The 71,509-nt window shown below is 49.1% G+C and overlaps 1 protein-coding gene across 1 annotated transcript; it reads left to right on the forward strand.

The window, feature by feature from the left end:
- The first annotated feature begins 24,298 nt into the window (after nt 1–24,298).
- LOC308582625 (40-kDa huntingtin-associated protein-like) lies at nt 24,299–31,915 on the forward strand. The gene is made up of 2 exons (XM_081214227.1): nt 24,299–26,657; nt 31,062–31,915. Exons 1-2 carry the CDS (start codon nt 25,595–25,597, stop codon nt 31,265–31,267), a joined length of 1,269 nt encoding a protein of 422 aa, XP_081070353.1. The 5' UTR covers nt 24,299–25,594; the 3' UTR covers nt 31,268–31,915.
- Nucleotides 31,916–71,509: the final 39,594 nt, after the last annotated feature.

A 71,509-nucleotide genomic window follows, 5' to 3' on the forward strand; every position in this document is an offset into this window, starting at 1 on the left:
TCATAAGCTTTCTCCAGAATCGGGACGTGAATTGCTGGCCTCTGTCGGATAAAATCCTCAAGGGGGCGCCATGCAACCTGAAAACATGCTCTACAAACAACTTGGCCGTTTCTTCTGCAGTCACCGCATGCGAGCACGCAATAAAATGGCACATTTTTGTCATCAAATCAACTACCACCATAACTGCCGTTTTCCCCCTGGCTTTGGGTAGATCAGTCATAAAGTCAATTGATACCACCTCCCATGGTCTCTCTGGTGTAGGTAAGGGTTCCAGTAACCCCGCAGGTGCCGACCTCTCCCCCTTCGCTCTCTGGCAAACCTGGCACCCTCGTACATACTGCTTCACATCCTCTCTCACCCGTGGCCACCAAAACTGCCTGGTGACTAGTAACATAGTTTTATGTTGTCCAAAATGTCCTGCCGTGGGGTTGTCATGCATCTGTTTGAGTATTCTGTTTCTCAATTCCCCCTCAGGTATGTACAAGACCCCTCTATAGTACAATGCTCCGTCCTTTACTTCGAAGCCCCCCCCGAGTTTCCCCAGTGATATCAATTTCTCGCATTTTGGTTTGTGCATATTGATCATCCCTCGTCAACCCGGCTAGCTCTTGCCTCCCGACGAACACTCCCCCACACACCCATTTGTCCTCGGGAATGACATGTCGTGCTTCTGGTCCTCCCTCCCCTTCCTCGTATTCAGGCTTGCGAGAGAGGGCATCTGCTCTGACATTTTCCTTCCCGGGCACGTACCTAATTTCAAAATTAAACTTGGAAAACTCTTGAGCCCCCCGCACCTGTCGTTGGTTGAGCACTCTTGCCGTTCTCCAATATTCCAGGTTCTTGTGGTCAGTACACACCTGGACCTTGTGCTGTGCGCCTATGAGAAAATGTCACCACCGTCGAAAAGCCTCGTGAATTGCCAGCAGTTCTCGATCGTACACTGTGTAGTTTTGCTCCGACTTGTTAAGCTTCCTGGAAAAGAAGGCACACGGTTTCCACTCCCCATTTGCCTGCTGAAGCAATATCCCCCCTACAGCTCTGTCTGATGCGTCCGTCTCTAGCCTTATCGGCTTCCGCAGATCCACGTGCAGGAGCTGCTCTTCCGACGCAAACGCCTTCTTGAGCTTTTCAAAGGAACTTTGGGCCTCCTCCGTCCATACGAACTTCTTCTTGCTGCTGAGACAATCTGTTATGGGTGCTGTTAAATGAGCGAAGTTCTGGATAAACTTCCGGTAAAAATTTTCAAACCCCAAAAACCTCTGTACATCCTTCCGGTTTTTGGGAGGCTTCCATTCTAGCACGGCCTGCACCTTGCCTGGGTCCATGGCCAGACCCTTCGCTGACAACCTGTAGCCCAGGAACTCCACCTCTCGTGCATAGAATTGGCATTTCTCCAGTTTGACCCACAGCTGATGCTCCTGCAGCCTTTTCAGCACTTCTCTGACGTCTTTCACATGCTGCTCCTCATTCTCTGAGTAGATGAGTACGTCGTCTAGAAAAGCCACACAATTCTTGTACAGCAGGGACCCCAGCACGTGGTGCATGAAAGCTTGAAAGGTGCTCGATCCCGATTGTAATCCGAAGGGCATAACTAAGTACTCAAAGGCTCCCAGAGGGGTGAACATGGTGGTTTTCCATTCATCCCCCTCCTTCATCCTTATCAAGTTGTACGCCCCCCGAAGGTCCTACTTGGCAAAAATCTTCCCCTTCCTTACCCTGGCCAAAATGTCATCAATTCTGGGCATTGGGAAGGTCACTGGTTCCGACACCCTGTTCAATCCACGGTAGTCCACTACGAGCCTGGGCTCATGAGAGTCTCTCTTGTCCACAAAGAACACTGGACTACCCCCCACCGCCCTCGATTCCCTTATGAACCCTCGCTTCAGGTTCTTGTCAATAAACTTCCGCAATTCCTGCATCTCCCTATCTGACATGGCGTACAGCTTGCCCACTGGCAGCTGAGCGTCTGGGAGCAAGTTGATCTGGCAGTCAAAGGGCCTGTGGGGGGGTAGCCGATCCGCCTCCTTCTCGCTGAAGACTTCTTCCAAGTCCGCATACTGAGGTGGTACTCTCCCTTTTCCCCCCACCACCATCCCTGCCACCCTGGCTACTGCCATCCTCGAGGTTTCCCCTCCGTGGCAATGCTCTACGCAGTGAGCTGACCCAAAGTTGACTGTCCGCTGGTGCCACCCTACTACTGGGTCGTGCAGTGCCAGCCAACTCATTCCCAGTATGATGGGTGGTCCTGCCAGGGTGGCTACGTGGAAGGCAATGGTCTCAGTGTGTCTGGAAACCGTCATTTTCATGGGAGGGGTCTGGTGGGTTACATCCCCTCCCAAAAGTTCTCTCCCATCTATCGTGGTTACTTGCAGGGGATGTTCTAAAGGCACCACCTGTAGCTGGTGTTCTAGCGCAAAATCCTTGCTAAAGAAGTTGCAAGAGCTGCCTGAATCCAGCAGCGCCTTCACTTTGATGGGGTGTCCGTTTGGGAGTTCTAGCACCACCTCTATTGCGATGGCTGCTCGGGGGGGTGTCTGGTTTGGGCACTACTACTGGTTGCCCGCCTGGCTGCTGTGCCCTTTTTCCTGCAGCCAAGCCTTGCCGTTTCCCGGTGCCTCCTTCTTTTCCTCCTCACTCCCCACTGCCCCCACCATTCCTTGCCACGCCTTCTTCTGAGGGCATGCTCTGGCAAAATGTCCCGGCTGCTGGCATAGGAAACACCCCTCCTTCTTACGCACCTCGCTGGAGTTTGAAAATCCGCGCGCGCTCACTCCTCCAATCTCCATTGGCTCCTTGGGCGGCACTGCCGACGCTGGCATGTCTGGAATCCGGTTCTCCTGCCAACGCTCAGCTCTCCCTTCCCGCCTTTCCAGTGCGCGTGTCTCTTGTCTGACTCCCACAGTGAGCGCCAACTTGGTCAGCTGGTCCATCGATTGAGGGCGGGGCGAGCGGGAAAGTTCGTCTCTCACCCAAGGGGATAAGCCCTCCTCAAACAACATTTGAATAGGTTCCGAACTCAGATCCCACCCAAGTTTATGGATCAGCATAGCAAATCTCGACCAGTACTCTCTCACTGACTGGTTCCCCTGTTTGCACCCCATCAGTTCTTTGCGCGTCACACTCAATTCCACATCGCTCGAAAACATGTGATCCATTGCGGAGAAGAACTTTCTCAGGTCCTTTAAGGCAGCGTTCTCCGCTGCCATTAAGGGTCGAACCCAATCTCTAGCTCGCCCCTCCAGGTGCCCCACCACGAAAGCAACTCTTCCCCCATCGTCGGCAAAGTCATCGTACTGGAGGTCCAACGCATATTGCACTTCTGTTTTAAAAGCGTTGTAATCTCTGGGGTTGCCCCCAAACTTCTGCACAAGTCCCGGTACCTTTCTTGCGATGGGGGTAATCTTGCCCTGGGCGTCATGCGTCCTCCTTTCATCCAGCTGCGCCGCTAGTAGAGCCAGTTGCCTCTCCAGATCTCGGTTTCTCTCCTCAAGACTCTGTCCGCCTCTGGCTCCCTCTCCTGCGCCTGCTCCTTCTGTTTGACTCATGACTGTTCCCCAGTGCTCTTACACACAAGCAAGGTAAGGGACTCACGGATTGCTGTCACGGGAATGGGGTTGCTTGTGTGTAAACCTCCAGCTATTCCAAACTGCTTAGAAGTTGGTGGTGTCTTTCCCTGACTGAGCAGCCTAGGTGCTGCTGCTGCTCAGTCGCTGGACGTATCCGTGAGTGGGTGTTTCCTAAATTTCCTCCAACATAAAAGCTCCTTGACAGACACCCTTCGCCTCGCCTCTCTGCGCGTAACCCTTCTGCGCAGAGTGGGCATGCCCAGAGGTGCCCCTCCACTCTCTTCACTACCTTCAGTGCCAGCATCTCGGAGCCTATCCTCCGAGGTGCTTCCTCCCTCTTCCTTCTTCCTGGTGTCACCAGGACATTCTTCCCCAGATGACCTTCTCTCTCTACCCTTACTCGTTCCTTCTTCTGCAGAATCGGGAAGCACCGCCTCTCCCCTCTGCTCCGATGTCAGTTCCCTGACACTTTGATTGGGCTTTTTTCAATTCGCATGGTGTTATTTCGGTGTGCACCAGAATCACCCCAAACGAAAGCAAAAAGGTGTTTTGGGTTCCATCTACATAAAAAGAAGATGATAAAGCTCTGATTGGGCTTATTTCAAATTGGTATTTTTGGGGTTAGAATGCACATTCAACCCAAAATCGCAGAAATGTTTGTTACCAGCCCAAATCAAGCCCAGGTGTTTTGGTTCCCTCTCAATAGAAAAAGGACGAATAAGTTTCGATTGCTCTTTCGGTGTTCCTTCACTCACAAATAGCAAAGCGGTGTAATAAGCCTAAACAAAGCCAAACAGGTTGTTTTGGTTTCCAACTACATAGAAAGAAGAATCTTGGATTGCGCTTACTTCATGTCGTGTTCATTGCTTTTAATGCACATTGACACAGAAATCGCAAAGTGTGTGTAATGAGACCAAAATAACACAACACCTTCTTTTCGCTTCCATATGCGTAGAAAGAAGACGAATGCTTTGATTGGGCTTTTTTCAATTCGCATGGTGTTATTTGGGTGTGCGCCAGAATCACCCCAAACGAAAGCAAAAAGGTGTTTTGGGTTCCATCTACATAAAAAGAAGATGATAAAGCTCTAATTGGGCTTATTTCAAATTGGTGTTTTTGGGGTTAGAATGCACATTCAACCAAAAATCGCAGATGACATGTTTGTTATAAGTCCAAATCAAGCATAGGTGTTTTGGTTCCATCTCAATAGAAAAAGGACGAATAAGCTTCGATTGCTCTTTCGGTGTTCATTCACCCACAAATAGCAAAGCGAAGTGTAATAAGCCTAAAGAAAGCCAAACAGGTTATTTTGGTTTCCAACTACATAGAAAGAAGAATCTTGGATTGCGTGGCAAGTCCCCTCCCCCTTGTGAAATAAAGACACGGGACACAATATTTAAGGTTAATGCAGTGTTTCCCAACCACTGTTCCGCGGCACACTAGTGTGCCGCGAGATGTTGCCTGGTGTGCCGTGGGAAAAATTAAAAAATTCGAAAGATTTTTTTTTTTAAGTCAAATTTTCGATTGGGGCGCCCTCACTAGATGACCCCTGGGGTTCCCTCCCTCCCTCCCGCTCTGCGCCTCCCTCCTCCTCCTCCTCCTCCTCCGGGGAGGCCCTTCCTGGCTCTCGACCAAGGCTTGGCGGCTGCCACTCACTCACTCGCTCGCCCACCCGTCCCTCCATCCCTGCACCCGGCCTCTCCCCCTCCGTCCCCGGCGCGGGGGCTGCCGGGATCCGTAGTCCCCTCGCCCTTGGGCTCCGCGCCCGCGCGGGGTGCACAAACTACGTTTCCCAGCGTGGCCTGGCGGGCCGGGCGTTTTGTTTGAAGCGCTCTTCTCCCGGCCATGGAATGAGCGTGGCAGCGGCGGCTGGGCGGGCAGGGGCTCTTCCGCGTGGACCCCACGCAGCCTGCCTGCGCCCCCGCGGAGATCGGGCGGCAGGATGGAGCCCGGGGATCCCCGCGGAGGCGGAGCGGCGGAGGCGGAGGCTGCCCCCCAGGTAGGGCTGCGTCGGGGGGGGGTTATTTTTGCAATGCTGTATCCGCGCCGGAGGGGACGCATCGGACCGCGGGGAGACCCCTTGGCGTGCGTGCAAGGCAATGCATGTGTGCAGGCGTTGCATGGAGTGCAGTACAATGCAATGGCAACGCGGCGCCCTGCATGCATGCATGCAACTTCCACCGGCGCTCCGGACTTGGCAGGTGAGGGGGGTCCCCAGTGGGCGGCAGAGAGAGCCGGGAGGGCAAAGGGGAGCCGGGGGGAGCAGCGCTGCTCCCCGAGCCGAGCCCGGGGAGAAACTTCGGCGTCGTTGCGCCGGGTGTTGGAAGCGGAGGCTGGCGGGGGCCCCTCATCTGCAAAACCTGGTCGCCTCTCATATATTTCGTGCATTGCATTCATCGCCCGCTTTCTCCTCCAAGGAGCTCCCGGGGGCGCGCGTGGTTCTCCCCGTGTTATCCTCGCAACAACAGCCCTGCGAGGTGGGTCAGGCGAGTGGCCCAAGGGAGCACCCAGGGATTGTCCTGGCCAGGTGGGGTGATTTGAACCCTGCTCTCTGCCCGGTCTTCGTCCTCATTTAGCCCCCACATGTGCATGACTGTGCATGACTGAGGTTTTTCCCCCTCGTCTTGGCTATGGTGTGAGTCTGTGCTGTTAATTAATGGGGTTCTGCCTTCGGAGAAGATGAGCCAGCCCTCAAGGAGGTGATTATGTAATTTGCTAGCAATTCATGTCCCTCCCGGCGTGACGCTGCGCGCTGACGTCACGGGGCTGTAATGGTGGTGTGCCTCGAGATTTTTTTCATGAAACAAGTGTGCCTTTGCCCAAAAAAGGTTGGGAAACACTGGGTTAATGAGCATAAAAAAGGCCACAACTTTATTGATTACACAATTGAAAGGTATTGGCCTTAGGCATTGGCTCCTATCGACTACCCGGCATGGAGACCGGGAAGGGTTAACCACCAGCCGTGGGAGTCCTGTTGAAGTACACCAACTAAGATCCCACGGGTGGCACCGCTCGGGGGCGTGCCGGAGGCCCTTACCTTCCTAGGTTTCGGACAAGGCAACGCCCCCCGGAGTCCTCTACCAGACTACCCATTTTCATTGGGGGAAGGTGATGGCGCTTCCTTCCCCCCTCATTTGCATAACAATTACCCCTGCCAATGCCTAACCGGCAATACTGAGAAGTTGTGACGTTTGCTACGAGGTAGGCGAAAAAACCAAAAGGCTGGAAGTGCGCCAAGTTGGAAAAATTCCTACCAGGCCCCTTGCGGCGACCAACCGAAGTCCATAGCAAGGTCATATCTAGCTAAGCCTAAAGGGTGGTTGGGATGGGATAACCGGTGAGCTGGAACGGGGCAAAGAGGGCGGTCCCCGGACGTGCCTGGCCTTAAATGGGCTAGGCCCCGCCGCCCCGGCCCCACCAATTGGCGGGCAGGGTTGCCGGCATGCCCGGGGATTCCCCTGTTCTCGCGGGGGCAAAAGGCCAGTCCCCGCGAGTGGAGTGTGTGGGAGGGGTTAGCCCGCAACCCCCTCTCCTCTCTAGCTCGGAAATGGCTTTGCGTGGCAAGTCCCCTCCCCCATGTGAAATAAAGACACGGGACACATTATTTAAGGTTAATGGGCATAAAAAGGCCACAACTGTATTGATTACAGAATTGGAAGGTATTGGCCTTAGGCATTGGCTCCTATCGACTAACCGGCATGGAGACCGGGAAGGGTTGTCCACAAGCCGTGGGAGTCCTGTTGAAGTACGCCAACTAGGATCCCACGGGTGTCACCGCTCGGGGGCGTGCCGGAGGCCCTTACCTCCCTAGGTTTCGGACAAGGCAACGCCCCCCGGAGTCCTCTACCGGAATACCCATTTTCATTGGGGGAAGGTGATGGCGCTTCCTTCCCCCCTCATTTGCATAACAATTACCCCTGCCAATGCCTAACCGCCAATCAAGCAAAGCTCGCCGCCAATACCTTCAAGCCTGTAACCAATCCGTAATCCCTGCTATGATGTCCCCCAACCAAATATCATTTCCAGCATCTGACAGATGCACGCCATCCCGTCTGTAGAGGGCCTTGTTGCTGTACTGGATGCCTGGGTGCCTAATGACGCACCCGTCCAGAGCCACCACTCTACGTTCCACAGCCCGTTCCAAGACCTTTCTTGCCTTGTTGATTCCAACCGGGCTCACACAATCCCTCCACGTCCTCCTCTCAAGCAGCGAGGACCACAAGATCGTAATGTTTGGGTAAGTCGCCATCAGATCAGCAAAATCGTCAAAAATGTTTCATCTCAAGTCAATAGCTTTGCGATACGCTAAGTCGTTTCCCCCCAACTGGACAACCAGGGCATCAGGTGGGCCCTCCGAGGCAGCTCTCGCCATCACGGCTGGCTTGAATTCGCTCCAGCGCATCCCTCTATGCGCTATCCACGCCAGCTCTACATTTGCAGGCAAGCTCAGATTTATACCCAAACCGGTGTTCATGGCACGATTCTTGGCCCAATGCACGACGCTGTGGCCCACCAGCCAAATGCGCACCCTCTTGTATTCTGAAAAGCAAACAGGCAGAAAACCACGGTCAGGAATCCCCACAGCTAGTCATAAATTCTTTCTCACATAAGCTCTGTATGCATTAGATCTCCACCGCCCCAAGTCCTTTATCCTGTCTGCTGAGAGCCCAAGGTGCACTGCAGTGGTTGCTGCCCCTATCCGAAAGGAGTGAGCCGCAAATTCGGCCGCGGACAGACCGCAAGCTGACAATGCCAAGCGCATCACCCGCGTAAACTGATGCCTGGCCAAGAGCGATCCATCCGCGTGAATAAATAGGGGGCCGGGGCTACTGGGTCTTAAGTAGAGGAAACGCCTCGTATCCCTCACCGGGCAGGGACCACTAGCCTGTGCAGCTGGTAGCCGAAGGAGGGCCCCTCTGCCCTGTTGGTCCGTCTTAGAGCTCCGTACTTGAACCATCAGGTCAGTCTCTGATAGGGTCAGATCACTTAACAGGATGCCCCTCTGGCCGTGGGCAACCCCTCCCTCGCAGACTACCTCACCTATGCGCAGGGCACCAAAGAAGGCTACGGAATAAGCGGCAGAGAATAGGCGCACTTCATATTTTGACCAGCATATTTCTCGTAATTTTGTATCTGAGTCAAAATATCATACGTTATGGGCCTCCTCTTGTCAGAGCTGGGGGGCTGTAGCTGGCGCCAGCCCTCTAAGGTCTTACGCACGATAAATTGTGCGCACGGGTCGATGGCGAAAAAGGCTTTACAAAAATAGGAAATCCCCGCGGACTGAATATTGAGAGTCTTTGGTGCCCTGCCCAGCTCCTTCAGATGGGTTAAGTAGTGGAGGACCTCCCTTGTTGAGGGAATGGAATTCTGCTTTGCACTGGGTATACTGCTGCGGAACTTTAAAAAGTCAGCCCAAGCCTTCTTGTATGATCTCATTGTGGAAGGGGCAACTGCACCGAATACTCCCTTCATCATTTCCTGCTCCCAAGGCTCCAGAGATGCTCCGGGAAAGGCATTGATGATTGTTCCGCTTCCGGCGCTAATGAGCGAAAGCGCTCCATCTGAAAACGAGACAGAGCATCCATGATGTCATTATTAATGCCAGGTACGAATTTGGCTGAAAGATATATATTCTGCTCCAAACACAGGAGGACGAAGGACCGTAACAAGTTACCCACCCTGGTGGAGCGCGCGGACTGCTGAGAAAGAACCGCTACCACTGCCTGGTTATCTGTGTTGAAACAAACCCTATGGTTGCGGAACTGCTCCGACCAAAGATGTACTGCCACCACGATAGGGAAAAATTCCAAGAATGTAAGGTCCCGAGTAATGGGCTGGCCCTGCCAGTCTGCAGGCCACTTTTTGGCACACCACTGGCCCCTGAAGTAAACCCTGAAACCCAAGGAACCTGCTGCATCTGACTGAACTTGGAAATCAGCGTTGAGCGCCATGGAGTCTTGCCACAAGGATATACCGTTGTACTTGTCGAGGAACTGTAACCAAACTCCCAGATCTGCCTTAACTTCTTTGGAGAGGCGCACCCTATGCTGTGGTGCCCTGAGACCAGTGGCCAATCTGGCCAGGCGGCCACAAAAGGGGCGGCCCGGCGCCACTACCCTACAGGCGAAATTTAGGTGGCCTAGCAGGGACTGAACTTGCCTTAAGGTAACCTTCCTCAGGGGTAGCAGCTGCTGTATCAGTGCTTTAAGAGCGATCAATTTATTCTCGGGCAGTCTAGAGGTCTGGGCCACGGTATCTAACTCGATGCCAAAGTAGACAATGGAGGTGGCTGGACCCTCCGTCTTTTCGGCGGCTAGCGGCACCCCTAGCTCACCAGCTAAAGCCGTGAAGGCCTCCAAGAGGGCGGAGCATCGCTGCCTGTTATCTGCCACCAAAATAAAATCATCAAGACAATGCGACACGCCCAACGACCCTGTCCTGAAGCGTAGGGCCCAGTCCAAAAACGTACTAAACGACTCAAAGGCTGAGCAAGCCACGGAACAACCCATCGGCATTGCTTTGTCAATGAAATACGCTCCGTCAAATCTAAAGCCCAACCAACGGAAATCAGCTGGGTGGACGGGAAGGAGGCAGAATGCCGACTCGATGATGCATTTGGCTAGAAGTGCCCCCTGCCCAAATCGCCGAATCATTTTCACTGCTTGGTCAAAGGAGGCGTATTTTACTGTACAAAGCTCCTGGGGGATCGCATCATTGACAGAGCCTCCCCTTGGGTGGGAAAGGTTGTGTATCATGCGGAATTCCCCTGGGGTCTTCTTTAGTACAATGCCCAGAGGGGATAGGTGAAGTCCTTCAAAGGGGGGTTCGGCAAAGGGGCCTGCCACCCTCCCTGCCTTGATTTCCTTCTCTATCTTTTTTCTAACTATCTCTGGTCTTTCCTTAACAGACTTTTGATTTTGTGGGTTCCCGGTGTTGGGGGGGAAGCCACGGGGATTCTGAACCCCTTGGAGAACCCCTCCCAAAGGTATTGTGCAGCTGTTCGATCGGGATACTGGTCCAGTAAGGTTTTGAGGGGCTGAAGTTTGATGGGGGAGGAGGCTAAACCCAGGTGCAAGTTACTGGCGGTTACCAGGCCCCTGGCGGGTGGATCCGGGGGCACCCCTGTTATTGTTGTGGAAGAACCCCCGCCCCCCGAAAGGGCTACTGTTTGTTCTTGAAGCAGGCAGAGGCGGGGTGGTTACCCCAGCACCGCTCACATTCATGCAGATACTTACAGGAGGGTCGCGAGCATACACCCCTGTTGTACTCCCAGCACTGACGGCGCCGCTTCACCTCTGTCTTACCCGCCTTGGATGAGTCCTGATTTTTCTTTTCGATGTAGGGATTGACGTCCTCGCCCCAGTAATTAGGATCCGTTAGATCCCAGTGGGTGGAAGGCAGGAGAGAAGCGTTTCTACGGAAATTCTCATTGTACGTTAAAGCGGCATTTTCTCCCGCGAGAGCATGTGCCCTCCTCACGTGAGCCAGATAAGCAACCAAATCCATGGAGCGCCGAGGATAAGCTGCACACACAACTCCCATGAAAACCTGGTACCCATCCAACCAATTCTCAAAGGTGCGCTCTGCCCTAGGCGTCCTGTACCTCCGCTTACCATAGGACCGCCTCTTTTCCCCTTTTAGAATCATAGACTCATAGAATCATAGAATCATAGAGTTGGAAGAGACCACAAGGGCCATCGAGTCCAACCCCCTGCCAAGCAGGAAACACCATCAGAGCACTCCTGAGATATGGTTGTCAAGCCTCTGCTTAAAGACCTCCAAAGTAGGAGACTCCACCACACTCCTTGGCAGCAAATTCCACTGTCGAACAGCTCTTACTGTCAGGAAGTTCTTCCTAATGTTTAGGTGGAATCTTCTTTCTTGTAGTTTGGATCCATTGCTCCGTGTCCGCTTCTCTGGAGCAGCAGAAAACAACCTTTCTCCCTCCTCTATGTGACATCCTTTTATATATTTGAACATGGCTATCATATCACCCCTTAACCTCCTCTTCTCCAGGCTAAACATGCCCAGCTCCCTTAGCCGTTCCTCATAAGGCATCGTTTCCAGGCCTTTGACCATTTTGGTTGCCCTCCTCTGGACACGTTCCAGTTTGTCAGTGTCCTTCTTGAACTGTGGTGCCCAGAACTGGACACAGTACTCCAGGTGAGGTCTGACCAGAGCAGAATACAGTGGCACTATTACTTCCCTTGATCTAGATGCTATACTCCTATTGATGCAGCCCAGAATTGCATTGGCTTTTTTAGCTGCCGCGTCACACTGTTGGCTCATGTCAAGTTTGTGGTCAACCAAGACTCCTAGATCGTTTTCACATGTACTGCTCTCAAGCCAGGTGTCCCCCATCTTGTATTTGTGCCTCTCATTTTTTTGCCCAAGTGCAATACTTTACATTTCTCCCTGTTAAAATTCATCTTGTTTGTTTTGGCCCAGTTCTCTAATCTGTCAAGGTCATTTTGAAGTGTGATCCTGTCCTCTGGGGTGTTAGCCACCCCTCCCAGTTTGGTGTCATCTGCAAATTTGATCAGGATGCCCTTGAGTCCATCATCCAAGTCGTTGATAAAGATGTTGAATAAGACCGGGCCCAAGACAGAACCCTGTGGCACCCCACTAGTCACTCTTCTCCAGGATGAAGAGGAACCATTGATGAGCACTCTTTGGGATCGGTCAGTCAGCCAGTTACAAATCCACTGAGTGGTAGCATAGTCAAGACCGCATTTTACCAGCTTCTTTACAAGAATATCATGGGGCAGCGAGGGAGGGGGAGGGTCCAGTGTGTCAGAGGGAGCAGCTCCGGCGACAGAGAAAGGGGAGGGATCAGAGCAAGCCGTTCTCCCGGAAGGGGAGGAAAGCAGTGAGGGGAGTAGCATAACTGTCAAAAGGAAGGTCAGAAGTTGGGCGCGCGCGCCAAGTTCAAATGAGGAGGCGCGCGGGAGAACAGGGAGCTCGGAGGAGGAGGGGCCAGGACCCAAAGCCCACAGGAGGGGGCAGGAGCAGTCTGGAGACTCCGCTTCAGGAGAAAGCAGGAGGGGAGGAACCCCGACGGGCAGAAAGACCCTGCGGAAAAGGAAAGAGAGAAAGAGGTGGGGCAGCGTTAGCTTATTAAACTGGTGTAGGGGTGGGACCGATTCAGAGGGGACTTCAAACGTCTAGGCTAAGAGACGCGGGGCTGCACGCCTCGGTTGTGGAACCCATAATGAACTGCAATAAACACCCTTGTATATAAGAAGAGCTTGGCGTTGGTCTTTTGTGAGCTGAGACCTGAGGCAGCCCTGACAGTAAGTCCCCTCCCAAAAGTACGCAAAAAATTTTTTGCGAAGCTCACGAAGTTTGGCGGCCATGAGTATGGAGGAGCAGATAGCTGATCTACGCAACGCAGTCTCCCAGCTTACCACTGCGGTAGTGGTCTCCCAGAAGAAGGGGGAAGAGGCGGAAAAGCGATGCCAGGATCTGCAAGCCAGGTGGGATCATGCATGCCAAGTGGGATTCCCGGGGTCCAGATCTGCAGGCGTAGGACTGGGCAGAAGGGGAGGCAACTTGGTAGCCCACTTTGATGGGAACCTGAAGCAGTACCCCAGTTTTTGAGCAGACGTCGAATATGCGTTGCATTTGCTTCGCGACGACTTTAAAGATGAGGAGGAGAAGGTGGGGTTCATTGTGTCCCACTTGCATGGGGAAGCGAGGGCTTGGCTGCGCAATCTGTGGCGCGAAGATTGTCCTGCTCGAAGGGACTCAGATGAATTTATCAAAGCCATGGACGCTTGCTTCCAATCTACCGTGGATGTGGATATAGCACGCAAGGAGCTGCATGGTTTAAGGCAAGGCAAGGCTACAGTACGTCAGTATCATGCTAGGTTTTTTGCCTTGCTGAATGTACTGAAATGGGAGAAAGATTCCCTGGCAGTAAGAGACTTGTTTTGGGAGGGGTTGTCTGGCCCTGTAAAAGATGAATTGGCAAGGGGGGTCAGACCTCAAACCCTAGCAGAACTTGTGCAGCGGGCGCTCGCCATTGGAGTGCGCCACGAAGAACGCCCTTGGCGCAATGAGGAGGGTCGCCAGCTTCACACACCCTCTAGAGCGCCTCCTTACCTTCCCAGGGATCTAGGACGTACGCGTCCCTCACCTCAGCTGCAGGCAGGGGAGGAACCAATGGAACTTGGTGGTGCACAGGCTCAGTCAGCTGCCGGAGCCCCAGCGTCCGGAGCAGTCAAGACGAAGCCTCCTAGAGGGAACAGGAAGTGTTACATCTGTGACAGTGCGATGCACATGGCCAAAGAGTGTCCCCAGAGGCTCCAAAAGCACACTGCAGCCTTAGCAAGAGTAACTGCAGCAGCACTACATGAAGAGCAATTTCAGGGAAACGACAATGCCTGGCTGGAAGCAGAAATGCTGGGGCACAGCCAGGCGAGTCAGTAGGACAGTCCCCAGCGCTTTTGAAGCATACAAACCCCCTGCAACCCAAGCCAGTGGTGCAGCTCACTGCAACTCTCCAGCTACCTAATGGACGCACCCTGGAAGTCCCCATTACAATTGACAGTGGGAGCAACGCAGACTTCGTGGGGGTGCACTTCGTCAAGCAGCATCGCATAGAGCTCCTACCAGCCACGCTGCCATTGAACGTCGTCACAGTGGATGGCAGGAAGCTGCTGGGTGGGCAGGTGGTACAACAGACGCCACCCATGGTAATGCAGATTGGCAATCACCGAGAAGTCATCAGTTTCAACGTCACCCGCCTGTCAGACACACCTATAGTGTTAGGCATGAGTTGGCTGGATAGGCACAGCCCAACCATGGCGTGGTACCAGCGGCAGCTCACTTTCGGCTCGTCCTATTGCGCGCAGCATTGCATCCAGACCGGTCAGGAGGAGGAGGGCCAAGAGGAGGGGCAGCCATGGGGGACTAGCCATGGACAGCGCCAAGGTCCGCGCGGTGTTGGACTGGAAAAGCCCGCGAAATCGGAAGGAGGTCCAGAGGTTCGTCGGCTTCGCCAACTTTTACCGCAAGTTCATCAGGGGTTTCGCCAGGGAGACGGCAGCTATCACGGACACTCTCAGCTCCAAGAAGAAGAAGTTCACCTGGACGGACCAGGCGGAGCAGTCCTTCAGGAGACTTAAGAGTCTCTTCGCGTCCGAAGAACAGCTGCTACACGTGAATCCCGGCCAGGGGCGCCGACTTATAAAAAATATTGGGGGGGCCCATACCGGGGTCCTGCTGCTGGTTCGCTCGGGTAGCCGGGAGAACGCAGTTCGAGGTGGCGGTGTTGGGGAGAGACCCTCGCTCAGGGCGCCACGAGACTTGGTGGCCGGCGGCCTATCTGGGGGGTTTTGGAGCGTATTTCGGCGGAGCGATTGGGGAGGAGGGGGCTTGTTGCCGGATTCTTCAGCTGGGCTGGAGATCCGCTGCTGGGGGGTCCCTGGGCCGAGTTGTGAGCACGGCCTGCTGAAGGGAGATCCAGCCGATTGCGCGACGGGGACGGCCGGGGCTCTCCGGCTAGGGCGCGCGGCTGGCTGGCTGGTGAGGGAGCAGGTGGGGAGGAGGCGGGGGTCCTCACTCTCTTAGGAAACGCACCCGCGCGCCCGATTGCCACGAAGTCCGAAGGGTGCGTGTGTGGAATTAAAAAGCAAAAACGAGATACGGGCAGGGCAGGCAAAGAGTTTTCTGCAAGAGGATGGAGGGCAGGTTGAAGAGAAAATCACTCAGGATGAGACAGTCAAATCAGCCATGATAAAATGGGCTCAGGATATTGGGTATAACATCATGTTTGAGGACTGGGAAAGGTTATGGACCACCAGAATGAAATTCACGGCATGTAATGCCTTGAAGGAAAATATTATGAAAATGATTTATAGGTGGTACATGACCCCAGTCAAGCTTGCAAAAATATATCACCTGTCTGATAATAAATGTTGGAAATGTAAGGAGGCTGAAGGGACATTCTTTCACCTCTGGTGGACTTGTCCAAAAGTGAAGGCCTTCTGGGAAATGATCTATAATGAGTTTAAAAAGGTATTTAAGTATACCTTTCCCAAGAAACCAGAGGCCTTCCTCTTGGGCATTGTTGGCCAGAAAGTGTTAAAGAAGGATAGAACTTTCTTTATGTATGCAACTACAGCAGCAAGAATACTTATCGCAAAATATTGGAAGACACAAGATTTGCCCACACTGGAAGAGTGGCAGACGCAATTGATGGACTACATGGAACTGGCTGAAATGACTGGCAGAATCCGAGATTTGGGAGAAGAAACAACGGAAGAGGACTGGAAAAAATTTAAGGACTATTTACAAAAACAATATAAGTTGTATGAATGTTAAAAATTTACACGATTCGGAAACTATAGCTTCAGCAATTAGATTTGGGAAACAGGAAATTATATTTTAAGTAAGAAAAGGTCAAAATCTAAGGTAATACTATGTTTAATTTAAGATATAAGTAACTGATGAAAAGTATGTTAAATTTTGAGGTATAGTATTTGAAAAGTACAAAATAAGGTACGAAACAAGGTAATAATTTGCTGATATCTTTATTATAAAGAATGCAGGGTAAGGGAGATGTGAGGAAGTCCAGTTAGTTATATAAAAAATGTGTTGAATGGTTGGTTTTCTTTTCTTCTTTTTCTTTTTTTCTTTTTCTTGTTCTTTTACTTTTTTCTTCAGTGTATGTTTCTAACTTTGTATTTGAAACCTTAATAAAATATTTATAAAAAAAGAAGAAGAGAAAATCCTTTCGCTTTTCTGGGGCTCAGGGAAGTCTCAGAGCCGGAGGTTGGGGAAGGGACCCCCTTTGCTCTGCCCTCTTCTCCCGTCTTAGATTTGCATGGGGGTCCCCGCCCGAGCTTGCCTGGCCACCGGGCCACACAAGGGCCGCGCTCTACGCGGCACACCTTGCTAGCCGCGCAGCTGTCCTCCGCGGCTGCGGAGCGGCCCTGCGCCGGTGCCCAGCCCCTCTGGGCGCCCGCTGCGCTGCCAATGACAAGCGGGCGACGTCGCGGGCGGGGAAGGCGTCGCTTTCTTTCCCGATCCTGCATCCTCCCAGTCTTCCAGCCCTTTTTTGGGTTGGAAGCTCGTCTCGTTCGCCCTTCTCCTTTCTTCACCCTGCGCGCAATTTTCCTCCCTCGTCTCCCTCCCCATTTCTCCTTCCTGACTGACTGACTGACTGACGGGCTTGGGCTCGGGCTCAGGCTCCGGGTCGGGGTCGGGCTCAGGCTCGGGCTCCGGGTCGGGCTCGGGCTCCGGGTCGGGCTCAAGCTCAGGCTCGGGCTCGGGCAGCCACAGCGTCGGCGGTGTTGGCGATCGGCGGCGCGGGGGGATGGCCCTCCCGGGGGAGCCGGCGCTGCTCAATGGGGTTGCCAAGGAGACAGGCCGGCCGCCCTCCTCCCCCGGCCCGGCGCCCCCCGCCGCGCCGGTGCCCGTTATCGAGCTGGTGCGCGCCGGGCGCCCTATAAAAGCCGCGGACGCGCCCACCGCCGCCCGAGATTATTGGGGGGGCTGAGCCCCCCCAAACGAATTTTTGAGGGGGCTCGGGCCCCCTCAAGCCCCATGGAGTCGGCGCCTATGGTACAGCAGCGAGCGAGCTCCAAGCACCCATTGCCACCCTCCCTCCCGCAGCGCCAGGCAGATGGAAGTAGAGAAGACGCCGAGGACGCCCCAGCTGTTAGAAACAGAGATCCACAGCCCCGCCCCCTGGCCGGTTTAAACTCCAGCGAGTTAAAGGGACTCTGCTTCCCCATTTCACCCCCACGGGGACCACGCACCCTCCAATAAATTAAACCCCCTATATCTTGCGAATACACGTGTATTCAAGCTTATAGCCTGGTTCCCCAAGGAAACCCAAAAGACCCCATGGCCGCCAACTTTTCAGCCTCCTCCAGACCCTGCCTTGAGGCTCCATTGTTTCCCTTTCTGTCCCCGGAATTGTCACCTGCAGATTTCTTTCTAGCCCTGCGTTTCCCTTAAAGGCACAGGCACACCTGGCAGGCGCGTGGAGTCCAAATGTCTGAAAGACAGCAGGTTAGGGAAGGCTGACTTAAGCGTGCAGGTGGGAGCCACAGGCACAGCAGAAAGATACAGGAGCTTTGGCAAAAATCTATAATCTAGAACATCCGGCGTTTAGGGTGGCGATTCTAGGAAAGACCAGCTGTCCATCTGAGTCTTAAAACCAGCAGCCAAACAAACAAGAATTAAGCCCGTAAAAGTTTTCTGTTTCTTATTCGCCTCTCTGCCCCCAATCTCGGCTAAATAGGAGCTGACACTACGCAGGTGGGAGAAGGTGGCACTCTGCACATTCTCGTAGTCAATGGGACTTTGGGACCCTGGCTGAAATTAGCTGCCAGCACACAATTACTTGGGAGCAAGCCCCATTGGACTCAACGATAGTAATTGTGCAGTACCAACACGTCCTTTTTTTATAAGATGTTTATTAAAATTTTCAAAATATTACAAAATAAAAATAGAAAAAAATAAAATACAAAATAAAAATAATTAAAAACAACTCAATCTTTCCATTACTTATTTTTCATTAGCTTGTTTCCGGACCTCCTCACGCCTCCCTTTTTTGTATTCCAATTCAGTTTGTTGGTTCAGCAAATCCTTCCCCTCTTTGTTTATCCTAATCTTTAATCTTAAAATATTGTAACATTAAATCTTTACCTATTCGTAATCCATTTTTCATATTACCTTATAGTATTGCAGCTAAAAACCACTTAGTTTCTACCCAACATCATTCTAACATTCATTAATTTTACAATATTTCTGTAAATAGTCTTTAAATTTCTTCCAATCTTCTTCCACCGACTCTTCTCCCTGGTCTCGGATTCTGCCAGTCATTTCCGCCAGTTCCATATAGACAATCACCTTCCTCTGCCATTCTTCCAGAGTGGGTAAATCTTGTGTCTTCCAATACTTTGCTATAAGTATTCTTGCTGCTGTTATAGCATACATAAAACAAGTTCTATCTTTCCTTGGCACCAATTGGCCGACCATGCCCAGGAGAAAGGCCTCTGGTTTCTTCAAGAAAGTATATTTAAATACTTTTTTCAATTCATTATAAATCATCTCCCAGAAAGCCTTAATCCTTGGGCATGTCCACCAAAGGTGAAAGAATGTACCATCAGTTTCTTTACATTTCCAACATTTGTTATTGGGCAAGTGATAGATGTACCATTTTCATAAGTGCAGTACCAACACGTTCTGAACCCAGGAAGGGCACTTAAAAACTGCAGTGTTTAAAGTGTCCACTGTTTCTTTGCACTAACCTTCCACATCTGCCCGCTAGCCCTGCTTCTCCTCTCAGCTACCCTCTCAGGTAGAGGGCAGTGGCGGGGAAGAAGCTGAGAAGTGGGGCCACAAGTGAGCGGAGAAATTTCCCTTCCCTCAGTCTTTCTCTCCAACAGTGCCTGGATGCCTTGAACTGATGTGCCGCTTCAACCAGCCTGGAAGGGACCTCAAGAGCACCTGCGAAAAAGTGCCACACACACACACACACACACACACACACACAGGGGCTGCTTCGCTCTCCCACGAATAAAAGGTTTCCCAGGTTGTTTCTCCTCACTTTCCTTGACAGCCGGGCGCTGGCGGCCTCTCTTTGGGTCCCCTGACTTTGCCCATGGAAAGGGGGGGGGGAGTATCCCGTTTCCCCTCCCCACCTCCTCTCTGCCTTCCCCAGGACCAATACAGTGGTGCCTCGCAAGACGAAATTAATTCGTTCCGCAAGTCTCTTCGTCTTGCAAGTTTTTCGTCTTGTGATGCACAGTTTCCCATAGGAATGCATTGAAAATCAATTAATGCGTTCCTAGGGAAACCGCCTTCAGACCAGGTCCGGGGACAGTCTGTCCCCGGACCTCTTCTGAAGGCTGGGGGGGGACAAGGGCTTTTCTTTCCACCCCCAGCATTTTAAAAAACCCCGGGACAGCGGAGGACTTCTCCGCTGTCCGGGCGATCTTAAAATGCTGGCGGGCGGCATTTTAAAATCGCCCCGGGACAGCGGAGGACTTCTCCGCTGTCCGGGGCGATTTAAAAGCCCCTGGGAAGGCAGGCAGGGGGGACAAAGACTTTCGCCCCCCGCCCACCTTCAGAAGAGGTCCTGGACCTCTTCTGAAGGCGGGCGGGGGGCGAAAGTCTTTGCTCCCCCCCCGCCTGCCTTCAAAAGCCCTCCGGGACAGCGGAGAAACGCGCTGTGTTTCTCCGCTCTCCCGGGAAGGCAGGCAGGGGGGGACAAAGACTTTCGCCCCCCCGCCCGCCTTCAGAAGGTGTTCCCGCCCCGCTGCCCGGCTTTGGAGGAGGTCCGACAGTGGGGAAGACGCGCTGCGCTTCCCCGCTGTCCCGGATAATTTCCCTATGGGCTGTCGTCTTGCGAAGCAAGCCCATAGGGAAATTCGTCTTGCGAAGCGCCTCCAAAACGGAAAACCCTTTCATCTAGCGGGTTTTCCGTCTTGCGAGGCGTTCGTCTTGCGAGGTACCACTGTAACAAGCTGCTCTGAGGTACACTAGTGGCGGGAAGGGGGCGGTGGAGGGAAGAGAAGGGAAGTGCTGTCCTGTTCTCAGATTGGGGACAGCCTCCCACCTCATTCTCCCCAACCTATGGAACAACCAGATTCAAATCCTCGCCTCTTCACCCCTCAGCAAACCTTTTAGGCTGCATTTTTAATGTATTTTAATCTTGTTTTTAAAGTTTTATTTCAATCCATTTTTTTTATTGGTTGTTAGCCACCCTGAACCCTGCCTTGAATGGGGAGGGCGGGGTATAAATAAAATTATTATTATTATTATTATTATTATTATTATTATTATTAATTTCCCCTTCTTCTCTTCTCCCCTCCCCTCCAAGTTTTTTTTTTAATGATATTTATTAGAGGTTTAATAATTACAGAAAAAATAAGAAAGGAACAATAAAAGTTAAACAGAATAAAACAATACCATACATCAAAAATAAAAATAAAAACAAAAGACAAAACAACAAAACAACAAAACAACAAAAACATTTAAATACACATCCAATATTTCCATATCTTTACCTTTCATTTACTTGTTTCATCGATCTCCTCACACCTCCCTTTTTTGTATTCTAGTTCAATTATCTATTTCAGCAAATCCTTTCCATCTTTCTCAATTTTTGTTCTATAATTTATCTTAACACAATCTGACCTTAAATTTCCACTTTAGCCCATTAACAATCTATTTTTGCTTAATTCTTTATAACATTTCTGCTAAAGCCATATAACTTCATTCCAGCATCCTTCTAACATTCATTAATTTTGCAATATTTCTGTAAATATACTTTGAATTTTTTCCAATCTTCTTCCACCGATTCTTCTCCCTGGTCTCGGATTCTGCCAGTCATTTCCGCCAATTCCATGTAGTCCATCAGCTTCATCTGCCATTCTTCCCAGGTAGGTAGATCTTGTGTCTTCCAGTACTTTGCGATAAGTATTCTTGCTGCTGTTGTGGCGTACATAAAAAAGTTCTGTCTTTCTTTGGCACCAATTGGCCGACAATGCCCAAGAGAAAGGCCTCTGGTTTCTTAAGGAAAGTACATTTAAGTACCTTTTTCATTTCATTATATATCATTTCCCAGAAAGCCTTAATCTTTGGGCATGTCCACCAAAGGTGAAAAAAGTACCTTCAGTTTCTTTACATTTCCAGCATTTATTATCAGGCAAGTGGTAAATTTTTGCAAGCTTGACTGGTGTTATATACCACCTGTAAATCATTTTCATTAAATTCTCTTTTAAGGCATTACATGCCGTAAACTTCATACCTGTGGTCCATAACTGTTCCCAGTCAGCCATCATAATGTTATGTCCAACATCTTGTGCCCTTTAATCATAGCAGATTTCACTGTTTCATCCCGAGTATTCCATTTCAACAGCAAGTTATACATTCTTGACAAATTCTTAACTTTGGGGTCTAACAATTCTGTTTCCAATTTTGATTTTTCCACCTGGAAGCCTAGTTTTTTGTCCAAATTATATGCCTCCATTATTTGATAATAATGGAGCCAGTCTCGCACTCTGTTTTTTAATTTTTCAAAACTCTGCAATTTTAATCTGTCTCCCTCTTGTTCCAGAATTTCCCAATACTTCGGCCATTTGGCCTCCATATTGAGTTTTTTCTGAGCCTTTGCTTCCATTGGTGACAGCCATCTTGGGGTTTTATTTTCTAGCAAGTCCTTATATCTTATCCAGACATTAAACAGTGCTTTTCTGACAATATGGTTTTTAAACGCTTTGTGTGCTTTAACCTTATCATACCACAGATATGCATCCCCCCCCCATGTTTTTTTTAGGCTGAGAGGCTTTTCCTCACGCCCAAGTCTGAAAATCACCTAGAGGGCTACTGAAATTTCATGTTGGTGTTGCTGAAAGAAGAAAGGGGATGGGGAGTTGTGTGAGGAAGGTGGGGGTGGGGAGAAGGAAGGACGGGCCAGTGCCACCGCTGTAAGGACTTCCAGAGCGGGGTACCCTTGACTAGGGGGGCGCAATCTGGATGGTTCTGCCAGGTGCGCATGATCACATAGTGCTCCACCTGATGACTTGTTTTTCAGCAGTCATCCTGGTTTGCTTACATGGCAATTCAACTATGTCAAATATCTACTATTTGTTCTGATATGTTTGTAGGAGTTACATGACAACGACCTGCATTTATCCTGATTTGCTTGTGGGGTGTTTTCTCATTAGCCATTCATTCATCCCACACTTTCTAGTGAATTTTCCCATCACTTTTCTCACAGAAGAAAAATACATGTGTATTTTTGTTGTTTTTTTAAACATGAACTTGTTATTCACACTTTTGCTTGTCCTGTATTTTTCCCCAAAAATTTTTTATTGGTTTTCACAATATTATAAACAAACAAACACACAAGACAAACAAACATAAATCATAGCCTTATTGAAAATTACACTTATTAACTTCGTTAAGTGACTTCCTTGCTTCCCCTTGGTTGAATTTCATTGCATGTCCTTTTAACAGTTTTCCAAATCCCAATTCTTATGAAATTTAACTTAAACATTAACATCCTTAAATCTTCACCTTATGGAATTAAACATATTAATTCATCATTTAACAGAAATAAAATCCTAAGCCAATTAAGTATCTGCAAGCTATTTTCAATTAATTTAACTTAACAAATTTAACTAGATAATCATTCAATTTATTTAAATTTGCTTGTCCTGTATTTTTACCCTATTTGTGTACTGATCAGTTTATCTGGGTCTGAGAGCTTTTCTCGTTGTTCCACAGCTGTCTTAGGGAAAAAAGCAATATTATCTGCTGAATCAGAAGGTTGACCAGCAAAATCTGTCTTCAGATTTTCTGCACATCTGATTAAAATCCAATTCAGCAAGTTCCTATTTTCACAAGGCACAGTCGTGGAGCAATGAGAAAAGGTCTTGGAGTTAATTGCTACACAACATAATCAAAATACAGGTCAAGCAAAAGTGTGGACAAACCCAGAGTGCTTTAATCAATTTCAATTGTAGAAAGCTAAAGTTCTAGTACACTCTTAAATCTGTCCTGCATAATACTGACAGTTTGGAGAGACCCCCAGATTCCTGCATCAGTTTTCTATATGTAGAATCTCAGCCATTTGTCAACAGTATTGCATTAAGGATAAACGCAATTCAAATATAATAGAATTATCAGTTGTGAACACACACTCACAAACATAATGAGCCTGTTGCACCAGCCAAATGGCCCATCTAGACTCCATTCACATGGCAGTTCATTCCACTTCCCCAGTGTTTCCCTAACATTATTAGAGACAATGTGGTATAGTGGTTAGGTTGGACTTGGACCAAGGAGATCAGGGTTCAAATCCTCACTCAGCCATGAAGCTCACTGAGTGACATTGGCCCAGCCATTGCCTCTCAGCCTAACCTACACCACAGGGTTGTTGTGGGAATTAAATGAGGAGGTGGAAAACTATGTGTGCTATCTTGAGCACTTTGGCGAAAAAAGGTGGGATATAAATGAAATTAAGAAACAAACTATTAATTGTGGCATTCTCTTTTAACTTTAACACAAGGAGAAAACTAGTTCCAGAAAATAGAAAACAGAGCATGTTTAGCACTCATTTCTGTGTTATTTGATTCTACACAAAAAATCTATTTGCAGCCCCCTTAACGCAGAAAAAAATCACGTGTAAGGTGATGAGAGTTGGAACAGTATGTGAGCATACCATTCTTAATTGTTTGCAGGGAGGCACAACAGTTTTGGGGGAAGGTAGGTCTTGTTTTTATATTTCTGGAATGAGAAAGTAAATCATATTTTTCCTTTTAATTTATTCACACTTTGATAGAGTTTTTATTATGTTATTTATCTCTTCATATGCCATTTCCTTGTTTTTCCTTTCCATTTCTTCCCCCTTTTTTATTTCGCATGAGAAGCAAGAACTTTTGATGCATAACGGTTTTGGTTACACATTGTCACAACATATTAATAAAAATTATTTTAAAATATATAGAGAAAATATAGATAACACAAAGAGAACATAAATTCAGACAGAAGTGCCAGTGTTGCAATCAGGAAAACTAACACAGCATCACCTACATGTCTAATTGCAACCTAAGAGGACCAGGCCACTTTATGGTGCCGCCACACTTCCACTTGTCCAGTGCCAAGAAAGAACGGGTCTCAGCATTTTCCCCTGATATAGAAAAAATAGGGGTGGTTGGCTTTTGCTGCCCCAACTCCCCAAGGAAACATCTCTTTTAAGGGTTTGCATTTTGGCGTGGAGAAGGAGAAACCCCCTCTACAAACAGTCAGAAATTACATCTCACAGAAGGTGGGGTTCCTGTGGCTCAGGCAGGCTGAAGTTTGATATTCTTGAGGATTTAGCAAGTTTTGCATAATTCCAGACACAGTTTGGGACGCGGGTGGCACTGTGGTGTAAACCAAACCAAGCTTTGGGCTTGCTGATCAGTAGATCGGCGGTGTGAGCTCCCATTGTTCAGTCCCAGCTCCTGCCAACCTAGCAGTTCGAAAGCACGTCAAAGTGCAAGTAGGTAAATAGGTACCACTCCAGCAGGAAAGTAAACGGCATTTCCATGCACTGCTGTGATTTTGCCAGAAGCAGCTTAGTCATGCTGGCCACATGACCCGGAAAAACTATCTGCGGACAAATGTCGGCTCCCTTGGCCAGTAAAGCAATATGAGCGCCACAACCCCAGGTCGTTGGAGACTGAGCTTAACTGTCAGGGGTCCTTTACTTTTCTGAGACACAGTTTACACAAAACATTAGCATTTGATGAGACAATCAGGATGCCCATCCCTCAATGCGGAGCATCTGGGCAGACAATGACAATACAAAGGAGGTTCATAGATGTAGGAGAGGAATCCTTTCAGGAACTTCCCCTGATGTTCTCATGCTAGGGGAATAAAGGAGGCAGAGGAAATATTTAGTGTCTTTAGGAGAGTCAAAATGGCTTTTGGATTGCTTTCCTGTACTGTTTTAGACATGTGGTTTCATATACTTATGTATGTGTGTTTACCTTGTGCAGTTATCAACGTTCATTCTATATTTGAAACCTTACAATTCCCATAACACCCCCCTTGCCCTGCTCCTTTCCCACGGAAAACCCACCCTAACTTCAAACAGGAGAAAACGGCTATCCCGCGGAAAACTCAACTGCTCCGACTGAGCGCTAAAGAGTCATTTTCCCCAGAAAGACACATCATTTTGTGCTGTGTTTCTAGGCACAGGTTCCGTGATTTAAAGTGCTGCGTCTGGTATGTTGTTGGTTGTTTTGCCCCAGCGTTTTCCCTGTGAAAACCTTCCCCTTTTGTTCCACCTGGATCCGCGCCTGGAAAGCAAAGTACAGGTAGGAGTGCGCTGAGCTGAGCCCAGAGATGGAGCCCAGGGATGGGAACGGCTGCCTCCGCGGTCGCCATGGTTACACGGCCCTTAGCAACGCCTTTTTTTCACTTCCTGTTCCGTTGCCCGGCAACCCTCTGTCGCCATTTCCTGCGGGGCCTAGCATAGGAGAGCTGTCGGTGAAGCCGAAGGAGTCGGGAAGATGCTGTCCGTCCCGGGTACCGGCGGTGGCGGCCTGTCGCCTGGTTTCAGCGGAGGGGAATCTGGGTCGGGATCGGGCGGCGGAGGCGACTTCCTGACCCGCTACCGGCTCGTGTCGGCCAAGCTCCGCCGGCGCTTCCTGCGCAAGCCGAACTTGTCTGAGGCGGCCGAGCAGTTCGCGGCGCTGGCCAGGGAGCTGCGGGCCCAGGAGAGCCTCCCGTACGCGGCCTGGTGCCAGCTAGCGGTGGCGCGCTGCGTCCAGAGCCTGGGGCACGCGCCTGGAGAAGCGGCGGCGCTGGGCGAAGCGGCGCGCCTCTGGCTCAAGCACGACCGGGAGCTCCGCCTGCGCCAAGGCCCCGGGCTGGGACTGTCTGAACACCTGCCGGCTGCCCAGAGCTGCGTGGCTTTCGGCTCCCGCCTGCGCCTCGACCTGGGCCAGCCCGCGCTGGCAGCCGGGCTTTGGCTCGAGCTGGGCAACGAGCTGCGCTCCGGCGGAGAGCCGGGCCAAGCCGTGCCGGCCCTCCTGCGCGCCGCCGACCTCCTGGCGGTCGCCCAGCTGCCCCTGGAGGCTCTGCGCTGCCTACGCGACGTGGCCTCCTGCCTGCTGCTTTGCCGCGACCACGATGGTGCTTTGGCTGTGCTCACCCAGGCTCAGCTGATGGCTCAGGCCGGCACAGGACCCTCTGCCGGTGGATCGTCGTCTTCGGCTGCCGCAGCCGCTTCTTCTTCCGTTCCGGTCAGCCCGCCGCCGGGAGCCTTCCTCGACGAGCTGCTGCACTGCGAGGTGGCCCGCGTCCTTCTCCTCCTACTGCTCCAGCCTCCGCCTTCCAAGCTGATGCCCGAGCACGCCAAGACCCTCGAGAAGTACTCCTGGGAGGCCCTGGATGCCTCGCCGGGCTACGTGCCCTCCGAGCTCTTCCTGCTGCTGCAGTCCGCTGTCATGGCTTGCCAAGAGAAAGACTTGGAGGCGCTCAAGGTGCTGCAGAAGGAACTCTGGCCGCTACTCACTCCGGAGCAGAATCACCTCCTCCATCTGGTGGTACAGGAAATGATCAGTCCCTCAGGTCAGGGGATATGACCAAGGGTACTTTGGTATAGCGTATGGTTCTTAGACGACCCTTTTTTGTTTTTCACAGAAGTGTTGCAAAGAAGGTTTGCTTTGCTGATGGAAGTGACACTTCAGTCTCTGTCCTCCTAGCTTCCAGCCTGCATTTTCCATTAAGTCTACTGCACCTTTTCTCTGCATGAAGGAAACACGGTGGCAAAGCACTGCCTTTCATTCTATTGGGGCTTACTTTCTTCCTACCCACATCTATTCTTTCCTAACATTACTTAGACTTCACCAAGGACTTGAGAGAAAAACACGAGGTGTTCCACATTTCCCCCCGCTGTTGGGCTGATTTTATCATATTGGACTTTATAAAACTCTTCATCGTTGGTTCCAGAAATTACACAATTTATTACACATTGTAAACTTGAAAGTAATGTTGCGGAATTTTAAATGTTGATACTTATTTATATTTTACATTTTAAAGTGTAAGTACACATGTGAGAGGTAGCTGTGTTCTTTTGCACAGGGCTTTGTGTTGAACTGCTGGATTCTTGCTTGAAAACTATGCTGCCAGTTTTCTTCTTATGTTATTGGATTGCTTTGGACTCCAACTTGCCTCAGCCCCAGCCAGCATGGCTTGATGGAAACTGTAGTGTAGTCTAAAACATCTGGAGAGTACCAAGTTGGGGAAGGCTTTTTTAGTGTTTGAATACAAAATTCATTACAGTAAGCCCACAACATATGCAGGAGTTACATTCCGGGCTTCACACCTGGTTCAGTGGCAGATGGGATTGCCAGTGTCATTTCCCCCATATATACACAAATTGCTGCGCACGTAAAGCTGAATGCACAAAAGTTAAATGCACTTAAGTTGCAGGCTTACTGTAATCATTATTCAAGAATCAAAAAAATCCTGTCCGTTTAAAATCAGATTTAAGAGACTTTCATGTAGGCCTAGACTGCATAAAGCCAACAAATTGAAAACCAAGGCTGATGCTTTAATGTGTGGTTGTGCCCCAGGCAGATCACTTTGGTGGTGAAAACTGAGCAAAATAAAAATGATACTGTGCAGTGTCACAAGTTGCTGATTTGAAACTTAGCCTTAGTGCACCACACTTTTCCTTTGCCTTCCAGCCTTAAATCCAGATGAGAGTAAAAATGCCTTGGACTTGCATAAATGCCTCATATAGTCCTGGTCTTGTATTGCCTTATGAAGCTTTGTTAGAGAGCAAGCCTATTTATTACTTATATCAGTAAGTAATGGGTAGGAGGGGGAGGTCTTCTCTGCTGCAGAAAAGGCTGAGGGTGGTACTGGTAATGCTTGAGGTGTGTGCAGTCTTATTTCCTAGTACAGTCGTACCTTGAATCCTGAACACCTTACAAGTCGAATGTTGTGGCTCCTGAATGCCACAAACTTGGAAGTGAGTGTTCCGGTTTGCAAACGTTCTTTGGAACCCACCTTCCAATTGGCTGCAGGAGCTTCCAGCAGCCAATCAGAAGCCACACCTTGGTTTCCGAACGTTTTGGAAGTTGAACAGACTTCTGGAACAGATTCCATTCGACTTCCGAGGTATGACTGTACTGTTGTAATCGCTGATGGTGCTAATGATAATATATGTAGTAACTTTTGAAAATAATCCCTTTATAGATATCATAGACTTTAAAAGAGGCAACAGCAAAAGATGCATCTGGGAAGTGGTTAAAGTACAGATTTTGAACAGGAATAGGTTGCTTAATTATTTATGCAGGCAACCCCTTACTTATGCATGTTCAGTAGGTGTGCAATTGTACATACAGTGGTACCTCTGGTTACGTACTTACCGTATTTTTCGCTCTATAACACGCACCCGACCATAACACGCACGTAGTTTTTAGAGGAGGAAAATCCGTAGGCATGCCACCCGTAGGCATTCCCTCCATAACACACACAGATATTTCCCCTTACCTTTTAGGAGGAAAAAAGTGAGTGTTATGGTGCAAAAAATACGGTAATTCGTTCCAGAGGTCCGTTCTTAACCTGAAACTGTTCTTAACCTGAAGCACCACTTTAGCTAATGGGGCCTCCCGCCACCACCGCACAATTTCTGTTCTCATCCTGAAGCAAAGTTCTTAACCCGAGGTACTATTTCTGGATTGGCGGAGTCTAACCTGAAGTGTATGTAACCTGATGTATGTAACCCGAGGTACCACTGTACGTGCATCACATCGAACCCAGAAGTGACTTAAAACATTCCAAAAAAGGGGTGGAATGGGTGTGTGTGTGTGCACAGGCTTTTTCAATGGTGTTTCAAATATATGATTTCACTAACATGCGCGGTGCCTCAGAACATAACCACCACTTAAATGGGGGGGGGGGTGCCCTGTATTTCAGTCCATTTTTAGGCTCATGCCTTTTCTACTTTAAAAGTCACTCACTGGAAGTTACATGAAGTGTCAAGTTAGACAACTGAGCTCACAAATCTTAGCCCATGTTGTGAGTTTAGAGTCTGAATAAAAGAAGTGTTGGAAGAGCATAAGAGCCAGCTTCTTGGGGCTGAGGTCCGTTTGGGCCCTGTAATAAAATATTTGAGGGGTCCACACCCCACCCCACCCCCATTGATGGACTTTGCCATTCAAATAGTGTATGTGTGCTGTGTCATGTGTTTGGTTATGCATGGTGGGGCTTACCTGCTCCCACCCCAATATTTTATTTAAGTTGGTACCCCTGTGGAAGAGGGTGCTTCTACTCACTTCTTTATACCACCCAGACTGCTTTATCACCACCAAACAACTCTAGTGCCAAAGCAATCTCAGGTATCTTGGCAGCATATATGTGATGGAAGTAATAAATGTTTCTTATTCATGTTGCAGTTCCAATCCAGAATGAAAAACTTTTTCATTCTTAGTGTTGTGCCACACAAAAGATCAGTTTGAAATTTGGCATATTCATAGACCACAATGGGTAGATCATGTAGGACAGACAATGTGGTGCTCCTCAGATATTCTATAGAATGTTGGGGCTTATAATGATGAGACTTCCTTTGTCTTTTTTTCTACCCTTCTTAACTAAAGAGAATTCCTGTTCCTCTTTGATTGTAAAAATAACTTGCTTTGTTTGGAATTTACAGAGAGTAAGGTAAGCATTTTGTGCCTTTACCAATCCTAAACCAGTTAACTCAAATGTCAGCCTTGTTTTATTATTGGGACACAGCTTCAGTCATATGCATCCTAGATGGTAGAGATGTCAGGTGCCAAAAAAAAACCCCAAGAAGACTTCAAGCGCCATCCTGGCACCTAGGCATCTTCACTTGGTTGCAAGTGGCTGATAGCCAGATGCAAAATGAGATGCATTTAAGCAAATCTGTTTATTATATAACAGGTGCACTAGCATCTACTTTTATGTGTAAATGCCTAGCTATCACTAGATTGTAGTGAGCAGTGTTAGAAATTCAGTTATATAAGCTAGGCACAAAATGGCTCCTTAAGCCAAGGTTACAGTTGCCCAAATGGAATATCTGGTTGCCATTTTTGGGCAAGATGGCTCTAAAAAGTCTTATTTTTCAAAGGATGGACAGACTGATTGATTCTCAGTTAAATATCTGGCTAATTCAGATGACAACCTTGAACCAGGTTAAAAACTTTGAGAACATAAAAGGGAAAAATCACTTTATTCATAGACAGTCCACATTGGCCTATTCCTACCTCTTTTTCTTAATGGTGACACAGACAGTTCGTAGCGTAGGAATATTCTTCACAGTTGTGAGCAGGGCAGTGGGGTGGGGTAAATGAAGACAAGTGACAACCATTAACTATAACGTTGTCCACTGCTCCAGCTCAGGCTGCACAGAAAAAGCATTTTGGTTTCTGAAATCCAATCTGATTGTGCAGATAAAATATAACTGATGGAATTATATAGGATGTGGTATTAGTATGTGAAAACAGTCAAGATCCAGGCATGCACCTCCAGATGGTGGAGATGTCAGGCACCATCCTGGTGTCCAGGTATCTTCAGTTGGTTGCAAGTGGTTGATAGTCAGGTGCAAAATGCACCTGGTGCCTGGATAATTTTGAACACTAGTGGTGAGATGCATTTAAGCAAATCACTGTTTATTATATTACAGTTGCACTAGCTCGGCTTGGCGGAAAGATTGTCTTGAGTTTCAAGTTTTGAGGAATTACATTATTCCCTGTTTACTTGGACTCAAAGCGAATTCACCAATTCATCAATAGCATAACAGTTGTGGAAGCATCCGCGTGGAGGGAGGGTAGTCTCCCTCGCCCACCTGCCCACGTCTCCCCCCCCCCGGCCCTCCGCTCCCTCACCCAGCCCCTCAGTTCCCAACTGGATTGCGGAACGTCCAGCTTCTTGTTTCTGTGGGAGGAAGGCAGGAGGGCCCAGAGTTACAGTGAGTAACAGTCCCACTGATCTCCCCTCCAGGCTCTGGCATGAAAGCTCCCGCGGGAACCTCGCCAGAATGCCAGGTGAGCGGCAGGTACAGGAGAAGGTGCTCCAGTGCGAAGCTATCGTCGGTGAAGTTCTGCAGAGGGGTCTCCAGAGGGTTCTGGAGCAGCAAGATCAGGTCTATGAAAATGTGGCTCAGTAACTTCAGCTCAAGAATATTATTGAGTGATTGCAGGCGATAGGAAGCCAGGAGCTGACGACTCAAGTGGATCTAGGCTACAATTTCTATGTCAATGTAGAAGTGCCTGATGTCTCCACCATATTTGTAGCACTGGGTTATGGGTTATTTGTGGAGTTGACTCTTCCTGGGGTGCTTGCCTTCATTGAGAAGAACAAGAAGCTACTAATAGAGTTCAGTGAAGCCCTTACCAAAGACTCTGCCAAGATCAAAGCCAATATTAAGATGGTTTTAGAGGGCTTGCATGAACTCCAAGGTCTCCAAGATTTGCCTGAGGAGACCAGAAGGGACATCTTCCTTTAGGCACCTGCCCTTCCTAGAGGGGGCATTTTCAATGTGATATGCTGAAAGAAGAGTTAGTCTCTTGGGCATTTTGGTGGTGGCAGCAGGAACTGTGTTTGTAACTGAGGAAACCCTTATGAGTTGGGTAGGGTGAATGTGCTTACAGAGATAGCAGATCAGAGAGTTTGAGAGAGAATAGTTTCTCTTGGGGTGGTTGATTTCACTGCTTCATATATTCAACCCTTCTCTGCCTCTGTTTCCCCAGGAACTGTGTCTTAGTTCTTATTCTGTGTTCTCAGTTCTGTATCTTATAAGTTCATATCATTTTGTGAAAGTAATAAATAAATATGATTATTTTAAAAAATAACAACCCAAAACAGCAGTTATTGATTTTTACCAGCCATGACTTTGGCAACCCACTACACAACTACACAGAGCTGATCATTTATGCCAATGCTTTACCCTTTGAATACTGCAAAGGATCATTTTAAGCTTTGCTTCTGGTAACTCTCTCACAGGCATGCTCAGTGCTGTGATGTGAAGCATGAAAGTTCTAGGTTGCAGTGAGGTCTCTGCAGCCATGATGAATACATCAGCTCCAAGATCTAAAAATGAGGGGGTCCAAGCCCCATACAATGAAAATTCTGTTCAGTGGTAGTGAACACTGCCCTCCGCAAAACTTTTTTCTTCTATTTTGCTCCAACGCCCATCAGCCCCAGCCAGCATGGCCAATTCTCAGAGATGCTTAGATTTGTATTCCAGCAACATCTGAATAGCCCTATATTGGACCTACTGGCTACTCCTGCCTTAGGTCCATATACATTGCTAAAAATAAAGGGGAAAGCACTTCATTTACCTATTGTTTTATTAAATATACACATAACCTGACACTTCAGAAAACTTTCTATGCAGCTCACCATGAGTACAAAATCATTAGAATATGAAATCAATCAACTCAAACACTCATGTAATAAAACAACAGAGGGGATTTTTAATAGCATAAAAGTGAAATGAGAACCCAAGAGATTAATCATTCAAGAGACTTTTCCAATACTTTACCCTCAAAGGATAGTTAAGCCCCTGGCATCAATAACAACTTTTTAGAAGCCTACACTTTCTGTCCGGCTCAAGTAAACCAGATTTTTTAAAAAAACAAAACAAAAAACCAGGCCTAAGTTATAACAAAATTAAAACAGGCCAGGAAAAAAACAATTGAAGAATGGTACCATTCCTCAATCTTATTTTTTCCTAACAAGAACAATGATTAGACAAACAGGATATGACTTATCAGAAAACAATCATGACAATAATGTCACATACTCAAGGACGAAGTCTCAGATTAATAATCAACAGTTTCTTGATTATACATTGGCTGTGAGTCTGGCATTTGCACATTGGATTTGAGGCACACACCACTGGCTTTTTTTATTGGAAACCAGATACGAACTGGAACTCGCTTTCACCTCTAACTCCCAATGCAACGTTTAAAGGAAGGAATACTTCTTTGGCGATCACTCACAGCCGAGTAAGAATGTCTTCCATAAACACGGTTTTAACAATGAGTCCGTAAGTGACTGTGGAGGCCAATTCTGGAACCACACGGCCTTCCATAGTAGGGACATTAGTCTCCAGACAGGAGTTGATCACGGTATGGATTTGCCAAGCGTGTCTTCCTCTTAGCACATTTCTCCCTTGTGTCCTGAGTTCGAGTGTCTTCAAAGCCCATGACACCTTTGGTAAAGGCTGTTCTCCAACTGAAGCGCTCGCAGGCAAGTGTTTCCCAATTGTTGATGTTTATACTACATTTTTTAAGATTTGCCTAGAGAAGGAAGGAATACAAATGCAATGGGATAAAGCAACACTACTGCACCAATAGAAAAAGAATGTTTTAATTTATTAATAATAGAAAGCAAAGAGTTAATCAAAATACAACTTAAAATACAGCCTCATTTTAGTGTAGCCCATAAATCAAGACCATAAAGGGAGGAAACATCAGATATTCACCCGAGCCAGCTATTCATGCTGGTCCTACATGGGCCAGCAAAAAAGCCAAGTGGAAATTTACATGCGAAATCCCATATACGGGATCAGAGTGAGTCCATGCCAAAGGCCAGGCGAAACAGCTCCATCTTGCAGGTAGCCATTCCAGAAACAATAGCAAACCCAGATCAAGACAAAAGGCTGTGATTAACTTAGCTGGGAAAAAGGGACATCTCTTGTGTTTGGTGGAGGTCAAGGTAAGGGAGGGGCAAGCCCTGATGCTCAAGTTTCTGTCGCCAGACCTTTCCAACATGTGATGTATTTGTGATATATGCATGATGTAATTTTAGGGGTGTTGTGGGTATCTTTGTAAAACTGATAAAAGTGGGAGCCACCCTTTGTTCTCTGCTTCTTCCCCGTTCTCCCATGTGGTGGGTTGAAGTCCTGTTGCAACAGTTATTTGAATGAAGACCAGGCCTACTGGCTGCTGTTTTTTTCCTATATTCCTGGCTGGTGTCTTTGTTTGGTAATCCTAGTGAGCCTGAGGATTTTCCTATAACAAACATGTGCATCAAGGCAAATAGTTTTTAAAAACAGTACAAGTAAAAGGTAATGGTAAAGGACCCCTGGACGGTTAAGTTCAGTCAAAGGCGACTATGGGGTGCAGCACTCATCTTCCTTTTCAGGCCACTTTCTGGAGGATTTTTCATTTTATAGTAGACAAATATTTTTAAAAATTATATGCAGTTTAAGCCTTATGGTGTGCAAGTGGTGTTAAAATGTAGTGTAAGTCATAGCTGCAGGGGCGCCGACTTATAAAAAATATTGGGGGGGCCCATACCGGGGTCCTGCCGCTGGTTCGCTCGGGTAGCCGGGAGAACGCAGTTCGAGGTGGCGGTGTTGGGGAGAGACCCTCGCTCAGGGCGCCACTAGACTTGGCGGCCGGCGGCCTATCTGGGGGGTTTTGGAGCGTATTTCGGCGGAGCGATTGGGGAGGAGGGGGCTTGTTGCCGGATTCTTCAGCTGAGCCGGAGATCCGCTGCTGGGGGTCCCTGGGCCGAGTTGTGAGCACGGCCTGCTGAAGGGAGATCCAGCCGATTGCGCGACAGGGACGGCCGGGGCTCTCCGGCTAGGGCGCGCGGCTGGCTGGCTGGCGAGGGAGCAGGTGGGGAGGAGGCGGGGGTCCTCACTCTCTTAGGAAACGCACCCGTGCGCCCGATTGCCACGAAGTCCGAAGGGTGCGTGTGTGGAATTAAAAAGCAAAAACGAGATACGGGCAGGGCAGGCAAAGAGTTTTCTGCAAGAGGATGGAGGGCAGGTTGAAGAGAAAATCACTCAGGATGAGACAGTCAAATCAGCCATGATAAAATGGGCTCAGGATATTGGGTATAACATCATGTTTGAGGACTGGGAAAGGTTATGGACCACCGGAATGAAATTCACGGCATGTAATGCCTTGAAGGAAAATATTATGAAAATGTTTTATAGGTGGTACATGACCCCAGTCAAGCTTGCAAAAATATATCACCTGTCTGATAATAAATGTTGGAAATGTAAGGAGGCTGAAGGGACATTCTTTCACCTCTGGTGGACTTGTCCAAAAGTGAAGGCCTTCTGGGAAATGATCTATAATGAATTAAAAAAGGTATTTAAGTATACCTTTCCCAAGAAACCAGAGGCCTTCCTCTTGGGCATTGTTGGCCAGAAAGTGTTAAAGAAGGATAGAACTTTCTTTATGTATGCAACTACAGCAGCAAGAATACTTATCGCAAAATATTGGAAGACACAAGATTTGCCCACACTGGAAGAGTGGCAGACGCAATTGATGGACTACATGGAACTGGCTGAAATGACTGGCAGAATCCGAGATTTGGGAGAAGAAACAACGGAAGACTGGAAAAAATTTAAGGACTATTTACAAAAACAATATAAGTTGTATGAATGTTAAAAATTTACACGATTCGGAAACTATAGCTTCAGCAATTAGATTTGGGAAACAGGAAATTATATTTTAAGTAAGAAAAGGTCAAAATCTAAGGTAATACTATGTTTAATTTAAGATATAAGTAACTGATGAAAAGTATGTTAAATTTAGAGGTATAGTATTTGAAAAGTACAAAATAAGGTACGAAACAAGGTAATAATTTGCTGATATCTTTATTATAAAGAATGCAGGGTAAGGGAGATGCGAGGAAGTCCAGTTAGTTATATAAAAAATGTGTTGAATGGTTGGTTTTCTTTTCATCTTTTTCTTTTTTTCTTTTTCTTGTTCTTTTACTTTTTTCTTCAGTGTATGTTTCTAACTTTGTATTTGAAAACTTAATAAAATAGTTATAAAAAAAGAGAGAGAGAAAATCCTTTCGCTTTTCTGGGGCGCAGGGAAGTCTCAGAGCCGGAGGTTGGGGAAGGGACCCCCTTTGCTCAGCCCTCTTCTCCCGTCTTAGATTTGCATGGGGGTCCCCGCCCGAGCTTGCCTGGCCACCGGGCCACACAAGGGCTAGCCGCGCAGCTGTCCTCCGCGGCTGCGGAGCGGCCCTGCGCCGGTGCCCAGCCCCTCTGGGCACCCGCTGCGCTGCCAATGACAAGCGGGCGACGTCGCGGGCGGGGAAGGCGTCGCTTTCTTTCCCGATCCTGCATCCTCCCAGTCTTCCAGCCCTTTTTTGGGTTGGAAGCTCGTCTCGTTCGCCCTTCTCCTTTCTTCACCCTGCGCGCAATTTTCCTCCCTCGTCTCCCTCCCCATTTCTCCTTCCTGACTGACTGACTGGCTCTGGCTCTGGCTCTGACTCGGGCTCTGGCTTTGGCTTTGGCTTTGGCTTTGGCTCGGGCTCGGGCTCGGGCTCGGGCAGCCACAGCGTCGGCGGTGTTGGCGATCGGCGGCGCGGGGGGATGGCCCTCCCGGGGGAGCCGGCGCTGCTCAATGGGGTTGCCAAGGAGACAGGACGGCCGCCCCCTCCCCCGGCCCGGCGCCCCCCGCCGCACCGGTGCCCGTTATTGAGCTGGTGCGCGCCGGGCGCCCTATAAAAGCCGCGGACGCGCCCACCGCCGCCCGAGATTATTGGGGGGGCTGAGCCCCCCCAAACGAATTTTTGAGGGGGCTCGGGCCCCCTCAAGCCCCATGGAGTCGGCGCCTATGATCCCGGCAGGCCCATGAGGGTTGAGACTGACGCATCTGACAGAGCGGTGGGGGCCGTCCTTTTACAGGAAGACCCGCAGGGGAACTGGAGGCCCTGCGCTTTCTACTCCCGGAAGCTCAGCAAGTCGGAACAGAACTACACCATCTGGGACAGGGAGTTGCTGGCCATCCACGCGGCTTTCAAGGCGTGGAGGCACTTCCTCATTGGAGCCAAGCACACCGTGCAGGTCCGCACGGACCACAAGAACCTAGAGTACTGGCGCACGGCGAAGCTACAGAGCCAGAGGCACATACGCTGGGCAGAGTTCTTTGCGGACTTCGATTTCAGGATTGAGTACATCCCAGGCGACAACAATGTCATAGCAGATGCGCTCTCCAGGAAACCGCAGTATCTCGAGGAAGCGGCACCTGTGGGAGCCAAGCACATTTTTGCACCACAGGTGTGGGCGTGCGCTTCAGCCGCCGTGGACCTGGAGGCGGTGCGTCGCGCTTTGCAGACGGATCCGTTCGCACAGTCCAAGATGGAAGAGGTGCGGAGAGGCACAGCGAGGGACGACGAGTTCCAGATACGCGACGGCCTGCTAACCCGTAAAGGTGCTCTCTACGTTCCGGGAGACGATCTCCGCGCGAAGGTTCTGCAGCAGTTGCACGACCACCCAGCGCTGGCCACTTCGGCAAGGAAAAGACGGCGGAATTAGTGGCCAGAGACTTTTGGTGGCCCCAGATGCGAGGGGAGGTCGCGGACTACGTCGCCAGGTGTGACACTTGCCAAAGGTCCAAGCCAGTGCACCAGAAACCAGCGGGACTGCTGGAACCGTTGGAGACGCCACTGCAACCGTGGCAGAGGGTGGCGCTGGACTTTGTCACTGATCTGCCCAGTTCGCGAGGCAAGACGGCGGTGCTTGTGGTTGTAGACCTGTTCACCAAGATGGCGCATTTCATTCCTTGCGCGAAGGTGGCGACTGCGGAGCAGACCGCCAAACTGTTCATAGACCACGTGTTCAGGGTGCACGGCTTGCCGCGATCCATCCTGTCCGACCGCGGTCGCCAGTTCGTTTCCAGTTTTTGGCAGAAGCTCCTGGGTATCCTGAACGTCAAGATCAACTTAGCGTCGGCGAGACACCCGCAGACCAACGGCCAAGCGGAAAGGGTCAACGCCATCATGCAGCAGTACCTGCGCTGTTACGCCAATCAGAAGCCTGCGACTTGGGTGGACTACTTGCCGATGGCCGAGTTTGCCTACAACAACACGAAGCACGCGTCCACGGGGGTGACGCCGTTCTTCGCCAACAATGGGCGGCATCCCAGAACCTTTCCGGGAGTGGAGACGACGGTGCAGGTAGCGACGCAGGGAGCGGAGCATTTGGCCGCAGAATTGCAGGAGGTCCACGAGGAGCTCCGACGGCACTTAGAGCTGGCTAAACACGCCTACAAGGTGCAGGCAGACAGGCACAGGAGGGCAGGGGAAGACATACAGGTGGGGGACTGGGTATGGTTGGCAGCCCAGGCGGCGCCTACCAAGTCGTTAGCCAAGAAGAAGCTAGGACACAGACAGCTGGGGCCATACCAAGTTGAGGCCAAGATCAACACCGTAGCTTATCGGTTGACCCTCCCAGAAGGTTCCCGAATGCACCCGGTCTTTCATAGGTCGGTGCTTACGCCCTACAAAGCCCCACACAGGTTTCAGGAGCCAGGGACGGCACCGGACCCACGCAGGGAGTCCCCAAGGGGGGGGGGAAGTCACCGAAGGCCGAGACACTCAACGAGGTCACAGAAATTCTGGACTCGAGATGGGGGGAGGAGGGAGTAGAATACCTCCTCGCCAGAGAGGGTACCCCGGCCAGTGCCAACAGTTGGGTGCCGGGCTATGCTCTGGAGGAGCCCCTTCTTAAGGACGAGTTCCATGCACTCTTCCCACACAGGCCCATGCCAGCGGAATTTTTCGACGACTGGCTTTTTACGCCTACACTTTCAGGCAGCACCTTCCGGGGGTTCTCCTCAGCAGAGGAGACCACGCCAAAATTGAGTCCTCCAAGGGGATCGTGCTCGGGGGTGGACACGGATCGCTCTTACTGGTGGGACGACCAACCAGAGGATGAGTGGCGCAGGAGATTGCTGAGGGGGCCCTGGCAGACAGCAACGTCCGAAGAGACAGGGGGAGGGGAGGACATGGACGTGTTAGGAGAGGACCTTGGTTTTGAGCACACAAGCAATGAGCTGGAAGCAGAGACGATTGACGTCGACGAACTTTATCCAAGATCTACCCCAGCGACTGAGGAGCTTCCGGAACCTGCACCCGAGCAGCGGGAGGGGGGAAGGGGGGGCTTCGAGGGGGGGATGGATGTCAGGGGTACAGGGACAGAGGCACAGGGAAGGCAGGAAATGGAGAGCGATGGAGAGGAATCCCAGGAGAGCGAGGAAGAGGATAGCAATGATGCAGGGGATTCCATGAGTCTCTCCAGCGAATCAGAGGATTCCCAGAAAGGGGCGCCTGTGGTAAGGGCAAGGGGAGCCCCGGGGGGAAAGTGTCAGGAGCGGTGGGCCAGCAGGGGACCCCAAAGCGGCAGCTGGGAATCAGGGCCAGCCTCCCCACCAGAGCGCAGCGAGGGAGGGGGAGGGTCCAGTGTGTCAGAGGGAGCAGCTCCGGCGACAGAGAAAGGGGAGGGATCAGAGCAAGCCGTTCTCCCGGAAGGGGAGGAAAGCAGTGAGGGGAGTAGCATAACTGTCAAAAGGAAGGTCAGAAGTTGGGCGCGCGCGCCAAGTTCAAATGAGGAGGCGCGCGGGAGAACAGGGAGCCCGGAGGAGGAGGGGCCAGGACCCAAAGCCCGCAGGAGGGGGCAGGAGCAGTCTGGAGACTCCGCTTCAGGAGAAAGCAGGAGGGGAGGAACCCCGACGGGCAGAAAGACCCTGCGGAAAAGGAAAGAGAGAAAGAGGTGGGGCAGCGTTAGCTTATTAAACTGGTGTAGGGGTGGGACCGATTCAGAGGGGACTTCTAATGTCTAGGAGAAAGAGACGCGGGGCTGCACGCCTCGGTTGTGGAACCCATAATGAACTGCAATAAACACCCTTGTATATAAGAAGAGCTTGGCGTTGGTCTTTTGTGAGCTGAGACCTGAGGCAGCCCTGACAACACCAAACTGGGAGGGGTGGCTAACACCCCAGAGGACAGGATCACACTTCAAAACGACCTTGACAGATTAGAAAACTGGGCCAAAACAAACAAGATGAATTTTAACAGGGATAAATGTAAAGTATTGCACTTGGGCAAAAAAAATGAGAGGCACAAATACAAGATGGGTGACACCTGGCTTGAGAGCAGTACATGTGAAAAGGATCTAGGAGTCTTGGTTGACCACAAACTTGACATGAGCCAACAGTGTGACGCGGCAGCTAAAAAAGCCAATGCAATTCTGGGCCTCATCAATAGGAGTATAGCATCTAGATCAAGGGAAGTAATAGTGCCACTGTATTCTGCTCTGGTCAGACCTCACCTGGAGTACTGTGTCCAGTTCTGGGCACCACAATTCAAGAAGGACACTGACAAACTGGAACGTGTCCAGAGGAGGGCAACCAAAATGGTCAAAGGCCTGGAAACGATGCCTTATGAGGAACGGCTAAGGGAGCTGGGCATGTTTAGCCTGGAGAAGAGGAGGTTAAGGGGTGATATGATAGCCATGTTCAAATATATAAAAGGATGTCACATAGAGGAGGGAGAAAGGTTGTTTTCTGCTGCTCCAGAGAAGCGGACACGGAGCAATGGAGCCAAACTACAAGAAAGAAGATTCCACCTAAACATTAGGAAGAACTTCCTGACAGTAAGAGCTGTTCGACAGTGGAATTTGCTGCCAAGGAGTGTGGTGGAGTCTCCTACTTTGGAGGTCTTTAAGCAGAGGCTTGACAACCATATGTCAGGAGTGCTCTGATGGTGTTTCCTGCTTGGCAGGGGGTTGGACTCGATGGCCCTTGTGGTCTCTTCCAACTCTATGATTCTATGATTCTATGCGCCTGCTGGATGTCGAGGTTAGTTTCTCGACGGCCAGACATCCAGAAACCACGGACAAGCAGAGAGAGCTAACAGCATACTTCAACAATATCTACGCTGCTACGTCAACGAGAGGGAGAATGATTGGGTGGACAACTTAGCGCTGGCTGAGTTTGCATACAATAACGCAGAACATGTGTCCACAGGGATGAGTCCGTTTATGGCGAATTACGGGTGTCACCCCAGGGCTTTCCCAGGGGAAGGGGAGGGAAGTTGGAGTGTTCCTGCAGCTGAAAAATTTGTGGAAGAGATGGAGGCTTTACACCAACAGCTTAAGCTAAACCTGGAAAGGGCCAAGGAAGAGTACAAGAGGCAGGCAGACAAGCACCGCAGAGAGGGAGAAACCATTAGAGTGGGGGACCGGTTGTGGTTGTCTACCAAAGGGTTACCTTTCAAAGGAGGGTGCAAGAAACTACGGCCAAAGAGACTGGGACCGTTCGAAGTAGCCCAGCAAGTTAACCCGGTGGCCTTTAGGCTCAAATTGCCATCTCACATGAAACTGCACCCCGTGTTCCATAGGTCCTTACTCTCACTGTTCAGGGAGGGGAGGGAATTTCTGGGTCAGCAAAGTGAAACACCCTTGCATCCACAGATGGAGGAAAGGGAACTCAGTGGCCATGCAGCTGAAATTCTCGATTCCAGGTGGAGAGGGGGGCGAGTGGAATATTTGGTGGCGTGGGAGGGGGAGTCAGAAGCGGAAAACACATGGGTCACAGCAGAAGAGATTAGGGATGAGTATCTGCAGGAGGAGTTTCATAGCAGGTATCCGAGAAAGCCCAAACCACCAGAGAGATTCTGGGGGGAGCAATTTGGCACCACCGATGAAGAGGAAGAGTTTGAGGGTTTTCCCGCCTCCGACCAGGAGGAAGGGGAATTATCCGAAGAAGAATCCGACTGGGGAGATTGGGGAGAGAGGAGAGACAGCAGCAAATGGAGAGGGATGTTTGAATCATCAGATGGACGGGAGAGTTCCTTCCGGGGGCTTCCTGCATCACCGTCCGAGGAAAGGACGGGGGAGGGGGAGGGGGAGGGCCCTGGGAGTGAAGTGGATGTCAGGGAACTGACATCAGAGCATAGTGGAGAGGCGAGGCTCCCAGATTCTGCAGGAGAGGGGACTAGTAAGGGAAGAGAGAGAGCGTCCTCTGGGGAAAGAAGTCCAGGTGACACCAGGAAGAAGGGAGAGGCAGAGAGCAGTTTGGAGGGGAGGCTCCGAGACTCTTCCAGTGAAGTCAGTGGGGAGGGTGGAGGACCACCACTCGGCACGCCCACTCTGCGCAGAAGGCTTCCGCGCAGAGAGGTGAGGCGAAGGTTGTCCGTTAAGGAATTCTTATGCTGGAGGAAATTTAGGAGACGCTCACTCACGGATTCTGCTAGCGACTGAGCAGCAGCGCCAAGGCTGCTCAGTCAGGGAAAGACACAACCGACCCTAAGCAGTTTGGAACAGCTAGAGGTTTACACACAAGCAACCCCAATTCCCGTGACAGCAATTCGTGAGTCCCTTACGTTGCTTGTGTGCAAGAGGACCGGGGTACAATCATGAGTCAAACCGGAGGAGCCGGCGCAGGAGAGGGGGCCAAAGGCGGACAGAGTCTGGAGGAGAGAAACCGAGACTTGGAGCAGCAACTGGCTCTACTAGCGGCGCGGCTGGATGAAAGGAGGACACATGATGCCCAGGGGAAGATTACCCCCATCTCAAGAAAGGTACCGGGACTTGTGCAGAAGTTTGGGGGTAACCCCAGAGATTATAACGCTTTTAAGACAGAAGTGCAGTATGCGCTGGAGCTGTAGTACGATGACTTTGCCCACGATGGGGGAAGAGTAGCTTTCGTGGTGGGGCACCTGGAGGGGCGGGCCAGAGATTGGGTTCGACCCTTAATGGCAGCGGAGAACGCGGCCTTGAAGGACCTGAGAAAGTTTTTTAGCGCGATGGATCACATGTTCTCGAGCGATGTTGAACTGAGCGTGACGCGCAAAGAACTGATGGGGTGCAAACAAGGAAACCAGTCAGTGAGAGAGTACTGGTTGAGATTTGCTATGCTGATCCATAAACTTGGGTGGGATCTGAGTTCGGAACCTATTCAAATGTTGTTTGAGGAGGGCTTATCCCCTTGGGTGAGAGACGAACTTTCCCGCTCACCCTGCCCGGAATCGATGGACCAGCTGACCAAGTTGGCGCTCGCTGTAGGAGTCCGACAAGAGACGCGCGCTCTGGAAAGGCGGGAAGGGAGAGCAGAGCGTTGGCATGACAACTGCATTCCAGACATGCCAGCGTCTACTGTGCCACCCGAGGAGCCAATGGAGATTGGAGAAGCGAGCGTGCGCGGGTTTTCAAACTCCAGCGAGGCGCGTAAGAAGGAGGGGAAAACCAGTAAGAGGTGTTTCCGCGGACTTCCGGGTTGACGCGATCTGGAAATGGCGGATTCCCTCCGAGCTGCGGAGGGAATCGTCTCTACCGAGGATGGGTCTTTGCCGCGTCGGCGACGCGGGGACCCTTAAAAACCGCAGGCGCGGAAGCCTGCGGACTGAAGACTCGGCGGGTGCCTTAAGCGCCCCCCCTGATTCGCAAAGAGCCTTTTTAAAGGCTGCGGAGGGGATACGGGGGTGGCGTGGCACTGAGAGTCGATCGCTACCTTGGTAGAGCGAAGCCGCGAGCCATAACCAGAGAGCGCCGACTTCCTTCCTTGAAAATCTGGACTGAAAGAACTACCCGTGAGTAAGACGGATTGGGACTTTAAAATTTTTTACCTTGAATTAGAGACGACCGGGGGGTGTGTTAAAAGGAAGTCCGCACCCCCCCCCCTTGCAGAAGATCTAAGCAACGACATAAGAGCTAAGCTGGAGAGCCTACCCTTGGTGGGGTGAGTTAAAAAGGACATTAACTTCCAAGATTTAACTAAAGGAAATTTTGGGCTGGAGAGTGGAGTTTTGGAAACCCTCCTTTTGCTTTAAACAACCCCCCCTCCCGGGCTCAGGAACGTCCTGCCTTTGTGCCTGTGTAAGAGCTGCGGAGTTTGACAGCTGTCAAAGCTGCCAAACGGGCGGTTTAAAGTGAGAAATTGTCATTTAAGATCCCTCTGGACTAAGACGAGTTATAATTGAGCTAAAACTGTTGGAAACAAAGTAATAACAATCAGTTAAAGGATTGTTGGTGAAAAGGCAACTAAGTAACCAGATTCCCCCTAGGGGGAATTCTGTGAAACTACAATGGATACAATGGCTGTGGAAGGAAAGTTACTAGTGGAAATCGAAAGGATGTTTCAATTGGTGGGAATCTTACAGGAGCAGAGCTTGGCCATGAATAAACAACTTGAGACTATGACCTTGGGAACAGGCAACTCTGCTCTTTGTATTGAGGACCTCAATGAGAAAGAATCCACAGCTGATTGGGAAACAATATCTACAGAGCTGGAAGAGACTAAACAACAAGAAAAAGAAGAAGTAATCCTGGGAAGCAACAACCAAAAGTTGACATCTGTGGAATACAAGCAAGGAGACGCTGGGAACATATCCACCACAAGTCTGCGAAAGATACAGAAGAAGAAGGAGGAGGTCCCAAGACAAAATGGAATACAGGAATTTAAAACAAAGAAATATGATTGGGGCCTCCGTTTGGACTTAGACTTTGAAGAGATAGACTTTGTGGAAATTCTTCAGCAGCTACCTTTGAATCTTCTTGTGGGAAGAGGATATATTTTGATGGTGAAAGAACTTTTCCCAGATCCGACGACTGACATAAAGGACTACCAACAGGACAGGCGGAGAGGGACGGAAAGAGATTTGAAAGCCTCGGACGTGAGGAACCCAGGCTGAGAATCTCGAATTTGGATTTTTATTGGGAAGGGACAAAAACCGGGGATGGGAGGGAGGGAAGAAGAGATTCTTAAAAACTCTTAAGACTTTTAGGTTTGGTTAAGATGACTCTTAATCTAAGATAAAATGAAAATCGATGGAAGAGAACTTAAGTCCAACTTATGAAAATCAATTTTTATTATAAAAAAGGTAATAAGATGAATAAGATTGTTAAGAGGAGAAATATCAACTTGCTGATATAATCTTGAAACTGGGATGCACGAGGGGAGGTGGGGGGAAGTCAGGGAACAAGGTTATGAAACGGGGATTTGCTGATTCTATACATGTTTTTGGTCTTTTGTTTTTTCTTTGTGTATGTTTTGTCTATATAAAAGCAGAAAACCAAATAAAAATTTTATATAAAAAAAAAAAAACCAGTAAGAGGTGTTTCCTATGGCAGCAGCCGGGACATTTTGCCAGAGCCTGCCCTCAGAGGAAGGCGTGGCAAGGAATGGTGGGGGCAGTGGGGAGTGAGGCGGGAAAAAAAGAGGCACCGGGAAACGGCCGTGCTTGGCTGCAGGAAGGAGGGCACAGCAGCCAGGCGAGCAACCAGTAGAAGTGCCCAAACCAGACCCTCCCCGAGCAGCCATCGTCATAGAGGTGGTGCTAGAACTCCCAAACGGACACCCCATCAAAGTGAAGGCGCTGCTGGATTCAGGCAGCTCTTGCAACTTCTTTAGCAAGGATTTTGCGCTAGAACACCAGCTACAGGTGGTGCCTCTAGAACATCCCCTGCAAGTAACCACGATTGATGGGAGAGAACTTTTGGGAGGGGAAGTAACCAACCAGACCCCTCCCATGAAAATGACAGTTCCCAGACACACTGAGACCATTGCCTTTCACGTAGCCACCTTAGCAGGACCACCCATCATACTGGGAATGAGTTGGCTGGCACTGCACGACCCAGTAGTAGGGTGGCACCAGCGGACAGTCACCTTTGGGTCAGCTCACTGCGTAGAGCATTGCCACGGAGGGGAAACCCCGAGGATGGCAGTAGCCAGGGTGGCAGGGATGGTGGTGGGAGAAAAGGGGAGGCTACCACCTCAGTATGCAGACCTGGAAGAAGTCTTCAGCGAGAGAGAGGCGGATAGACTACCCCCTCACTGGCCCTTTGACTGTCAGATCAACCTACTCCCAGGGGCTCAGTTACCAGTGGGTAAGCTGTACGCCATGTCAGACAGGGAGATGCAGGAGTTGCGGAAGTTCATTGACAAGAATCTGAAGAGGGGCTTTATACGTGAATCAAGGGCGGTGGGGGCAGTCCAGTGTTCTTTGTGGACAAAAGAGACTCCAAAGAGCCCCGCTTGGTCGTAGATTACAGGTCCGTGAACCGGGTGTCGGAACCGGTGACCTTCCCAATGCCCAGGATTGATGACATTTTGGCCAGGGTAAGGAAAGGGAAGGTTTTTACCAAGTTGGACCTTCGGGGGGCGTATAATTTGATAAGGATGAGGGAGGGGGATGAATGGAAAACCACCATGTTCACCCCTCTGGGGGCCTTTGAGTATCTCGTTATGCCCTTCGGATGACAATCGGGATCCAGCACATTTCAAGCTTCCATGCACCAGGTGCTGGGGTCCCTGCTGTACAAGAATTGTGTGGCCTTCCTGGACGACGTACTTATCTACTCAGAGAACGAGGAGCAGCATGTGAAAGATGTCAGGGAAGTGCTGAAAAGGCTGCAGGAGCATCAGCTGTGGGTCAAACTGGAGAAATGCCAATTCCATGCACGAGAGGTGGAGTTCCTGGGCTACAGGTTGTCAGACAAAGGTCTGGCAATGGACCCAGGCAAGGTGCAGGCCGTGCTAGAATGGAAGCCTCCCAAGAACCGGAAGGACGTGCAGAGGTTCTTGGGGTTTGCAAATTTCTACAGGAAGTTCATCAATAACTTCGCCCATCTAACGGCACCCATAACGGATTGTCTCAGCAGCAAGAAGAAGTTCGAATGGACGGAGGAGGCCCAGCGTTCCTTTGAAAAGCTTAAGAGGGCGTTTGCGTCGGAAGAGCAGCTCCTGCACGTGGATCTGCGGAAGCTGATAAGGCTAGAGACGGATGCGCCAGACAGAGCTGTAGGGGGGATATTGCTTCAGCAGGGAAATGGGGAGTGGAAACCGTGTGCCTTCTTTTCCAGGAAGCTTAACAAGTCGGAGCAAAACTACACAGTGTACGATCGAGAACTGCTGGCAATTCACGAGGCTTTTCGACGGTGGTGACATTTTCTCATAGGCGCACAGCACAAAGTCCAGGTGTGTACTGACCACAAGAACCTGGAGTATTGGAGAACGGCAAGAGTGCTCAACCAACGACAGGTGCGGGGGGCTCAAGAGTTTTCCAAGTTTAATTTTGAAATTAGGTACGTGCCTGGGAAGGAAAATGTCAGAGCAGATGCCCTCTCTCGCAAGCCTGAATACGAGGAAGGGGAGGGAGGACCAGAAGCACGTTATGTCATACCCGAGGACAGGTGTGTGGGGGGGGAGTGTTCGTAGGGAGGCAAGAGCTGGCCGGTCTGACGAGGGATGATCAGTATGCACAAACCAAGATCCGGGAAATTGGTATCACTGGGGAAACTCAGGGGGGGGGGTTCGAAGTAAAGGACGGGGCACTGTACTATAAGGGTGCATTGTACATACCTGAGGGGGATTTGAGGAGCAGAATACTCAAGCAATTGCATGACAACCCCACGGCAGGACATTTTGGACAACATAAGACAATGCTACTGGTCACCAGGCAGTTTTGGTGGCCACGGGTGAGGGAAGATGTGAAGGAGTACGTACGTGGGTGCCAGTGCTGCCAGAGAGCGAAGGGGGAGAGGACAGCACCTGCGGGGTTACTGGAGCCCTTACCCACACCAGAGAGGCCATGGGAGGTGGTATCAATTGACTTTATGACGGATTTACCAAAAGCCAGGGGGAAAACGGCAGTAATGGTGGTAGTTGACTTGATGACCAAAATGTGCCATTTTATTGCGTGCTCGCATGCGGTGACTGCAGAAGAAACAGCAAAGCTGTTTGTAGAGCATGTTTTCAGGTTGCATGGCGCCCCCTTGAGGATTTTATCCGACAGAGGACGGCAATTCACGACCAGATTCTGGAGGAAGCTTATGAGTCTGCTGGACGTCGAGGTTGGGTTCTCAACGGCCAGACATCCCGAAACCAACGGACAAGCAGAGAGAGCGAACAGCGTACTTCAACAATATCTACGCTGCTACGTCAGCGAGAGGGAGAAGGATTGGGTGGACAACTTAGCGTTGGCTGAGTTTGCATACAATAACGCAGAACATGTGTCTACAGGGATGAGTCCGTTTATGGCGAATTACGGGTGTCACCCCAGGGCTTTCCCAGGGGAAGGGGAGGGAAGTTGGAGTGTTCCCACAGCTGAAAAATTTGTGGAAGAGATGGAGGCTTTACACCAACATCTTAAGTTAAACCTGGAAAGGGCCAAGGAAGAGTACAAGAGGCAGGCTGACAAGCACCGCAGGGAGGGAGAAACCATAAGAGTGGGAGACCAGGTGTGCTTGTCTACCAAAGGGTTACCGTTCAAAGGAGGGTGCAAGAAGCTACGGCCAAAGAGACTGGGACCGTTCGAAGTAGCCCAGCAAGTTAACCCGGTGGCCTTTAGACTCAAATTGCCATCTCACATGAAACTGCACCCCGTGTTCCACAGGTCCTTACTCTCACCGTTCAGGGAAGGGAGGGAATTTCTGGGTCAGCGAAGTGAAACACCCTTGCATCCACAGATGGAGGAAAGGGAACTCAGTGACCATGCAGCTGAAATTCTCGATTCCAGGTGGAAAGGGGGGCGAGTGGAGTATTTGGTGGCGTGGGAGGGGGAGCCAGCAGAGGAAAATGCATGGGTCCCTGCAGAAGAGATTAGGAATGAGTATCTGCAGGAGGAGTTTCATAGCAGGTTTCCGAGAAAGGTTTCCGAGAGGTTCTGGGGGGAGCAATTTGGCACCACCGATGAAGAGGAAGATTTTGAGGGTTTTCCCGCCTCCGAAGAGGAGGAAGGGGAAGTGTCAGAAGAAGAATCCGACTGGGGAGATTGGGGAGAGAGAAGAGACAGCAGCAAATGGAGAGGGGTGTTTGAATCATCAGATGGAGGGGAGAGTTCCTTCCGGGGGTTTCCTGCATCACCGTCCGAGGAAAGGACGGGGGAGGGGGAGGGCCCTGGGAGGGAGGTGGATGTCAGGGAACTGACATCAGAGCAGAGGGGAGAAGCGAGGCTCCGGGACTCTGCAGGAGAGGGGACGAGTAAGGGAAGAGAGAGAACGTCATCTGGGGAAGGAAGTCCAGGGGACACCAGGAAGAAGGGAGAGGCGGAGAGCAGCTCGGAGGTGAGGCTCCGAGACTCTTCCAGTGAAGTCAGTGAGGAGAGTGGAGGACCACCACTCAGAACGCCCACTCTGCGCATAAGGCTTCCGCGCAGAGATGCGAGGCGGAGGTTGTCCGTTAAGGAATTCTTATGCTGGAGGAAATTTAGGAGACACCCATTCACGGATTCTGCTAGCGACTGAGCAGCAGCGCCAAGGCTGCTCAGTCAGGGAAAGACACAACCGACCCTAAGCAGTTTGGAACAGCTAGAGGTTTACACACAAGCAACCCCAAATCCCGTGACAACGAATAAGCTTTGATTGGGCTTTTTTCAATTCGCATGGTGTTATTTCGGTGTGCACCAGAATCACCCCCAACCAAAGCAAAAATGCCTTTTGTTTCCATCTACATAAAAAGAAGATGATAAAGCTCTGATTGGGCTTATTTCAAATTGGTGTTTTTGGGGTTAGAATGCACATTCACACAAAAATCGCAGAAATGTTTGTTACCAGCCCAAATCAAGCATAGGTGTTTTGGTTCCATCTCAATAGAAAAAGGACGAATAAGCTTCGATTGCTCTTTCGGTGTTCATTCACCCACAAATAGCAAAGCGGTGTAATAAGCCTAAACAAAGCCAAACAGGTTGTTTTGGTTTCGAACTACATAGAAAGAAGAATCTTGGATTGTGCTTACTTCATGTCGTGTTCTTTGCTGTTAATGCACATTGACACAGAAATCGCAGTGTGTGCAATGAGACCAAAATAACACAACACCATCTTTTCGCTTCCATATGCGTAGAAAGAAGTCGAATAAGCTTTGATTGGGCGTTTTTCAATTCGCATGGTGTTATTTGGGTGTACGCCAGAATCAGCCCAAACGAAAGCAAATAGGTATTTTGGGTTCCATCTACATAAAAAGAAGATGATAAAGCTCTGATTGGGCTTATTTCAAATTGGTGTTTTTGGGGTTAGAATGCACATTCACCCAAAAATCGCAGAGTGACATGTTTATTATCAGCCCAAATCAAGCATAGGTGTTTTGGTTCCATCTCAATAGAAAAAGGACGAATAAGCTTCGATTGCTCTTTCGGTGTTCATTCACCCACAAATAGCAAAGCGAAGTGTAATAAGCCTAAAGAAAGCCAAACAGGTTGTTTTGGTTTCCAACTACATAGAAAGAAGAATCTTGGATTGCGCTTACTTCATGTTGTGTTCTTTGCTGTTAATGCACATTGACACAGAAATCGCAAAGTGTGTGCAATGAGACCAAAATAACATAACACCATTTTTTCGCTTCCATATGCGTAGGAAGACGACGAATAAGGTTTGACTGGGCTTTTTTCAATTCGCATGGTGTTATTTGGGTGTGCGCCAGAATCACCCCAAACGAAAGCAAATAGGTGTTTTGGGTTCCATCTACATAAAAAGAAGATGATAAAGCTCTGGTTGTCCTTATTTCAAATTGGTGTTTTGGGGATTAGAATGCACATTCAACCAAAAATCGCAGAAATGTTTGTTACCAGCCCAAATCAAGCATAGGTAAACATATGGTAACATCTCAATAGAAAAAGGATGAATAAGCTTCGATTGCTCTTTCGGTGTTCATTCACCCACAAATAGTGTGGCTTGATGATGCAGTCCGGCACGTTTCCCTGCGCCACACTGGACTCCTGAAACAAGAATCACACACAGAGAAAACACTCCCGTATGTGAACATAACCACGCCTCAGAATGTGAGACGTCACTCAGAACTGTTTAACCCTGTAAGTTCTGATTCTCTTCACACCCCCTCTCGTCTCGCATCCTGAGGGAAACTGTGAACACACATCTACAGACCTCTTTGAGTTCAACTCCCTTCCCATTGCCTCTTGCCCCCTTCTGGCATCTGTCTCAGGCAACTGTTGAACCTCCTCAAAACTCCCAGGTTCGCACTGCGCGAAACCAACCCATGCGCTGGTGACCTGAAACCTCTCAGGTGGCACCCCCTTTGTTGTGCGTGCGGATCGTCTGAGCACAGTCTCAGGTGCTCCTCCTGACCCACTGGGGCCAGCAAGTGTGTCTTCTACATCTGAAGACTCCCCCTCTGACTTACTGCGTCTTCGGGCCTTCTGCACTTTGCTAACAGGAGATGAAGGCTCACTCTTGGGCTCTCTATTAACAACCTGTGGAGAAACCCAACCCTGTTCTTGACTCTGTTCAGAGACCTGGTCCTCAGCAACAGGTTCAGCCTCTGGCTCTCCCTCCTCCTCAGAATCAGACAGACATTCTGAGAGAACATCAGGACCCTCATTGAGTCTTGACCAACCATTCTGTTCACAGAACTCAGCATGTTTGCTGATCAGAAGCTTGGTCTGATCACCTTCTTGATATGCAAACCTCCACCCCTTTGTCGCAGGCTCATATCCACAGAAGATCATTTTCTGGAACCTCGGATCACCTTCCTTCTGTTGGGCCTTTGGCACAAGCACCCAGGCTTCGCAACCAAACACACGGAAGAAATGCACCTGCGGTTTTTTCCGGTGCAACAAGAAAAACGGTGTGTCACCTATAACCGAGTTATAGGACCTATTCATCGTAAAGTTGGCAGCCCTCCAAGCCTCGCTCCAAAAGCTCTGAGGCAAACCGGAGTCACACAGTAGAACCTCAGCAGCTTGAGCGAGAGCTCTACTCTTGTGCACTGCCACGCCCCTCTCCTTGGGAGAAGTAGCACCCGTCACCCTGTGACGTATTCCCTTCTGGCTGAAAAACCTCTGCAGAGCAGACCCAGTAAACTCTTCCCCTCGGTCGCTCTTGAACCCCTGAACCTTGTTGGAGAACCGTAGTTCCACTTCCGCAACCCAGTCTTTAATCAGTTGCGCTGCCTCGCCATGCCGCTTCAACGAGAAAGACCAGCCATTTTGGCTAAAATCATCTGTCAGCGTCAGCACAAACCTGGCCCCGCCCAGACTCAGACTTTGCATGGGACCACAAAGGTCTATGTGCACAAGCTCAAAAGGTTTTGTGGTTACCCTCTTACTTCTGAGATAACTGCACCTTTGTACCTTTCCCTTCTGCATGCCCTACAATCTAGGGATTTACCACATGCTTTCAGTTTGCAACCTTTCGTGCATCTGAGCAACTTCTGGACATCTTCCAAACTGCTGTGCGACATTCTCCTGTGCCACAAGTGAACACAAGAATCATGAATGGGAACACTAGCACACTTCGCCTGTGCTGTCTCGGCGTCTCCCTTACCCTCCAGAGGTGTCTCCAGAACAAATAGGTTGTTCTGACATGCAACACTGACCAGTTGTCTCCCACCCCTGGAAATGGAACAGACATCATTTTCAAAGCAAACCTTATAACCCTCCTTTACAAGAGCAGGTACAGATAAAAGACAACAATGCATCTCTGGCACAACGTAGACTTCCAGCTCCGCCTGTAAAAAAGAAACAAAAACATTTCCCACGTTAGACAAAGGCCTCTGTGACCCATCAGCAAAAATAACAGTTTTCCCAGCTGAAACAGCTCTGCAGTTCCGCATTCCGCCACTAGGTGGTGGCTTCAGGTGATGGCTGGCTCCTGAGTCGATGACCCAGCGCATCACTTTGTCCTCACTGGAGTTGTTCCGTAGCGTTGCCATGGAGGCAGTTAGGTGATAAGAACCGTCTTCACTCCCTGAGTCACGTCCTCCCTTCGCTTTCCCACGCTGGCCTCCTCTCCTGGACTGGCTGCCATGGAAACCTGGCTGACTGCCATGGGAAACGACCTTGGAGACATCCTGCCCGGCCTCTCTGGCTCTCTGCGGACAGGAACGACGCAGATGGTCAACAGACTCACAGACAAAACATCGACGAATGGGAAAAGCCTGAACCGTGTCTTCTGCTGGCTTGGCCCCCCTTCTCTTACAACTTGCAGGGCTCTCTGTGCCAGTTCGGCCCTCTCTTCTCACGGGACTCCCAGGACGCTTTCCTGCACCCCCTCTGGTGGGTAAAGGGCTCCCAGCACTTGGCCTCTTTCCAGGCTCCTCACACAGACACGTTGCAGCATCCACACAGCCCCCAGACTCTGCAAAAGCAACAGTAGCAGCAGCAGCAACAGCAGCAACAGTAACAGTAACAGTCCCTTCGCCCCCCTGTGGGGCCTCCCAGCTCCTCCCAGCTGTGTATCGGCTCTCAAGAAAATGGCCGGCGCCATCTTGCCTCTCCCCTCCGGATGCAGCCACTTCTCGGCCCTTGCTTCCCACTCCAGCTCCACAAGCTTCTTGGAGTGCTAGCCAAGCGGCCTCTGGCCTTCTTGCACCCAGGACAACAGGCACCAGATGAGCATCCACATTTTCTGCCAAAAAAGCAAGCACACTCTTCTCTTTTTTTTTATTTTTTTTTAAATAATTTTAATTTTATTAGAAAAAAGATTCACGTTACATGTCAAACTTCAGATACATATAAACATGTCATTAAAAGGTATAAGAGAAGAAAAAAGAAAAAGCAAGCAAAAAACAGAAAATTACAAAAAAGAAATTCTTAAAAGAAAAAGGAGAGAAAAAAGAAAAAAAAGAAAAAGAGCGAAAAAACAAAAAGAGAAAAGGCAGCAAAAAACGGACAGACTTCCGTTCAACTTGGTCCAGGATTACACAATCATAAAAGAATATTTGCAGTAGAACTTGCAATGGTATTTAACATCGACGGTGTTAATTATCTTCTGCTGTTATGTTACTAATACCCATATTGTCCTCAACATAAATTAAAAATTTCTTCCACTCATCTTTAAGTTTCATAGTATTATTTTGCCTTAATTTCTGTGTTAATCTCGCTAATTCTATATATTGATATAATTTCACTTGCCACTCTCCGATCGTAGGCATGTCAGGGGATTTCCAATTTTGTGCAATTAGGATTCTCGCCGCGGCAGTCGCATATTGGAAAATGGTTTGATCTGATTTTTTTATTTCCTCACCAATCATACCTAAAAGAAACAACTCAGGTATCCTGGGGAAATTATATTTTAAATTTTTTTTCAGTTCATCATAAATCTTTCCCCAGAATTCCTTCACTGCCTCACAGGTCCACCAAATATGGAAAAAGGTCCCAACCTTCTCTTTGCATCTCCAACAACTATTATCGACAGTTTTATACATCTTTCCTAGCTTTACTGGGGTCAAATACCAGCGGTATATCATTTTCTCTAGGTTTTCTCGGAGTGTTGCACACGCTGTAAATTTTATACCCTTCCTCCAGAGTGTCTGCCATTTATTATAATCAATATTATATCCAAGGTCTTTATCCCACTTCACCATCGCGCCCTTCACCAAATCCTCTCTTGTATCCCATTCCAATAGTTGTTTATATAATTTGGAGAGGTGTTTATCATTACTCTCTAAGATTTCTGTCTGGAATCTTGATTTTTTATCACTCATCCCCTGTTTCTTGTGCTCACTCCACAATGCATTAATCTGGTGGAAGTGAAACCATTCTTTTATCTTGTCTTTCAACTCGTCATAAGACTTCACCTTCCAACCTTCTTCTGTCTTAGTTAGGAGGTCCTCATAGGTCCACCTTTCTCCCATCATATTCGGTTTTTTTATTTTGACAATATCCACTGGGGAGAGCCACCAAGGGGTTCTTTCTTCAATCAGTTTTTTATATCTATTCCACACCTCCAATAGTGAACCTCTAATTATGTGGTTAGAAAACCCTCTGTGTATCTCCCCTTTCCCCTGCCACAAATAGGCGTGCCACCCGAACCTAATATCAAAACCTTCCAGGTCCAATAAATCAGTGTTTCTGAGGGTGGCCCATTCCTTTAGCCAGCTTAAACAAGCTGCCTCATAGTATAACCTTAAATTCGGTACCCCAAATCCGCCCCTCTCTCTTGCATCTGTCAGGTATTTAAACCTTATCCTGGCTCTTTTCCCCTGCCAAATGAACTTAGTCAAAATTCTTTGCCAATTCCTAAAACGGGTGGTGCCTTTAATTATCGGGATATTTTGGAACAAAAACAATAATCTTGGGAGGATGCACATTTTAATCGCCGCCATCCTCCCTGTCCATGAAAGCTTCAGCCTCTGCCAGATGTCCAGATCTTTTTTTATTTCCTGCCAAATCTTATCATAATTATCTTCTACCAAATTTATATTTTTTGGAGACAGCCAAATTCCCAGATATTTTACCTTATTCACAATTTTTATACCGGTCCTTTGTTCCAATTGAATTTTGTCCTCAATAGCCAAATTCTTTGTTAAAATTTTTGTTTTCTTCCTATTTAGTCTAAATCCTGACAGTCTGCCGAATTCCTCTAATAATTCTATCACCTTACTTACACTATCCACTGGTTCTTCCAGGGATAGGACTAGGTCGTCGGCATATGCCTTTAGCTTAAGTTCTTTCTTTCCAATTCTTATCCCCTTCACACCCACTGCATCTCTTATTCTATTTGCAATAACTTCCAAAACCATTATGAAGAGCAGGGGGGATAAAGGGCAGCCCTGCCTTGTGCCTTTCCCAATCTTGAATGATTTAGTTAGGCTGTTGTTTACAATCAGCATAGCCTGTTGTTCCGAGTAAATTGCTTTGATTCCTTTCAAATAGGGACCTTCAATACCCGCCTTTTCCAAGCATAGTGATAAAAACTCCCAAGAGACATTATCAAAAGCCTTCTCGGCGTCTATAAAGATTAGTGCGGCTGGGATATCTATCCTTGTATCTAAGTATTCAATGATATTTAATATGTGACGCACATTATCTTTCTGGTGTCGATTAGGGAGGAATCCCGCTTGGTCTTTATGGATGTATTTCATTAATAGTTTCTTGAGTCTACTTGCCATTATATCGGCAAAGATCTTATAGTCGTTGTTAAGCAAAGAGATTGGCCTATAATTTTTTATATCAGTTTTCTCAGTTTCTGATTTTGGAACTAAAGTTATGAATGCCTCCTTCCAGGAGCCGGGGATTTTCCCTCCCTGGAGGATGTTATTGATAACATCTCTGAGTACTGGAGCAAGGAGTTCCTCTAGTGTTTTATAGTATTTTGAGGGCAAACCATCCGGCCCGGGGGCCTTTCCATTTTTCATCCTATTAATAGCTTCCTTCACTTCATCTACAGTAATTTCCTTATTTAATCGTATTCTGTCCTCTTCCGATATATATTTTCCTCTTTCCTGCTCCAAAAATCTTTCAATTTCTAATCTATCTTCAGTTCCTCTTTCATATAACTTTTCAAAGAACTGAACGAACCTCTTTTCTATTTCATCTGGGGCTTCTATGATGTTATCTTCCATTATTATTTTACTTATCACATTTTGCTTTTTCCTCTTTCTCAACTGCCACGCGAGTAACTTCCCCATTTTATTTGCCGATTCAAAAAACCTCTGCTTCATGTATTTGATTCTCCAATCTATTTCCTGGTTTAGTATAGCTGAATACTGGGCCTGTAGCACCTTTAAGGCACGAGTGGCCTCAACATCTGCTGGGTTTGTGGTCAGTTTCCTTTCGTAATTTCTCAGTTGTGTGAGGATTTCTTCTTTCTTTCGTTCTCTTAGTTTCCTCCTAAGGTTATTTTGTTGAATTAGAACACACTTTTGTTGAATTAGAACACACACTTTGTTGAATTAGAAGCACACTCTTCTCAACTTCACTTTGCTTTGCAGCTCTCTTAGCCTCTGCTTTCCCAGCTGCCTTCGGTATCGGCTGGACAACATCCCACAGCCGCTCCCCAACTAACAGCAGCTCTGCTTGAAAGCTCCACTCCAACCAAGTTTGGCTAGTCAGTTTCTGACATGGCAGCTTAAGCTCAAAGCCATGTTCCTGGAACTGAGACATTGCCTCCCTTCTGTTGGCTTTTCCAAAGGTACTCACTCAGCAGCCAAACTGGGCACTCCGGACGACGTGGCTCCTCAGCTCCCACTCCATCAGCCTCCTCCGATCTGCCTCAAATGTTAGGCAGGACTCTAGATTGCTTTCACACACACCAGCACGACCTGGCAACAGCTTCAAAAGCTTGGCTGACTTCCATAACCTGTGGCTTGATGATGGAGTCTGGCACGTTTCCCTGCGCCACACTGGACTCCCGTGGGTAGCTCACTGTCAGCTTCCTTCAGCAGAGTCTCCGCAGTGGTAGAAAACTGTTGCAATGTGTGTGTAATAAATCAGACTGTACGCAGCCTTGTTGCTTATCTCCAACAGTCTTTAATCGTGTAGCAAAAACATCATAAATCAGCCAGGCGAAAGAGGGCATATCTTTCGCCTCTCGGTCAAACCGAAACAAGAATCACACACAGAGAAACCACTCCCGTATGTGAACATAACCACGCCTCAGAATGTGAGACGTCACTCAGAACTGTTTAACCCTGTAAGTTCTGATTCTCTTCACAAATAGCAAAGCGAAGTGTAATAAGCCTAAAGAAAGCTGAACAGGTTGTTTTGGTTTCCAACTACATAGAAAGAAGAATCTTGGATTGCGCTTACTTCATGTCGTGTTCTTTGCTGTTAATGCACATTGACACAGAAATCGCAAAGTGTGTGTGTAATGGGAATTGGGGTTGCTCGTGCGTAAAGGATGTTGAAGTTCTAGGCAACGTTGCCTGGCTAAACCTTTCCCTGGCTGGACAGCCCTTCCTCCATGGCTTTGTCAGTCGCTGGCAGAATCCGTCAGTGGGCGTTTCCTGAATTTCTTCCAACATAAAAATTCCTTGATGCCCAGTCTCCGCCTAGCCTCCCTGCGCAGAAGATTTCTGCGCAGAGTAGGCGTAGCCAGCGGAGGTACTGGACTCTCCCCGCTGGTCTCTGTGGAAGAGTCTTGGAGCCCTCTCTCCGAAGTCCTTCCCTGGTCCCCTTCCTCCCCAGTGTCACGCTGATAACCTTCCCCAAAGGGAGTGTTCTCTCTCCCTCTGCTGGTCCCTTCTCCTGCATGGTCGGGGAGCCTTACCTCCACTCTAGGCTCCGATGGCAGTTCCCTGACATCCACCTCCCCCCCCCAGAACCCCCCTCACCTCCGTCCCGTTCCTTTGGCCTAAGTTCCTCCCTTCCCTCTGACGGCGATGTGGGAAATCCCCGGAAGGAGCTACCCCCATCCTCTGAAGATTCAAACATAGCTCTCCACCTGCTGCTATCTCTTCGTACCAGATCACCCTCCCAGTCTGATTCCTCACCCTCCGATTCCTCTCCTTCCTCCTTGTCGGAGGCCGGAAACCCCACAAACTTTTCTTCCTCATCTGTAGTGCCAAATTGCTCCTCCCAGAACCTCGCTACCGGTTTGGGCTTCCTTGGGAACCTGCTGTGAAACTCTCCCCTGAGATCCTCATCCCTGATGGTCTCCGCAGGAACCCACGTGTTTTCCGACTCAGGTTCCCCCTCCCAAGCCACCAAATACTCCACTTCCCCTCCTCTCATTCTTGAATCAAGTATTTCCGTGGCTTGACTGCTGAGTTCCCTCTCCTCTATGCGTGGGTGAGTGGGGACCTCTCTCTCTCGCCCCGGAAATTCCAGCCCCTCCCTGTACAGAGAGTAGGGACCTATGGAACACCGGGTGTAGTTTCATACTGGTCGGCAACTTGAGCTTGATTGACCTGCTGGGTTACCTCGAAAGGTACCAGCCGCCTGGGCCGCAACTTCTTGCACCTTCTTACACCCTCCCTTGAAAGGTAACCCCTGGGTTGACAACCACACCTGGTTTCTCCTTCCCTGCGGTGCTTGTCTGCCTGCCTCTTATACACTTCCTTGGCCCTTTCCAAGTTCATTTTAAGTTGTTGGTGTAAGGCTTCCATTTCTTCCACAAACTGCTCTGCTGCTGGCACACTCCACCTCTCCTCCCCACCCCCTGGGAAAGCCCTGGGATGACACCCGTAATTGGCCATGAACGGGCTCATCCCCGTGGACACGTGTTCCGCGTTATTGTACGCAAATTCTGCCAGCCCCAGTTTATCCACCCAGTCGTTCTGCCTCTCGCTGACATAGCAGCGTAGATATTGTTGGAGTATACTGTTCGCTCTTTCCGCTTGCCCGTTGGTCTCTGGGTGTCTGGCCGTCAAGAAGCTCACCTTGACTTCCAGCAAGCTCATGAGCTTCCTCCAGAACTGGGAAGTAAATTGCTTCCCTCGGTCGGACAAAACCCTCAAGGGGGCACCATGCAGTCTGAAGATGTGATCCACAAACAGCCGGGCAGTTTCCTCTGCCGTCACCGCATGCGAGCAAGCGATAAAATGGCACATTTTTGTTAACAGGTCAACAACCATCATGACAGCTGTTTTCCTTCTCGATTTGGGCAAATCTGTCATAAAATCTATGGACACCACCTCCCATGGTTTTCCCGGTGTGGGTCAAGGTTCCAGTAGTCCTGCGGGCGCCCCCCTCTCCCCCTTTGCTCGCTGGTAGCAGTCACACCCTCGTACGTACTCCCGTACATCTTCCCTCACCCTTGGCCACCAGAACTGCCTGGTGACCAGCAACATGGTCTTGTGTTGACCGAAATGCCCCGCCGTCGGGTTATCATGGAGTTGTTTGAGTACCCTTCTCCTCAAGTCATCCCCTGGTACATATAGTGCTCCCCTGTAATATAGTACCCCATCTTTCTCCTCAAACCCCCCATGGTTTCCCCCCGTGCCTCTGAGTTCCCAGATTTTCGTTTGGGCGAACTCGTCGTCCCTCGTCAGTCCTACTAGTTGTCGTGTCTCAACTAACACTCCCCCCCACACCCATCGGTTCTCGGGAATCACATGTCGTGCTTCTGGAGGTCCTTCTCCTTCCAGATACTCCGGCTTCCGGGAGAGGGCGTCTGCTCTGACGTTTTCCTCTCCCGGCACGTATCGAATCTCAAAGAAAAACTTGGAGAATTCTTGAGCCCACCGCACCTGTCCTTGGTTGAGTACTCGTGCAGTCCTCCAGTACTCTAGGTTCTTATGGTCCGTGCACACCTGGATCTTGTGCTGCGCCCCTATTAACAAATGTTTCCAGCGCCTAAAGGCTTCATAAATAGCCAGCAGTTCTTGATCATACACTGTGTAGTTTTGCTCAGACTTGCTCAGCTTCCTCGAGAAGAATGCGCACGGCCTCCAGCTGGACTTGTCTCCCAGCTGGAGAAGCACCGCCCCTACCGCTCTGTCTGACGCGTCTGTCTCCAACCTCATTGGCTTCTGCAGATCCACGTGCAATAGGTGCTCTTCCGAAGCAAACGCCTTTTTTAGCTTTTCGAAAGATTGCTGTGCCTCTTCTGTCCAGACGAACTTCCTTTTGCTACTGAGACAATCGGTGATGGGTGCTGTTCCTCATAAGGCATCGTTTCCAGGCCTTTGACCATTTTGGTTGCCCTCCTCTGAACACGTTCCAGTTTGTCAGTGTCCTTCTTGAACTGTGGTGCCAAGAACTGGACACAGTACTCCAGGTGTGGTCTGACCAGAGCAGAATACAGTGGCACTATTACTTCCCTTGATCTAGATGCTATACTCCTATTGATGCAGCCCAGAATTGCATTGGCTTTTTTAGCTGCCACGTCACACTGTTGGCTCATGTCAAGTTTGTGGTCAACCAAGACTCCTAGATCCTTTTTACATGTACTGCTCTCAAGCCAGGTGTCCCCCATCTTGTATTTGTGCCTCTCATTTTTTTTGCCCAAGTGCAATACTTTACATTTCTCCCTGTTAAAATTCATCTTGTTTGTTTTTGCCCAGTTCTCTAATCTGTCAAGGTCGTTTTGAAGTGTGATCCTGTCCTCTGGGGTTTTAGCCACCCCTCCCAGTTTGGTGTGATCTGCAAATTTGATCAGGATGCCTTGAGTCCATCATCCAAGTCGTTGATAAAGATGTTGAATAAGACCGGGCCCAAGACAGAACCCTGTGGCACCCCACTAGTCACTCTTCTCCATCTTTTCGCTTCCATATGCATAGAAAGAAGACATATAAGCTTTGATTGGGTTTTTTTCAATTCACATGGTGTTATTTGGGTGTGCGGCAGAATCACCAAAAACCAAAGCAAAAAGGTATTTTGGGTTCCATCTACATAAAAAGAAGATGATAAAGCTCTGATTGTGCTTATTTCGAATTGGTGTTTTCGGGGATAGAATGCACATTCACCCCAAAATCTCAGAAATGTTTGTTACCAGCCCACATCAAGCATAGGTGTTTTGCTTCACTCTCAGTAGAAAAAGGACGAATAAGCTTCGCTTGCTCTTTCGGTGTTCATTCACCCACAAATAGCAAAGCGGTGTAATAAGCCTAAACAAAGCCAAACAGGTTGTTTTGGGTTCCAGCTATATAGAAAGAAGAATCTTGGATTGCGCTTATTTCATGTCATCTTCTATGGTGTTCATGCACATTGACCCAGAAATCGCAAAGTGTGTGTAATGAGACCAATATAACACAACACCGTCTTCTCGCTTCCATATGCATACAAAGAAGACGAGTAAGCTTTGATTGGACTTATTTCAATTCGCATGGTGTTTTTTGGGTGTGCACCAGAATCACCTGCAACCAAAGCAAAAAGGTGTTTTGGGTTCCATCAACATAAAAAAAAGATGATAAAGCTCTGATTGGGGTAATTTCAAATTAATGTTTTTGGGGTTAGAATGCACATTCACCCAAAATCGCAGAGTGACATGTTTTTTATCAGCGCAAATCAAGCATAGGTGTTTTGGTTCCATCTGAATAGAAAGAGGACGAATAAGCTTGGATTGTTCTTTCGGTGGTCATTCAACCCAACCCTAACCCTAACCCTAACCCTAACCCTCACCCTCACCCTCACCCTCACCCTCACCCTCACCCTCACCCTATCCTAACCCTAACCTTAACCCCAGCAAAGCGTAGTGTAATAAGCCTAAACAAAGCCAAACAGGTTGTTTTGTGTTCCAGCTACTTAGAAAGAAGAATTTTGGTTTTCGCTTATTTCAAGTCGTGTTCTTTGGTGTTAATGCACGTTGACCCAGAAATCGCAAAGTGTGTGTAATGAAACGAAAATAACACAACGCCCTCTTTTCGCTTCAATGTGCGTAGAAAGAAAACGAATAAGCTTTGATTGGGCTTATTTCAATTCGCATGGTGTTTTTTGGATGTGCACCGGAATCACCCCCGACCAAAGCAAAAAGGTTTTTTGGGTTCCATCTACATAAAAAGAAGATGATAAAGCTCTGATTGGGCTTATTTCAAATTGGTGTTTTTGGGGTTAGAATGCACATTCACTGAAAAATCGCAGAGTGACATGTTTATTATCAGCCGAAATCAAGCATAGGTGTTTTGGTTAGATCTCAATAGAAAGAGGACGAATAAACTTGGATTGTTCTTTTGGTTGTCATTCACCCTAACCCTAACCCGAACCCGAACCCGAACCCGAACCCAAACCCAAACGCTAACCCTACCCTAACGCTAACCCTATCCCTAATCCTAATCCTAATCCTAATCCTAATCCTAACCCTAATCCTAACCCTAACCCTAACCCTAACCATAGCAAAGCGAAGTGTAATAAGCCTAAACAAAGCCAAACAGGTTGTTTTGTGTTCAAGCTACATAGAAAGAAGAATCTTGGATTTCGCTTATTTCAAGTCTTGTTCTTTGGTGTTAATGCACTTTGACCCAGAAATTGCAAAATGTGTGTAATGAAAAGAAAATAACGCAACACCGTCTTTTCACTTCCATATGCGTAGGATATGGTTCTATCTGAATAAATAGAGGTTGAAAAAATTTCTATTGTTCTTTCAGTGGTCAATCACAAGAACCCTAACCCTAACCCTAACCCTAACCCTAATCCTAACCTAAACCCTAACCCTAACCCTAACCCTAAGCCGAACCCGAACCCGAACCCGAACCCGAACCCAAAACCTAACGCTAACCCTAACCCAAACGCTAACCCTAACCCTAAACCTACCCTAACGCTAACCCTAACCCTAACCCTAACCCTAATCCTAATCCTAATCCTAATCCTAACCCTAACCCTAACCCTAACCCTAACCCTAACCCTAACCCTAACCTTAACCCTAACCCCAACGCTAACCCTAACTGTCACCCTAACCCTAACCTTAACCCTAAGCACAGCAACTTGGATTGTTCTTTCGGTGGTCATTCACCCTAACCCTAACCCTAACCCAAACCCTAACCCTAACCCTAACCCTAACCCTAACCCTAACCCTAACCCTAACCCTAACCCCAACCCCAACCCTAACCCTAACCCTAACCCTAACCCTAACCCTAACCCCAACCCTAACCATAACCCCAACCCTAACCCTAACTGTCACCCTAACCCTAACCTTAACCCTAATCACAGCAAAGCAAAGTGTAATAAGCCTAAACAAAGCCAAACAGGTTGTTTTGTGTTACAGCTACATAGAAAGAAGAATCTTGGATTTCCCTTATTTCAAGTCGTTTTCTTCGGTCTTAATGTGCATTGACCCAGAAATCGCAAAGTGTGTAATGAGACTAAAATAACGCTTACATATGCGTAGAAAGAAGACGAATAAGCTTTGCTTGGTCTTATTTCAATTCGCATGGTGTTTTGTGGGTGTGCACCGGAATCACCCCCGACCTAAGCAAAAGGGTGTTTTGGGTGCCATCTACATAAAAAAAAGATGATAAAGCTCTGATTGGGTTTATTTCATAGAATCATAGAGTTGGAAGAGACCACAAGGTCCATCGAGTCCAACCCCCTGCCAAGCATATTTCAAATTGGTGTTTTGTGGGTTAGAAAGCACGTTCACTCAAAAATCGCAGAGTGACATTTTTGTTATCAGCCCAAATCAAGCATAGGTGTTTTGTTTCCATTTCAATAGAAGGAGGACAAATAAGCTTGGATTGTTCTTTCGGTGGTCATTCACCCTGATCCTAACCCTAACCCTAACCCTAACCCTAACCCTAACCCTAACCCTAACCCTAACGCTAACGCTAACCCTAACCCCAACCCTAACCCCAACCCCAACCCTAAACCTAACCCTAACCAAAGTTTAATAAGCCTAAACAAAGCCAAACAGGTTGTTTTGTGTTACAGCTACATAGAAAGAAAAATCTTGGTTTTCACTTATTTCAAATCGTTTTCTTTGGTGTTAATGCACATTGACCCAGAAATCGCAAAGTGTGTGTAATGAAACCAAAATAACACAACACTGTTGTCAGGGGCTCAGGAACAGAGGTACAGTGGAGAGAGGAAATGGAGAGCGAAGGGGAAGAATCTGAGGGCAGCGTAGGGGAGTATGACAGCGACCCGAGAGATTTCATGAGCCTCTCCAGCGAATCAGAAGATTCCCAGAAGGAGGCACCGATGGTCAGGGCAAGGGGGGGTCCCAGGGGGAACACACCAGAAACAAGGGGCCAGCGGGGACTCCCAAAGCAGCAGCGGGAGATCAGGACCAGCTTCCCAACCAGAGCGTAGTGGGGGGGGGGGAAGAGTCTCAGGTGTCAGGACCAGCGTCTCCTCCAGCAGGGAGAGAAGATGAGTCAGGGCTGACCACGCCTCTATCGGAGAGTGGGGGAACGGAGGGGAGGTCAGGTCCAGCTAGCCTCCCAGAAGGGGGAAGCAGTGACAGGAGCAGTGTAACGGTCAGGAGGAAGGTTGCCGGCTGGGCGCGAGCGCCAAGTTCGAATGTACAGGCGCGGGGGACAGCAGAAAACCCGGATTGGGAGGCAGGTCCTAAAGCCCGCCGGAGACAGGGGGAAGACTCAGGGGACTCAGCGTCAGATGAGTCTAGGAAGGGCGAGACCCCAGCTGACAGGCGGAGCCAGAGGAGGAAAGAGCAAAGGACGAGGTGGAGCAAGGCTAGAGTCTTAAACTGGTGTCTGGGGGGAGGAGATTCAGACGGAGCTTCGACGGTCTAGAGTTTCAGACGTAGAGCTGCGCGCTACGGTTGTGAAGGTGAAACTGAACTTCAATAAAGACTTTTGTATATAACAACGAACTGGCGTTGGTCCTTTGTGAGCTGGGACCTCGGGCAGCTCTGAAAACCGTCTTTTTGTTTCAATATGCGTTGAAAGAAGACGAATAAGCTTTGATTGGGCTTATTACAATTTGCATGGTGTTTTTTGGGTGTGCACCGGAATCACCACCGACCTAAGCCAAAGGGTGTTTTGGGTGCCATCTACATAAAAAAAAAGATGATAAAGCTCTGATTGGTTTTATTTCAAATTGGTGTTTTGGGGATTAGAAAGCACGTTCACTCAAAAATAGCAGAGTGACATTTTTGTTATCAGCCCAAATCAAGCATAAGTGTTTCGGTTCTATGTCAATAGAAGGAGGACGAATAAACTTGGATTGTTCTTTCGTGGTCATTCACCCGAACCCGAACCCTAATCCTAACCCTAACCCTAACCTTAACCTTAACCTTAACCTTAACCTTAACCTTAACCTTAACCTTAACCTTAACCTCAACCTCAACCTCAACCTCAACCTCAACCTCAACCTTAACCTTAACCTTAACCTTAACCTTAACCTTAACCTTAACCTTAACCTTAACCTTAACCTTAACCTTAACCTTGTTGGGAAACTGCCAGGGAGATAACGTCCATCATGGCCCCCAAGCCGGAGTTCTGGACGACCATCGGCCTCCCGTAGTCACGCAGATCCAACAGTTAGGGGCACAAAGCCTTAGAAATTCCTAGCCACATTCCAGGGCTTGGTGCACCCTCTTTCAGCAGAAAGCACAGTCAAAAGCTTGCACCGCAGAAGAGCAGAAGAGCATATTTACAGACTTTATTAGCGTTTAACAGAACAAAAGAAAACGTGACCGTTCTGTGTCAGCATCTCTGGCCGACTGGCAAAAACGAAAGGAAACAACAGCAGACATAAACATCCTGTGACTAGGACATGCGCAGACTCTGTGACTTACAAAGCCTGCTCCCTTTTAAGGTGGAACGGAAATATCCTAACATCCTCCCCCTTTCCGTGTAACCTGTAGTACCTGTGGTTCAACCCAATTGCAACCTTTGTACATAAACCTTAAGTTGTTCTCTGTTAACAACCTTCGACAACAGATCAGCAGGAATTTCATTTCCTGGCATGTAGGACACCTGAATCAGTCCTTTCTGAATACACTCTCTTGCACGATGTAGCTTAATCTGCAAGTACTTGGTTCTTTGCTTGCAACTCTCGGAGTTCAGCAAAGCCAAACAAGATCTATTGTCTTGATACACTTGTACAGGACATTTCACAGACACCCTGATGTCCTTAAACAGTTGCATCAACCATTCACAATCCATGAGTGAAAATGACAGAGCATTGAGTTCTGCTTCACAGGAACTTAGGCTCACTGTTGTCTGCTTCTTGCACAACCAGTCAAACAGGCAGTGGTTGTACATGTAGCATACTCCAGAAGTGCTTGTACCATCTGTGGTGTCACTTCCAAAACTTGCATCAGCGAAGATTTCAAGACCTCCAGTCTTCTGACTGGTGAACCTCAGCCTGTAGTGCATAGTCCCTTTCAAATAGCGGGCTATGCGCTTCAGAGCTTTCCAATCCTGAACCGTAGGATTGTTGGCATGTCTGCTAAGCAGATTACAGCTTACAGCTATGTCAGGTCTTGAACATCTGGCAATGAAATTCAGCTTGCCTAGAATGCATCTGTATAGCGTTGTGTCAGAAAACGCTTCAGCAGTACTGTCTACCTGGTAACCTGTCACCATCGGTGTGTCTGCTGGGTTTGCATCAACCAAATTCAACCTGGTTAACACATCAGCAATTTTCTGTGTTTGGTGTACCAGAAAATTACCTGCTTGGTCCTTCTCCACCTGCAGAGAAAGATAGTTGGATACCTCACCAAGATCCTTCATGTCAAAGTGCTCCTTCAGCTGAGCTAGGGTGCTTTGGTAAAAAGCCTGATTCTTCCAAAACATCAGAAGATCATCAACAAAACATAAACAATACAGTTTGTTTTGCCCCTCCTCCTTGACAAACACACATGGATCAGCTTTGCCCTGGTGAAAACCTAGAGAAAGCAATGTCTCAGTGAGTTTTGTGTTCCAACACCTGGCACTCTGCTTGAGACCATATAAGGATTTCCGCAGTTTACAGACCATTCCCTTCTGTATCTGCATCCCATCAGGTGGAAGCATGAACAGCTCCTCCCCCAAAATCCCGTACAAAAAAGCTGTATTAATGTCGTGGTGGGTAACATGCAGTTTCTCCTCCGCAGCGACCTTGAGCATCAGCCGAATGCTCTCATATTTGACTGTGGGTGAGTAGGTCTCGTGGTAATCCTGTCCTGGTACCTGTGAAAAACCTCTGGCAACCAATCTGGCTTTGTGTCTGACTACCTTGCCATTCTGGTCTGTCTTGGCCTTGAAGACCCATTTGCTGCCAACCAGTCTCATTCCTGGGACTACCGGTACCAGTTCCCAAGTTTGGTTCCTGTTCAAGGAATCAACTTCAGCCTTCATGGCATTAAGCCAAGGCTCAGCATCTTTAGAGGTTAACTCCTGAACCTCTTTGAAGCTTGAAGGTTCCCATACCTTCTCTGAGCTACTAAGAACAGCAGTTGCTGTCTTAGCAAACTCATCAGCATACCTCTTTGGAGGTCTGCCCTTGGTCGCGCTTTCAGATCTGCGTACTAGACGCTAGTCTTCTGGACTCATCTCCTCCTTCTTAGGAGAAAAATGACCAATGGTGAACAGTGGTTCTTCCAGTTCATTGTCAGACGCATCAGATGGTCTGACTGAGGCCTGTGCGCTCTTGTAGTCTGCTGTGTCATCACTGTCACTGACACCAGCAGCAGCAGCAGCGCCGCCCACTGAACTGGAATCCGAACTCTGATCATCATCATCCTCATCCTCATCCTCATCATCATCAGCAGCAGCTTCAGCTTTAGCTGCTTGCTTGACATCACTTTCATCCTCCTCTGGGTAACTCTGGAAAATTCCCACATTTTCCCCCCACTTAGGATTGTACTCAACACTCCTTGTGAACTTAATGGACTGAGAGTTAGTCATCCATACCCTGTATGCACCTTTTTCGTACCCCATGAACAAACCATGTGCCCCACGCTTCCCAAGCTTGTTGGTTTGTTGTGTGCGTACCCACATGTCAGAACCAAATATTTTCATGTGTTTGGTGTTGGGTTTCTTGCCAAACATCTTCTCATAGGGGGTACAACCAATGGGTGATGACAATCTGCGATTAAAAGAATAAACAAAATTCCCCAAAGCCTCCCCCCAAAACTTGTCGGGGAGATTGGCATCATGCAACAAGGTTTTGATTCCTTGCAGCAATGTCTGATTTGCTCTCTCCGCAAGCCCATTCATCCATGGCGATCTGGGCGTTGACATGTCATGCTGGATTCCCTTCTCAGTCAGGAAAGCTTCAAACTGCTGAGAAGTAAACTCCCCGCCCCGATCAGTAAACAAACAAGAAATACGTTTATCGTGCACATTTTCCAACCAAGCACAGAATTCCTTAAACTTCGGAAACGCTTGTGATTTCTGTTCGAGCAAATACACATGAATGTACCTGGAAAAAGAATCAATTAGAATCATGAAGTACCTTGCTCCTCCTAAAGAGGGCGCAAGTGGCCCAACCAGGTCCGCATGCACTAGCTGGTAGGGTTTGGAAGCCTGCCTGCTAGACTCCTTGCCTTTTGGAGCAACCTTCACCTTGTTCTCTGCACTTGATACACATTTCATGTGAAATTTACAGGGTTTGATGTTCAAACCCTCAACCACCTCTGGCATCTTGGCCAGTGCCTTCCAAGAGAGGTGACAAAACCTTCGATGCGCATCATGAATGCAACCTGCATGAAGAACTTTGTTAGTTTGTGCAACACAACAAGAATCAGCATTAGATACAACAACAGTGTCGTCATAAGTTATATGGAACAAACCATCCATAAACTTTGCATGCAAATAGTCCTCTTTGCCTTTACTGATGACACAGACGCTCCTCTTGAAGGAAATCTGAAAACCACGCCCAGTAAGCTGTGGGACGCTCAACAAGTTGCTTGCAGCTCCTGGAACAAAAAGTACATTACTGATGGTAGTGTGCAGACTTGCAAGTTTCACAGTCCCTTCTCCTGCAATTTGCAACGTCCTTCCATCAGCCAGGTGGATCTCACCTTCCTGAGGCTTGAAGGAGATAAAGAGATGCCGATCCTTCGAGATGTGGCGGGTACAGCCTGAATCAACAACAAAGCTGCCTTTGACTGTTGGAGCAGTCTTTACAGCAAGCAAACCCTTGTTTTGTACCGGTGTGGGCTTTTGCAGCTTGCCCCCCTGCTGCTCCTGGCCAGCTGACGTGCCTTTAGCCTTTGGTGAAGCTGTGCCAGCAAGCAAAACCTTGCTTTCCACTGGCGTGGGCTTTTGCAGCTTGCCCCCCTGCTTCTGGTCAGCAGACGTGCCTTTAGCCTTTGGTGAAGCTGTGCCAGCAAGCAAAACCTTGCTTTCCACTGGCGTGGGCTTTTCACCCTCCCTCTGCTCCTGGCCATCTGCAGACGTCTGACTTTGTTTACCTTTGCCTTTCCGGCCTCTGCAAAGGCGATGACCTTGGTTCTCACGAGAACCAGAGCTCTCAGCTGCCGACTCCTTGGCTCCCCCTGGAGGCTGGTATGCTGCCTGGGATGACGTAACGGCCAGCTCCCCCTGCAGCTTGCAACCGGTGCCCTCAGCATCCCTGCATTCACTCGCATTCTGGGAAACAGCTAGGACCTCCGATGCAGTCAAACTCTGGGCTGGGATTATTGGGTTGTGAGCTTTTTTCAAAGCATTCCACATTCCACATGCAGTGGTGTTGCCAGCCAGCGTCTTAATTTCCTCAAGAGATACGGATAGGACTATTACGTCTATCGCTTTCGAATCATGCGATTTCCATCTCTCTGTCAGAGGAACCGGAGGGGGCTCAGAAACGACATGCCACACCCCAAACTGACGCAGCAAACTCTCACACCATTTTGCCCAGGTTTCATAATTCTGCCCATCCAACTTAGGGCATTCAGCATTTGCCTTTGGGCACTGAGTGGCCTCTGAAGCTTCAAAAGCGTGGAAAAACTCCATTCCAGCTTTTACAATTAGCCGTGAGTCTATTTTAACTCGAGAGACTCCTTATCTTGGCAGCCATTAATCACGAAGCCTTTTTGGCTCAGCTCCCAGGCCAATTAATCTGCCGGAGATCAAAGACTCCTTGCGAGGTAAACAGAAAAACCAAAAGCCTCCCTCATTTCTTTCGCTTTTCCCACCGTACCTCTTAAACACAGTCTGTTGCAGCTTTACTCTCCTGTAGGTGCCATGAATCTGGGCCCGAAACCTTGTTGTTGGGAAACTGCCAGGGAGATAACGTCCATCATGGCCCCCAAGCCGGAGTTCTGGACGACCATCGGCCTCCCGTAGTCATGCAGATCCAACAGTTAGGGGCACAAAGCCTTAGAAATTCCTAGCCACATTCCAGGGCTTGGTGCACCCTCTTTCAGCAGAAAGCACAGTCAAAAGCTTGCACCGCAGAAGAGCAGAAGAGCATATTTACAGACTTTATTAGCGTTTAACAAAACAAAAGAAAACGTGACCGTTCTGTGTCAGCATCTCTGGCCGACTGGCAAAAACGAAAGGAAACAACAGCAGACATAAACATCCTGTGACTAGGACATGCGCAGACTCTGTGACTTACAAAGCCTGCTCCCTTTTAAGGTGGAACGGAAATATCCTAACAAACCTTAACCTTAACCCTAACTGTCAGAGCTGCTTGAAGATCCTAGCTCACAGAGGATCACGCTAGCCAGCGATCATTAAGTAAAAGTCTTTATTGAATTACAGTTTCCATTCTCACGCTGCTGCGCGCAAACTCTACGTCTAGTAGCTAGATCGGCGAAGCTCCGTCTGAGTCTCCGCCCCGTGAGCACCAGCTTAATATCCTAGCCTTGCTCCACCTTTTCCGCCTGACTGTCCTCCTCTGGGTCCCTCTACCCCCCGGGGCCTCCTCCTTCCGGGATTCTTCTGACGCTGACCCGGACCCTCCTGCCTCCTTGCGCCGGGCTTTAGGACCTGGTTCCCTTTCGGGGCTGCTTACTGCGCCGCCTTCCTCTGCATTTGAACTTGGCGCGCGCGCCCAACCTTCCACCTTCCTCTTAACCGTTTCTTCGCTCCCCGATGGAGGTGTGGCCACTCCTGACTCATGCCCTCCCTCCTGTGGTGAGCTGCCAGCGCTTCCCCCCTGGCTCCCTTCCTCTTCCCTGCTTCCTGGCGGTGACGCTGGTCCCGATTTCCAGCTGCTCCCCCCTGAGTCCCTTCTGGCTCTATCTTCCTGGGGTGCCCCCCTTGCCCTGGCCACTGGTGCTCCTTTCTGTGAATCCTCTGATTCACTGGAAAGACTAGGAGATCTCGGGTCGTCGTCATCACTCATCTTTTCTTCTGCCTCCTCCCCTTCGCTCTCTGTTTCCTCCCTTGCCCGTGCCTCTGCTCCTAAACCCCTGACATCCATCCCCCCCTCGAAGCCCCCCATTCCCCCCTCCCCTCCTTCCGGTGCTGGAGCTGGGGGCTGCTGTTGCAAAGGGACGAACGTCGGATATCGGTCGCTTCCCGTGGCGGGCCTCCATCTGAAGTCTTCCGGTTCTTCCTCCCTGCTCTCGTCGACGACGGTCACCTCCGCTTCCATCTCTGTGCCGCCGTGCTCGAAACCAGGGTCGTCCCCGAAAATGTCCATGTCCGTCTCTCCCTCACTTCCTCCTGGCGGCGTTGCTCGTCCTGAGCATTCCAGCCACTTTCTGCGGAACTGCTCCTCTGGCCTATCGTCCCACCAAT

Source organism: Podarcis bocagei, assembly GCF_964188305.1.
Source record: "Podarcis bocagei genome assembly, contig: HAP1_SCAFFOLD_151, whole genome shotgun sequence".
NCBI lineage: Eukaryota > Metazoa > Chordata > Lepidosauria > Squamata > Lacertidae > Podarcis > Podarcis bocagei.

Excerpts from the sequence above, each read along its gene's own strand:
- LOC308582625 (XM_081214227.1), top strand. The coding sequence starts at position 25,595 with ATGCTGTCCGTCCCGGGTACCGGCGGTGGCGGCCTGTCGCCTGGTTTC. Across the intron at positions 26,658-31,061 it reads GGAAATGATCAGTCCCTCAG|GCTCTGGCATGAAAGCTCCC; the intron begins GTCAGGGGATAT and ends TCTCCCCTCCAG.